This window comes from Rutidosis leptorrhynchoides, chromosome 6 (assembly GCF_046630445.1).
Source record: "Rutidosis leptorrhynchoides isolate AG116_Rl617_1_P2 chromosome 6, CSIRO_AGI_Rlap_v1, whole genome shotgun sequence".
Classification (NCBI taxonomy): Eukaryota; Viridiplantae; Streptophyta; class Magnoliopsida; order Asterales; family Asteraceae; genus Rutidosis; species Rutidosis leptorrhynchoides.
Window position 1 is genome coordinate 75,686,821 of NC_092338.1, and position 72,089 is coordinate 75,758,909.

At 33.2% G+C, this 72,089-nt stretch overlaps 1 protein-coding gene and 1 long non-coding RNA gene across 3 annotated transcripts in view; one reads left to right on the forward strand and one right to left on the reverse strand.

Annotated features, from left to right (window-relative positions):
• The first annotated feature begins 14,299 nt into the window (after positions 1 to 14,299).
• Positions 14,300 to 14,743, forward strand: LOC139853774 (uncharacterized mitochondrial protein AtMg00810-like). The gene has a single exon (XM_071843134.1). It carries the CDS (start codon positions 14,300 to 14,302, stop codon positions 14,741 to 14,743), a length of 444 nt encoding a protein of 147 aa, XP_071699235.1.
• Positions 14,744 to 71,646: 56,903 nt separating this feature from the next.
• LOC139855373 (uncharacterized) overlaps positions 71,647 to 72,089 on the reverse strand; it is a 3,065-nt gene continuing 2,622 nt past the window's right edge. For both annotated transcript variants that reach the window (XR_011761412.1, XR_011761411.1), the window contains exon 5: positions 71,647 to 72,089. This is a non-coding gene — a long non-coding RNA (uncharacterized lncRNA).

A 72,089-nucleotide genomic window follows, 5' to 3' on the forward strand; every position in this document is an offset into this window, starting at 1 on the left:
CTGAGAATAAACATGCTTAAAACGTCAACAAAAATGTTGGTGAGTTATAGGTTTAACCTATATATATCAAATCATAATAATAGACCACAAGATTTCATATTTCAATACACATCCCATACATAGAGATAAAAATCATTCATATGGTGAACACCTGGTAACCGACATTAACAAGATGCATATATAAGAATATCCCCATCATTCCGGGACACGCTTCGGATATGATATAAATTTCGAAGTACTAAAGCATCCGGTACTTTGGATGGGGTTTGTTAGGCCCAATAGATCTATCTTTAGGATTCGCGTCAATTAGGGTGTCTGTTCCCTAATTCTTAGATTACCAGACTTAATAAAAAGGGGCATATTCGATTTCGATAATTCAACCATAGAATGTAGTTTCACGTACTTGTGTCTATTTTGTAAATCATTTATAAAACCTGCATGTATTCTCATCCCAAAAATATTAGATTTTAAAAGTGGGACTATAACTCACTTTCATAGATTTTTACTTCGTCGGGAAGTAAGACTTGGCCACTGGTTGATTCACGAACCTATAACAATATATACATATATATTAAAGTATGTTCAAAATATATTTACAACACTTTTAATATATTTTGATGTTTTAAGTTTATTAAGTCAGCTGTCCTCGTTAGTAACCTACAACTAGTTGTCCACAGTTAGATGTACAGAAATAAATCGATAAATATTATCTTGAATCAATCCACGACCCAGTGTATACGTATCTCAGTATTGATCACAACTCAAACTATATATATTTGGGAATCAACCTCAACCCTGTATAGCTAACTCCAACATTTACATATAGAGTGTCTATGGTTGTTCCGAAATATATATAGATGTGTCGACATGATAGGTCAAAACATTGTATACGTGTCTATGGTATCTCAAGATTACATAATATACAATACAAGTTGATTAAGTTATGGTTGGAATAGATTTGTTACCAATTTTCACGTAGCTAAAATGAGAAAAATTATCCAATCTTGTTTTACCCATAACTTCTTCATTTTAAATCCGTTTTGAGTGAATCAAATTGCTATGGTTTCATATTGAACTATATTTTATGAATCTAAACAGAAAAAGTATAGGTTTATAGTCGGAAAAATAAGTTACAAGTCGTTTTTGTAAAGGTAGTCATTTCAGTCGAAAGAACGACGTCTAGATGACCATTTTAGAAAACATACTTCCACTTTGAGTTTAACCATAATTTTTTGATATAGTTTCATGTTCATAATAAAAATCATTTTCTCAGAATAACAACTTTTAAATCAAAGTTTATCATAGTTTTTAATTAACTAACCCAAAACAGCCCGAGGTGTTACTACGACGGCGTAAATCCGGTTTTACTGTGTTTTTCGTGTCTCCAGGTTTTAAATCATTAAGTTAGCATATCATATAGATATAGAACATGTGTTTAGTTGATTTTAAAATTCAAGTTAGAAGGATTAACTTTTGTTTGCGAACAAGTTTAGAATTAACTAAACTATGTTCTAGTGATTACAAGTTTAAACCTTCGAATAAGATAGCTTTATATGTATGAATCGAATGATGTTATGAACATCATTACTACCTTAAGTTCCTTGGATAAACCTACTGGAAAAGAGAAAAATGGATCTAGCTTCAACGGATCCTTGGATGGCTCGAAGTTCTTGAAGCAGAATCATGACACGAAAACAAGTTCAAGTAAGATCATCACTTGAAATAAGATTGTTATAGTTATAGAAATTGAACCAAAGTTTGAATATGATTTTTACCTTGTATTAGAATAATAACCTACTGGAAGAAACAAAGATTTCTTGAGGTTGGATGATCACCTTACAAGATTGGAAGTGAGCTAGCAAACTTGAAAGTATTCTTGATTTTATGTAACTAGAACTTGTAGAATATATGAAGAACACTTAGAACTTGAAGATAGAACTTGAGAGAGATCAATTAGATGAAGAAAATTGAAGAATGAAAGTGTTTGTAGGTGTTTTTGGTCATTGGTGTATGGATTAGATATAAAGGATATGTAATTTTGTTTTCATGTAAATAAGTCATGAATGATTACTCATATTTTTGTAATTTTATGAGATATTTCATGCTAGTTGCCAAATGATGGTTCCCACATGTGTTAGGTGACTCACATGGGCTGCTAAGAGCTGATCATTGGAGTGTATATACCAATAGTACATACATCTAAAAGCTGTGTATTGTACGAGTACGAATACGGGTGCATACGAGTAGAATTATTGATGAAACTGAACGAGGATGTAATTGTAAGTATTTTTGTTAAGTAGAAGTATTTTGATAAGTGTATTGAAATCTTTCAAAAGTGTATAAATACATATTAAAACACTACATGTATATACATTTTAACTGAGTCGTTAAGTCATCGTTAGTCGTTACATGTAAGTGTTGTTTTGAAACCTTTAGGTTAACGATCTTGTTATATGTTGTTAACCCAATGTTTATAATATCAAATGAGATTTTAAATTATTATATTATCATGATATTATCATGTATGAATATCTCTTAATATGATATATATACATTAAATGTCTTTACAACGATAATCGTTACATATATGTCTCGTTTAAAAATCATTAAGTTAGTAGTCTTGTTTTTACATATGTAGTTCATTGTTAATATACTTAATGATATGTTTACTTATCATAGTATCATGTTAACTATATATATATCCATATATATGTCATCATATAGTTTTTACAAGTTTTAACGTTCGTGAATCACCGGTCAACTTGGGTGGTCAATTGTCTATATGAAACATATTTCAATTAATCAAGTCTTAACAAGTTTGATTGCTTAACATGTTGGAAATATTTAATCATGTAAATATCAATCTCAATTAATATATATAAACATGGAAAAGTTCGGGTCACTACAGTACCTACCCGTTAAATAAATTTCGTCCCGAAATTTTAAGCTGTTGAAGGTATTGACGAATCTTCTGGAAATAGATGCGGGTATTTCTTCTTCATCTGATCTTCACACTCCCAGGTGAACTCGGGTCCTCTACGAGCATTCCATCGAACCTTAACAATTGGAATCTTGTTTTGCTTAAGTCTTTTAACCTCACGATCCATTATTTCGGCGGGTTCTTCGATGAATTGAAGTTTTTCGTTGATTTGGATTTCATCTAACGGAATAGTGAGATCTTCTTTAGCAAAACATTTCTTCAAATTCGAGACGTGGAAAGTGTTATGTACAGCCGCGAGTTGTTGAGGTAACTCAAGTCGGTAAGCTACTGGTCTGACACGATCAATAATCTTGAATGGTCCAATATACCTTGGATTTAATTTCCCTCGTTTACCAAATCGAACAACGCCTTTCCAAGGTGCAACTTTAAGCATGACCATCTCTCCAATTTCAAATTCTATATCTTTTCTTTTAATGTCAGCGTAGCTCTTTTGTCGACTTTGGGCGGTTTTCAACCGTTGTTGAATTTGGATGATCTTCTCGGTAGTTTCTTGTATAATCTCCGGACCCGTAATCTGTCTATCCCCCACTTCACTCCAACAAATTGGAGACCTGCACTTTCTACCATAAAGTGCTTCAAACGGCGCCATCTCAATGCTTGAATGGTAGCTGTTGTTGTAGGAAAATTCTGCTAACGGTAGATGTCGATCCCAACTGTTTTCGAAATCAATAACACATGCTCGTAGCATGTCTTTAAGCGTTTGTATCGTCCTTTCACTCTGCCCATCAGTTTGTGGATGATAGGCAGTACTCATGTCTAGACGAGTTCCTAATGCTTGCTGTAATGTCTGCCAGAATCTTGAAATAAATCTGCCATCCCTATCAGAGATAATAGAGATTGGTATTCCATGTCTGGAGACGACTTCCTTCAAATACAATCGTGCTAACTTCTCCATCTTGTCATCTTCTCTTATTGGCAGGAAGTGTGCTGATTTGGTGAGACGATCAACTATTACCCAAATAGTATCAAAACCACTTGTAGTCCTTGACAATTTAGTGATGAAATCCATGGTAATGTTTTCCCATTTCCATTCTGGGATTTCGGGTTGTTGAAGTAGACCTGATGGTTTCTGATGCTCAGCTTTGACCTTAGAACACGTCAAACATTCTCCTACGTATTTATCAACATCGGCTTTCATACCCGGCCACCAAAAATATTTCTTGAGATCCTTGTACATCTTCCCCATTCCAGGATGTATTGAGTATCTGGTTTTATGAGCTTCTCTAAGTACCATTTCTCTCATATCTCCAAATTTTGGTACCCAAATCCTTTCAGCCCTATACCGGGTTCCGTCTTCCCGAATATTAAGATGCTTCTCCGATCCTTTGGGTATTTCATCCTTTAAATTTCCCTCTTTTAAAACTCCTTGTTGCGCCTCCTTTATTTGAGTAGTAAGGTTATTATGAATCATTATATTCATAGATTTTACTCGAATGGGTTCTCTGTCCTTCCTGCTCAAGGCATCGGCTACCACATTTGCCTTCCCCGGGTGGTAACGAATCTCAAAGTCGTAATCATTCAATAATTCAATCCACCTACGCTGCCTCATATTCAGTTGTTTCTGATTAAATATGTGTTGAAGACTTTTGTGGTCGGTATATATAATACTTTTGACCCCATATAAGTAGTGCCTCCAAGTCTTTAATGCAAAAACAACCGCGCCTAATTCCAAATCATGCGTCGTATAATTTTGTTCGTGAATCTTCAATTGTCTAGACGCATAAGAAATCACCTTCGTTCGTTGCATTAATACACAACCGAGACCTTGCTTTGATGCGTCACAATAAATCACAAAATCATCATTCCCTTCAGGCAATGACAATATAGGTGCCGTAGTTAGCTTTTTCTTCAATAACTGAAACGCTTTCTCTTGTTCATCATTCCATTCAAATTTCTTCCCTTTATGCGTTAATGCAGTCAAGGGTTTTGCTATTCTGGAAAAGTTTTGGATGAACCTTCTGTAGTAACCAGCTAGTCCTAAAAACTGGCGTATGTGTTTCGGAGTTTTCGGGGTTTCTCACTTTTCAACAGTTTCTATCTTTGCCGGATCCACCTTAATACCTTCTTTGTTCACTATGTGACCGAGGAATTGAACTTCTTCCAACCAAAATGCACAATTTGAAAACTTAGCGTACAATTCTTCCTTCCTCAATACTTCTAACACCTTTCTCAAATGTTCACCGTGTTCTTGGTCATTCTTTGAGTAAATAAGTATGTCATCAATGAAAACAATGACAAACTTGTCAAGGTATGGTCCACACACTCGGTTCATAAGGTCCATGAACACAGCTGGTGCATTAGTTAAACCAAACGGCATGACCATAAACTCGTAATGACCGTAACGTGTTCTGAAAGCAGTCTTTGGAATATCATCTTCTTTCACCCGCATTTGATGATACCCGGAACGTAAGTCAATCTTTGAATAAATAGACGAGCCTTGTAGTTGATCAAATAAGTCGTCGATTCTCGGTAGTGGGTAGCGGTTGTTGATGGTAAGTTTGTTCAACTCTCGGTAGTCGATACACAACCTGAATGTACCATCTTTCTTCTTGACAAACAAAACAGGAGCTCCCCACGGTGATGTGCTTGGTCGAATGAAACCACGCTCTAAAAGTTCTTGTAATTGGCTTTGCAGTTCTTTCATCTCGCTGGGTGCGAGTCTGTAAGGAGCACGAGCTATTGGTGCAGCTCCTGGTACAAGATCTATTTGAAATTCAACGGATCGATGTGGGGGTAATCCCGGTAATTCTTTCGGAAATACATCGGGAAATTCTTTTGCAATGGGAACATCATTGATGCTCTTTTCTTCAGTTTGTACTTTCTCGACGTGTGCTAGAACAGCATAGAAACCTTTTCTTATTAGTTTTTGTGCCTTCAAATTACTAATAAGATGTAGCTTCGTGTTGCCCTTTTCTCCGTACACCATTAAGGGTTTTCCTTTTTCTCGTATAATGCGAATTGCATTTTTGTAACAAACGATCTCTGCTTTCACTTCTTTCAACCAGTCCATACCGATTATCACATCAAAACTCCCTAACTCTACTGGTATCAAATCAATCTTAAATGTTTCGCTAACCAGTTTAATTTCTCGATTCCGACATATATTATCTGCTGAAATTAATTTACCATTTGCTAATTCGAGTAAAAATTTACTATCCAAAGGCGTCAATGGACAACTTAATTTAGCACAAAAATCTCTACTCATATAGCTTCTATCCGCACCCGAATCAAATAAAACGTAAGCAGATTTATTGTCAATAAGAAACGTACCCGTAACAAGCTCCGGGTCTTCCTGTGCCGCTGCCGCATTAATATTGAAAACTCTTCCGCGGCCTTATCCATTCGTGTTCTCCTGGTTCGGGCAATTTCTAATAATGTGGCCCGGTTTTCCACATTTATAACAAACTACATTGGCATAACTTGCTCCGACACTACTTGCTCCGCCATTACTCGTTCCGACACCATTTATTCCTTTCGTTCTATTAACCCCTGGTCCGTAGACCTCACACTTCGCCGCGCTATGACCATTTCTTTTACACTTGTTGCAAAATTTGGTGCAGAACCCCGAGTGATACTTTTCACACCTTTGGCATAGCTGCTTCTGATTGTTGTTGTTGTTGCGGTTATTATTGTTGTTGGGATGATTGTTGTAGTTGCTGTTGTTGTTGTTGTTGTTGTTGTTGTTGGGCCGTTTGTTGTAATTGCGATTGATGTTGCGATTGTTGGGATAATTGTTGCGATTATTGTTGTAATTGCTGTTGTTGTTGTATTGGTGATTCTTATCACCGTTTTCCTCCCACTTTCGTTTGACTTGCTTCACATTGGCCTCTTCAGCAGTCTGTTCTTTAATTCTTTCTTCAATCTGGTTCACTAGTTTGTGAGCCATTCTACATGCCTGTTGTATGGAGGCGGGCTCGTGTGAACTTATATCTTCTTGGATTCTTTCCGGTAATCCTTTCACAAACGCGTCGATCTTCTCTTCCTCATCTTCGAATGCTCCCGGACACAATAGGCACAATTCTGTGAATCGTCTTTCGTACGTGGTAATATCAAATCCTTGGGTTCGTAATCCTCTAAGTTCTGTCTTGAGCTTATTGACCTCGGTTCTGGGACGGTACTTCTCGTTCATCAAGTGCTTGAATGCTGACCACGGTAGTGCGTACGCATCGTCTTGTCCCACTTGCTCTAGATAGGTATTCCACCATGTTAACGCAGAACCTGTGAAGGTATGCGTAGCGTACTTCACTTTGTCCTCTTCAGTACACTTACTTATGGCAAACACCGGTTCGACCTTCTCGGTCCACCGTTTCAATCCGATCGGTCCTTCGGTTCCATCAAATTTCAAAGGTTTGCAGGCAGTGAATTCTTTGTAGGTGCATCCTAAACGATTTCCTGTACTGCTAGATCCAAGGTTATTGTTGGTATGTAGCGCAGCCTGTACTGCGGCTATGTTTGAAGCTAGAAAAGTACGGAATTCCTCTTCATTCATATTCACGGTGTGTCGAGTAGTCGGTGCCATTTCCTTCAAAATAGTCAAATGGAACAAGTTAATCATACAGAATATTAAGAGTAGTTAATAGTATTTCGTAGCATAATATGAACTCATTTATAAAAGCTTTTTCTTCATATTAACGTTTTATAAGTTTAAATTCGGGTAGTACCTACCCGTTAAGTTCATACTTAGTAGCTAATATACAATTCAACTACTACAATTCTATATGAAAAACTGATGATAATAATATTTCGCGTTCAAACTTTTTATACAATATTTTACAAACTTACAATACCGCTTATTTTACATAAAGCATGAAATATAGCACACAATAACTTTGATACAAGATAGTTGTGAAGATAATTCTAGCTAGTACACAAGTCGTTCAGCAAAGGCAATAAAGACACGTAATTCATACGTCCAGAAACAAGTCATGCATTCTGGTTTTACTAGGACTACTTCCCATCCTTGGTCTTGTGGAACATAACCGTTATGGCTGTTGATAAGACAGCGTGTTGTAACGTCGTTAAAGGGACGAGGGTTACGTAATGTCCAACAGTCCCGTAACAATCTAAAAACCTCATTTCTTACCCCAATTACCGACTCCGTCACTTGTGGGAACGTTTTGTTTAATAGTTGTAGCCCGATGTTCTTGTTCTCACTTTAGTGAGAAGCGAACATTACTAATCCGTAAGCATAACATGCTTCTTTATGTTGCATGTTAGCCGCTTTTTCTAAATCACGAAGTCCAATATTCGAATATATTGAGTCAAAATAATTTCTTAACCCATTGCGTAAAATAGCATTTGGGTTCCCCGCAATATATGCGTCAAAGTAAACACATCGTAACTTATGGATTTCCCAATGTGATATCCCCCATCTTTCGAACGAAAGCCTTTTATAAACCAAGGCATTCTTGGAACGTTCTTCGAATGTCTTACAAACTGATCTCGCCTTAAATAGTTGTGCCGAAGAATTCTGACCGACTCTAGACAAGATTTCATCAATCATGTCTCCGGGTAGGTCTCTTAAAATATTGGGTTGTCTATCCATTTTGTGTTTTTATACTGTAAAATAGACAAGAGTTAGATTCATAAAAAAAAATACTTATTAATACAAGCAATTTTTACATATATCATAAAGCATAAGCACACTATATTACATATATTACACCACACGAATACAACTATCTTATTCCGACTCGCTTGTTTCTTCTTCTTCGGTTTTGGTTCGTTTTGCCAAGTTTCTAGGGATATATGATGTTCCCCTAATACGAGCCGTCGTTTTTCCACATTGGTTTAGAAAAACCTGGTGGTTTAGAGGTTCCCGGGTCATTGTTACAACTTAAGGACTTCGGGGGTTGACGATACATATAAAGTTCATCGGGGTTGGAATTAGATTTCTCTATTTTTATGCCCTTTCCCTTATTATTTTCTTTTGCCTTTTTAAATTCAGTTGGGGTAATTTCTATAACATCATCGGAATTCTCGTGGGAATCCGATTCATCGGAGAATTGGTAATCCTCCCAATATTTTGCTTCCTTGGCGGAAACACCATTGACCATAATTAACCTTGGTCGGTCGGTTGAGGATTTTCTTTTACTTAACCGTTTTATTATTTCCCCCACCGGTTCTATTTCTTCATCCGGTTCCGATTCTTCTTCCGGTTCCGATTCTTCTTCCGGTTCCGACTCTTCTTCCGGTTCCTCTTCGGGAACTTGTGAATCAGTCCACGAATCATTCCAATTTACATTTGACTCTTCATTATTATTAGGTGAGTCAATGGGACTTGTTCTAGAGGTAGACATCTATCACATAATATCAAACGCGTTAAGAGATTAATATATCACATAATATTCACATGTTAAAAATATATAGTTTCCAACAAGATTTGTTAAGCAATCATTTTTCAAGTAAACACGGTCGAAGTCCAGACTCACTAATGCATCCTAACAAACTCGATAAGACACACTAATGCAAAATTCTGGTTCTCTAAGACCAACGCTCGGATACCAACTGAAATGTCCCGTTCTTATTGATTAAAAACGTTCCATATTAATTGATTTCGTTGCGAGGTTTTGACCTCTATATGAGACGTTTTTTAAAGACTGCATTCATTTTAAAACAAACTATAACCTTTATTTCATCAATAAAGGTTTAAAAGCTTTACGTAGATTATCAAATAATGATAATCTAAAATATCCTGTTTACACACGACCATTACATAATGGTTTACAATACAAATATGTTACAACAAAATAAGTTTCTTGAATGCAGTTTTTACACAATATCATACAAGCATGGACTCCAAATCTCGTCCTTATTTAAGTATGCGACAGCGGAAGCTCTTAATAATCACCTGAGAATAAACATGCTTAAAACGTCAACAAAAATGTTGGTGAGTTATAGGTTTAACCTATATATATCAAATCATAATAATAGACCACAAGATTTCATATTTCAATACACATCCCATACATAGAGATAAAAATCATTCATATGGTGAACACCTGGTAACCGACATTAACAAGATGCATATATAAGAATATCCCCATCATTCCGGGACACCCTTCGGATATGATATAATTTTCGAAGTACTAAAGCATCCGGTACTTTGGATGGGGTTTGTTAGGCCCAATAGATCTATCTTTAGGATTCGCGTCAATTAGGGTGTCTGTTCCCTAATTCTTAGATTACCAGACTTAATAAAAAGGGGCATATTCGATTTCGATAATTCAACCATAGAATGTAGTTTCACGTACTTGTGTCTATTTTGTAAATCATTTATAAAACCTGCATGTATTCTCATCCCAAAAATATTAGATTTTAAAAGTGGGACTATAACTCACTTTCACAGATTTTTACTTCGTCGGGAAGTAAGACTTGGCCACTGGTTGATTCACGAACCTATAACAATATATACATATATATTAAAGTATGTTCAAAATATATTTACAACACTTTTAATATATTTTGATGTTTTAAGTTTATTAAGTCAGCTGTCCTCGTTAGTAACCTACAACTAGTTGTCCACAGTTAGATGTACAGAAATAAATCGATAAATATTATCTTGAATCAATCCACGACCCAGTGTATACGTATCTTAGTATTGATCACAACTCAAACTATATATATTTGGGAATCAACCTCAACCCTGTATAGCTAACTCCAACATTTACATATAGAGTGTCTATGGTTGTTCCGAAATATATATAGATGTGTCGACATGATAGGTCAAAACATTGTATACGTGTCTATGGTATCTCAAGATTACATAATATACAATACAAGTTGATTAAGTTATGGTTGGAATAGATTTGTTACCAATTTTCACGTAGCTAAAATGAGAAAAATTATCCAATCTTGTTTTACCCATAACTTCTTCATTTTAAATCCGTTTTGAGTGAATCAAATTGCTATGGTTTCATATTGAACTCTATTTTATGAATCTAAACAGAAAAAGTATAGGTTTATAGTCGGAAAAATAAGTTACAAGTCGTTTTTGTAAAGGTAGTCATTTCAGTCGAAAGAACGACGTCTAGATGACCATTTTAGAAAACATACTTCCACTTTGAGTTTAACCATAATTTTTTGATATAGTTTCATGTTCATAATAAAAATCATTTTCTCAGAATAACAACTTTTAAATCAAAGTTTATCATAGTTTTTAATTAACTAACCCAAAACAGCCCGAGGTGTTACTACGACGGCGTAAATCCGGTTTTACTGTGTTTTTTGTGTCTCCAGGTTTTAAATCATTAAGTTAGCATATCATATAGATATAGAACATGTGTTTAGTTGATTTAAAAAGTCAAGTTAGAAGGATTAACTTTTGTTTGCGAACAAGTTTAGAATTAACTAAACTATGTTCTAGTGATTACAAGTTTAAACCTTCGAATAAGATAGCTTTATATGTATGAATCGAATGATGTTATGAACATCATTACTACCTTAAGTTCCTTGGATAAACCTACTAGAAAATAGAAAAATGGATCTAGCTTCAACGGATCCTTGGATGGCTCGAAGTTCTTGAAGCAGAATCATGACACGAAAACAAGTTCAAGTAAGATCATCACTTGAAATAAGATTGTTATAGTTATAGAAATTGAACCAAAGTTTGAATATGATTTTTACCTTGTATTAGAATAATAACCTACTGGAAGAAACAAAGATTTCTTGAGGTTGGATGATCACCTTACAAGATTGGAAGTGAGCTAGCAAACTTGAAAGTATTCTTGATTTTATGTAACTAGAACTTGTAGAATATATGAAGAACACTTAGAACTTGAAGATAGAACTTGAGAGAGATCAATTAGATGAAGAAAATTGAAGAATGAAAGTGTTTGTAGGTGTTTTTGGTCGTTGGTGTATGGATTAGATATAAAGGATATGTAATTTTGTTTTCATGTAAATAAGTCATGAATGATTACTCATATTTTTGTAATTTTATGAGATATTTCATGCTAATTGCCAAATGATGGTTCCCAAATGTGTTAGGTGACTCACATGGGCTGCTAAGAGCTGATCATTGGAGTGTATATACCAATAGTACATACATCTAAAAGCTGTGTATTGTACGAGTACGAATACGGGTGCATACGAGTAGAATTATTGATGAAACTGAACGAGGATGTAATTGTAAGCATTTTTGTTAAGTAGAAGTATTTTGATAAGTGTATTGAAGTCTTTCAAAAGTGTATAAATACATATTAAAACACTACATGTATATACATTTTAACTGAGTCGTTAAGTCATCGTTAGTCGTTACATGTAAGTGTTGTTTTGAAACCTTTAGGTTAACGATCTTGTTATATGTTGTTAACCCAATGTTTATAATATCAAATGAGATTTTAAATTATTATATTATCATGATATTATCATGTATGAATATCTCTTAATATGATATATATACATTAAATGTCTTTACAACGATAATCGTTACATATATGTCTCGTTTAAAAATCATTAAGTTAGTAGTCTTGTTTTTACATATGTAGTTCATTGTTAATATACTTAATGATATGTTTACTTATCATAGTATCATGTTAACTATATATATATCCATATATATGTCATCATATAGTTTTTACAAGTTTTAACGTTCGTGAATCATCGGTCAACTTGGGTGGTCAATTGTCTATATGAAACATATTTCAATTAATCAAGTCTTAACAAGTTTGATTGCTTAACATGTTGGAAATATTTAATCATGTAAATATCAATCTCAATTAATATATATAAACATGAAAAAGTTCGGGTCACTACACCTATACCTCTCAACAAAATGGGAAATCAGAACGTATGTTACGTACCATTAATAATCTTATTCGCACCCTTCTTTTTCAGGCTCACCTTCCGCCTACCTACTGGGTCGAAGCCCTTCACATGGCCGCCCATCTTCTTAACATTCTTCCTTCATCCGCCATTAATCACGAAACACCCCACTACCGCTTGTACCAACAAAAACCCGATTACACAACTCTCCGCGTGTTTGGTTGCCTTTGCTACCCTCACTTACCTGACACTCACAAATTGGCACCACGCTCCACCCCCTGCATTTTTCTCGGGTACCCCTCCAATCACCGGGGGTATCGTTGCCATGATCTTACTTCTAACAGGATCATTCTTTCACGTCATGTCACCTTTGATGAGACTTCTTTTCCCTTTGGCTCTATGACACCCACTCAACCCCCATCATATGACTTTCTTGAACCCCCTCCAAGTCTTTTCTCTCGATCCTTTCACCTTCCTGACCTTCACTCTCCTACTGTTAACCCTTCCTCGGAGACACAGCCTCCTTCGCCTGAGGCTACCGCTGACATTTCTCCTCCTACTCCACCACCGGAGACTCAACCTCCTCCTATTGAGGCTACCGCCCCTAATACCACTCACACATCTACCACGGAGACACAGCCTCCTCCGACTGAGGCTACCGCTTCCTCCTCTGTTCACCCTATGATTACCTGCGCTCGCCTCGGTACTACCAAACCCGTTGTTCGCCTTAACCTTCACACCTCCGCCATCTCTCCTATCCCTAAAACCTACCCCGAAGCCCTTCGGGACTCTAACTGGAAACAAGCTATGACAGATGAATATAATGCATTAATTAACAACAGTACTTGGACACTTGTGCCTCGCCCATCGGACACGAACATAGTTCGCTCCATGTGGCTCTTTAAGCATAAGTTTAACGCAGATGGTGAGTTGAGCAGATACAAGGCTCGACTCGTTGCTAACGGTCGCAGTCAGCAGGTTGGTATTGATTGTGATGAGACCTTTAGTCCGGTTGTCAAACCGGCATCGATTCGCACCGTCCTCAGTTTGGCAGTCTCTCGACACTGGCCCATTCATCAGCTAGATGTCAAGAACGCCTTTCTTCATGGACAGCTATCAGAGACTGTGTACATGCATCAGCCTCCAGGTTTTCGGGACCCGAGATTCCCGGACCATGTCTGCTTATTGCAGAAGTCCCTATATGGCCTCAAACAGGCACCTCGAGCTTGGTTTCAGCGTTTTGCAGGTTATGCTCAGCGGATTGGCTTTCATCAAAGCCGGTGTGACACATCATTATTTATCCTCCGCCAGGGATCTGACACTGCATATCTCCTTTTGTATGTTGATGATATTATACTGACCGCCTCATCATCAGTTTTACTACAGCGGATTATTGCCTCCTTGCATAAGGAGTTCGCCATGACAGATTTGGGACCTCTTAACTACTTTCTTGGGATTCGTGCTACTCGTACTGCTTCTGGCTTATTTCTCTCTTAGAAACAGTACGCGTCCGAGATTATTGACCGGGCCGGTATGCCCTCATGTCACCCCTGCAGGACCCCAGTTGAACCAGGTGCTAAGCTTACTTGCCATGGTCCTCCTGTCAAGGATCCTACTCTCTATCGGAGCCTTGCAGGAGCACTACAGTATCTCACTTTCACTCGACCAGATATATCTTATGCTGTTCAGCAGGTGTGTCTCTTCATGCATGATCCTCGTGAACAACACTTACACGCGCTCAGACGGATCATCAGATATGTTCAGGGCACTACTGACCTTGGACTTCAGTTATATGCGTCCTCACCCACATCCTTGATTGCTTACTCTGATGCTGATTGGGCAGGTTGCCCCACCACTCGCCGATCCACTTCGGGATACTGCGTTTTTCTCGGCAACAACCTCCTCTCCTGGTCTTCCAAGCGCCAACTCACGCCCTCTCGCTCCAGTGGTATACTTGTAAAGGGGGATCGGATATAATTGTTTTTCAGTTTAAAGTTATATTGATTATATTGATTAATGATTAATTCTAAGAATAGCTTTACAATTGTTCATCGCAAAGTTAAGACCGTTAAAACTAGTATGAGTAAACAACACTTGATGACGAATTTAACTAGTATAGTCACTCATCTTATAGACGTGATGATTTAAGTGATTCAAGTTTCATTAACATAACTACTCAAATAAAAAAATTATAAACATTTAATACGAGTGTTTTTTTTTTTTTTTTCTTTCTTTTGAAAGGCAAGAATTTTATTAATAAGGAAAAGATACAACAAACCAAAGACCCGAGTCAATGGAAACACGAACTACTGAATGTACAGAACTCGACTAAATTACATACACACGGACATAACACGAACAATATTAAAGTTCTGACTCGAAAACAGATTAAGACAACAGTGAGTTGCAAAGGTTGCAGCTCCCTTGATTACGTACTGTACTAGAAATGCATAATTAGTTTCTTTTCTTTAATTTATATGATATGTTTTGATTTATGGTTTGATTTCAAACGTACCATTGAATTTATATGTACAACACATATCTAAAATTCGGCATAATTAGTTTCTTTTCTTTAATTTATGATATGTTTTGATTTCAAACGTAACATTCAAAGTTATATGTACAACACATATCTAAGATTCGAGTGGATGGTATTGTTGAAATACTTATTCACATTCTCAGTATTCAACTTCAAATCAAACTCATAATTATACCAAAAGTTTCTGTTACCAAATCTTATTATTTAGAGACATAAAGTAAAGATAAGAGAAAGTAAAAAAAAAATTTGTTTTCTTGATATATTTTTTTTTTTTTGAAGAAAAAGAGAACGAAGCGAATATATTCTTTTATCAGCAGAAAAAATTTATTAATAAAAGCTAGTTAGATGTTAGACAAAAAAACATCAAAACAATTAGAAAGAACGAGTTGGGATTCCCTCGCATTGCGTCGGGAAACTTTAGCTAAATTCCATTGAAAAAAGAGGGAAAATAATAGAAGTAAATGACATAAATCGAAACGGATAAAATAAAAGTTTACAAAATAAAAGAAAAAGACAAAATAATACTCGTAACACTTATAATAATAATAACAATAATAATAGTTATTTGTGATTTGTTATAAATGAATATTTATGTGGTTTTTTTTTTTTTTTTTCTGTAATGAGTGAAAAAGTAACCATTCACTAATGGAATTTTGTCGTGAGAAATGACCCAAATACCCCATTAATAGAGTGAGGCGCACATCAACGACACACACACACACACACACACACACATATATATATATATATATATAATAATAATAATAATAATAATAATAATAATAATAATAATAAGTTGTTACTAAAAATTAAAAAGTTAAGTGGTTCGATTTTTGTAAGTGAAATTTTTTATGGTTAATTGTAGTTAAGGTAAAGTATTGTGGTTAATTTATAACAAAATAAAAATTTTGTCAAAAATTGTAAAAGATGGAAGTTATAATGTCAATTTGTAAAATGTGTCAATTATAAAACATGAAAATTTTAGTGCTGTTATAATTCAGTAGGCTTATAACTACCTTTAGTGGTTCTTGACTGTAGAAGGTATATAGAGATAGAGATACTGTAAAACTGAGAAAACAAAGGTTGAACAAAAGGTATGAGTAATTGGTTTTTTATTTATAGAAAAATGTACAATGAGAGTTTGGTGGCATTTGGAATCTAGAGAGAGAGAGTGTTTTTGTGAACCAAAAAAAATACATACCATAAACTCTAACTCAACACACCTATTTATACTCAAAAAAATATACTATGCAATATCTATAATAATAATAAAATTATCATCCAATTATTACTTTTATAACACTCCCCCTTGGATGATAATTTTATTAGTGAATAACTAGTACTGCCTCGTTAAAAACCTTGCTAAAGAAAACCCTTTGGGATAAAACTTTAGCTAAGGGAAAAAGAGTGCAGCATAGAGTTGACTCCCCCTCAAGTAGGCAACGCCTGAGTTGTTACATCTTCTGAACATGCCTCATGCCAATATTATGAACGTGTGTTCTGAAAATAGCAGTTGGAAGTGCTTTGGTGAAAAGGTCAGCAGAGTTTTTACTGGACTGAACATATCTCATTTCAATCTGGTTGTCCTTAATGAGATTTTGAGTGTATGAGAAAAATCTAGGGGGTATGTGTTTTGTTCGGTCACTTTTGATATACCCTTCTTTCATCTGTGTTATGCAAGCTACATTATCTTCATAGATAGTTGTTGAACTTTTATTGCGTTCTAGTCCACAAGAATCAGTAATGAGTTGTGTCATTGATCTCAACCAAAAACATTCCTGACTGGCTTCATGTAATGCAATTACTTCGGCATGATTTGATGATGTTGCAACAAGTGTTTGTTTTTGAGAACGCCATGATATTGCGGTACCTCCATTTAGGAATACATATCCATTTTGAGATTTAGCTTTATGTGGATCAGATAAATAACCTGCATCTGCATAACCAACCAAATCTTGTTTTGATTCGTTAGAATAAAATAATTATAAATCAGTAGTTCCCCGAAGGTATCAAATTATTTGTTTGATCCCATTCCAATGTCTTTTGGTAGGGGCTGAGCTGAACATTATCAACAAATTAACTGCAAAAGAAATGTCAGGTCTTGTATAATTTGTAAAATACATAAGAGTCCCAATTGCACTAAAATATGGAACTTCTGAACCAAGAAGATCTTCATGATCTCTTAGAGGATGAAATGGATCAGTGTCAATATTGAGTGATCTAACAACAATGAGTTTGTCTTTAAAAAAAATGTTTTAAAATCTTTTCGGTATAAGTTGTTTGATGTACAAGTAAACCATTAGGCATATGCTCAATTTGCAATCCAAGGTAATACTTGGTTTTTTCAAGATCTTTCATTTCAAAATAATTCTTTAGAAGTTGAATGATTTCATAGATCTCTTTATTTGTTCATATGATGTTAAGAACATTGACATAAACAACTACGATCTCATATCCGAACATTGTTTTTATAAAACATACGTGCAAAATAAGTTTATATTTATACCCTTTTTTTTATCAAGTAGTCATTTAATCGGTTATACCACATACGTCCCGTTTGTATAAACCCACTTAGAAATCTTTGTGATTTAATGGAATATATTCCCTTGGGTTTTACATTAGATGCTTATGATACCTTAACCCTTTAGGTATATTCATATATATCACTATTAAGTGATCCATACAGATAAGTAGTAACAACATTCATGAGATGCATTTAAATAACTACCAGGTTGATTAAGTATCTAATAAGTAATTGTATCCATTACAGGAGGATAATTTTTCCTCCTAATTCATTTCTGGTCTTTGTGAGAAATATTGAGTTACAAGTCTAGTTTTGCCTTGTAACTTCATTTGCACATTTCTTTTCGGATAAAAATTCATTTGTATCCCATACGTTTCACATCTTTAAAAGTGATAACGATTGATCCGAAAACTTTTCTTTTATCGAGCGATTCTAATTCAGCTCTTATTGCTCCTTTCCATTGAGCTCAATCATGTCTATTTTGTATATTCAATGACAGATTTTAGTTCCAGATCATCATCTTTATTCATGATGTCATTGTAACATTATATGAAAATATCTCATAGAGATTTTAGTTTCATTTCGGTTCCATAATATTGCATAATTTATCGCAATTTTAGTATTTACATTTACCAATATCCTCTGCAGAAGGAATATTGATTTGTGGTTCTTCTTGAACACTTTCTCTTACCTCATTATCAGCTGATTTTCTTTTTCGAGGATTTTTATCTTCGGAACCAATTGATCTTCCACGTTTGATGCGTGGCAAAGACTCAACAGTGACATTATTGCCAGCTTTTGGAATTTCAGTTCGAGCTGGAGCATTTATCGCTGGTATATATGATTTAGTCACTTTTTTATATCTGTAAATGCATAAAGTAATTAATTTGCAAGTTCTTGCATATGCATTATTTTTGAACTTTCGTTTCACATTCTTTTGTGCGAGTTCAATATACCTTAATTGATGTTCACATCATGAAGCATCATTTTATTTTTTATTTTTATTTCTCCCCCTAATCTAGGGAACAATGTTTTATTAAAATGACAATCAGCAAAACGTGCTGTAAAAACATCACCCATCATGGGTTCAATATATCTTATGATTGAAGATGTTTTATATCCAAAATATATTATCATCTTTCTTTGAAGAACCATTTTATTGTGTTGTGGTGATACAATTGGAACATACACTGCACAACCAATGTTTTAAGGTAGAAAATATTTGGCTCTAGGCCAAAATCAAGTATTAAGTGAAAATATTTACGACTTCCACATGGTATAATGCGAATTAATGTCGCAGCATGTAAATTTACATGTCCACATATAAATATTGAGAGATTTGTACTCATTATCAATTGTCTAGTTATTAGCTGTAAGCGTTTATCTATTGATTCAGCTAAACCAATTTTGTGTATGCACATGAGCAACTGGATGTTCAACAACAATCCCTGTAGATATATAATGATCATTAAATGCTTGAGATGTTAACTCACCAGCATTATCAAGTCTCATCCTTTTAATGGTGTAATCAGAATAATGTGTTCTCAATTTAATAATTTGTGCAAGAAACTTTGCAAATGCCATATTACGGCTTGATAACATACAAATATGAGACCATCCGCTAGATGCGTCTATTAGAACCATGAAATATCAAAATGGTTCATATGATGGATGAATTGGTTCATATATCTTACCTTGAATTCTTTCAAGAAACATTTGTGATTTTTTTTCACAATATACTTTTCATTAATCACCATATGTGCTTTCCATTAATCACCATATGTGTTTTTTTTTTTTTTTATAAATCACCATATGTGTTTTTTTTTTTTATCATATATCCTTTTCACCGTATACGCTTTTAATCATATGCGCTGTGTTTTTCACCATATGCGCTTTTAATCATATGCGATTTTCATCATATGCGTTGTGCTTTTCATCATATTCGCTTTTTATCATATGCGCTTATCATATGCGATGCGCTTTTTATCATATGCGCTTTTTTATGTGAATAGTAAATTAATTAATTTCGTTTTACTATTCATATGAATTAATTTAGATTTACTATTTTGTTAATTGAGTAATATATATATACATCATATACTTGTGACTCCGAAGGCTCAAATGAATTTGACCATATAGTTATACGTTGTACCTTGCACATTAATTTTCAGTAGAAGCTTTAGATGCATATTATTTTCAGTAGAAGCTTTAGATGCACTTTTTTTTTAATCACCAAATACCACAAACACTTTGTTTGCGTTTGTTCATAGTCATCAATGAAAACCATTTTCTTTAATTTTATTTTATACAACAAAATTAACGCATCATTATTCTTTTCAAAAACAATAATCTATTGTTATTGTTCACTTGTGCCATGTTTAACAACAAAAGTCAACAACCTCTGTCTTGTTTGTTGTGGCAACCAAAAACAACCTTTGCTTTTGTTACCGAGAATCCAAGACCAAAAAACAATTAATTTTTAATTAATCTTTTATCAAAACCATAAATGATTTTATTGATCTACGTTGATATGGCCATAAAAAATTGACGGCTGGCCTACTTTTGTAAGTGTATTTCGGCTATCATCCCGAAAACGCACAACGACCTTTTTTTTTTTATGAACTATTTGTTTTATATCTAGCTTAGGCAATTATTGTGAACATTTGGTCCCTATAAGAGCATTTATTTTTAGACTTTTAGTTGATTTGTACTTGTCACAATTAGGGATAGCACCCACGGGTCGTGGATGCGGATCCATTGGATCCATCACCCGTACCCGCGGATTTTTTTTAAGAGACATCCAATTGAACCCTTGTTCGTTGAAACAATTTGACTATATTTTTACTCCCCATTATTAAACGGGCCATTTTAATGCACACTCTTAAAAAAATAATTTGTTTTTTAAGTTTTATTATTCAACCTCCTTTTTTCAACGGTCACGTTTTTAACAAAACATTTGACAAGTTTGGAAAAAGGTTTTTTATTGATTATCATCAAAAGTTTTCTATTGTCACTCTACTGGATGGAATTATGGCATACAACCAAAATTGCAACCCAACACTACATAAGAACAAAAAGGTTGTTTTTAATTAACATATGTATATGTGTTAAACTCGGAATAATAATAACTTATTTTAGAAAATTAACATAAGACATGTTGAAACATTTTTGTCACATTTAGCTCATCAAGTCTAATACTTATCATTGATAGATTTTATCACGTCTAGGAGATGTTTACTTTTTTCTTGTATTAAGTCCTACTTTCATTTACCTTTGTTTGGAAAAAAGTTTTTTTTTTTACTTTGCTTTCCCCCTTTCTGTAAAACTCATTTAAACACTTTCTTTGTTTTTTTTTTTTAAAAAAAATTCCCTTTTTTTACGTTACCCGTAAATTATAAATATATAAAAAAAACTTTTTGTTTAAATTTTTTTCTAGTTTTTAAAAGGCCACTTGACCAATTTTTTAATTCTTTCACAACACCTGATATCGTGATCGTGACCTTTCACCAAAGCAAGAGATATTCTTGATAAACTAAACACGGACTCGTGTTTGAAATTGTCGGCCACAAAAAAATTCATTTGATAAAAGTATATATTTTTTTTTTAGTTATAGAAGGAGACCACTTCATTTTCAATACTTCATTTTTGACAAAAAAAACTATTCCATTTTACCATCCCTTTTTTTCTTACTTTAACTTTTAAGATATACTTTTAATAAAAATACAAACTACTTTTTTTTATTTTAACTTTTAAGATTTACTTTTAATAAAAATACAAACTACTTTTTGTATTTTAACTTTTAAGATTTACTTTTAATAAAAGTACAAACTACTTTTTCTTATTTTAACTTTTAAGATTTACTTTTAATAAAAATACAAACTATTTTTTTATTTTAACTTTTAAAATTATAAATTTAAGAATAAACATTAGTATGCATGAAATAAATAATGATTAATTGCATAAGTAATCATAAATGTTAGATAACATATAAAGACCCCGTCGTATTCGTATTGATCGGAATTAATCTCGACCCATGGTACCGTGTTGTCAAATGACGTGTTGCGTACATAAAGTACCGTGTTGTCAAATGACGTGTTGCGTACAATCATGAGGTCTTATTAACATAAATATAAATGTTAGTGAAGTTAATAAGAGTTAGATTACAGAAAATATAATTCAGGTGATATAACCGACCATATATAACTTAAATAACATAAATATAAATGTTAGTGAAGTTAGTAAAAGTTAGATTACAGAAATATAATTCAGGTGGTATAACCGACCATATATAACTTAAATAACATAAATATAAATGTTAGTGAAGTTAGTAAAAGTTAGATTACAGAAATATAATTCAGGTGGTATAACCGACCATATATAACTTAAATAACATAAATATAAATGTTAGTAGTCCAAAATTTGATATATTCGAGTCTGAAAATTATTAATAATTTCATACCTTGATTAGTGATTCGTGATCGTTTGAGATATCTTTTAATTACACTAAGCTTTTCATGCTGATAACGTGTTATAATTCAGTAGGCTTATAACTACCTTTAGTGGTTCTTGACTGTAGAAGGTATATAGAGATAGAGATACTGTAAAACTGAGAAAACAAAGGTTGAACAAAAGGTATGAGTAATTGGTTTTTTATTTATAGAAAAATGTACAATGAGAGTTTGGTGGCATTTGGAATCTAGAGAGAGAGTGTTTTTGTTAACCAAAAAAAATACATATCATAAACTCTAACTCAACACACCTATTTATACTCAAAAAAATATACTATGCAATATCTATAATAATAATAAAATTATCATCCAATTATTACTTTTATAACAAGTGCAAATTTGTATAACATGGAAAATATACTATTTATAATTTTTTGAGGTTTAGAGATTGATTTATAAAAAAGAATGTTTTAGTGTAAACTAGTTTTCGAACCCTCGCTTCGCGCCGGGGGTTCGATTTTCAATGTATTTTATTGCGTTTAGTTTGTAAAATTATTTCATGGCTAACGATGATGTCGTTGAAGCGCAACTCGAGTCGAACTAAAAGGTATAACCCGTGAAAGATTTAAATGTTATTTTAAATTAACAATATATGTGCATCTCCGCGTTTCGCTATGGAATTGTCGACTTTTAAAAACTTAACGCAAAATCAACGTGTATGAAAAGTACCCCAAATATTTAGCGTTTTTAAAAAAGAATCCGTTTTGAGTATAGTTAGTGATGTTGTGTTCGTAAAATTATTTCGAGTTTAACGATGATGCCGGAAAAATTTAACTCGTTGCGAGCGAGAAGATATGACCTGTTGAATATTTGTGTGGAGTTTATTTAAGATTTTTTATGAAAATGTTGATTTGACACTTTACCCCCTGTTTGGGGGGCCGGTTTTAAAGTTTGAACAAAGTGTGGGGGTTTTTTTGACAAAGTGGAAGTTAGTAAAAAAAAAAGGGACGAAATGATGAAAATACCTCTGGTTCTATTCATCATTTTTGTCTAATAGTTAATATTGTAATTTGTATAACATGGAAAGTGAAGTATTTATAAATTTGTAAGAGATGGGACAATGGTGTTAATTTTTAGAAGATGGAAACTTTGGTATAGTTTTGTAAAACATGAAAAGTATACTATTGTAACAAGTATCTTTTTTAGATAATAGGTATAATATAATATATTTCCTTCTCATCTTCTATTTTTAACTAGTTTAAGACCCTCGAATTCGCGTGATCTTGAAACAATGTTTTGTAGTGAAAGAATACATTTGAAGAACTACAAAATTTGATTACATAGTACACAAGATTACAAAAGAATATATAATCACAATCTGTATACACATTTCTTATAGCGTTTCGGCTTATCCTTTTCAATTGTCTCAAGTATGAATTCAAAGACTCGCTTGGAAGAAGATTCACATCAGTTAGCACAAATCAGGTTAAATCTATTCGCTCACATAACTTAATTTTATCAAATATTACAATTCGATGCGTATGTAAATGATCACTTACATTTTGGTCCATCTTGGTTGTCTAGACTATGAAACTATAAGTTTAGGGTTATCATGACAGTTCGACTGTGGGCATAGGTCCATATTAATAATTCTAATGGGGTTAAATTGTTTAATACCCATTAAACGATTATACAAAAGTAACTGTCATCACAAATTGAATAACTAATCGCTACGTTGTACATTAATTTAAGTGTGTTAATAACTAATTTAAGAAATAACTAATAGCTATCTATAATCGATAACCAATTTAACTGTCATCACAAATTTAATAATGTAACAAACTAGAAAAAATCCGACCGCGCGTTGCTGCGGTTGTATTCGACGCGCGGTCCAATTTGGATATACGATGTCCGTTTCGCGTATAGTTAGTCGTGTTGTATATGAATATATATGTATGTAATATAACCCGAAATATTTATTTTTTTTAACGATGTCCGTTTCGCGTATAGTTAGTCGCGTTGTGTTCGTAAAATTATTTCGAGTTGAACGGTGGTCTCGGAAAAATTTAACTCGCACCGAGCGTGAATATAGGGCCCGTTATTTAGTGTTTTTTTAACGATGTCCGTTTTGCATATAGTTAGTCCCGTTGGGTTCGTGAGATTTTTTCGAGTTGAACGGTGGCCTCGGAAAAATTTAACTCGCACCGAGCGAGAAGATAGGACCCGTTATAAATTCGGGTGGAGTAAGGTTTTTTTATTTTAATTAAATTATAAATTTACGTTTTTTATCCCTGAAAAAGTGTAAAGTTGAGGGGTTGTTGTGTAATTTGTGCGAAAGTTGGAGGACCATTTATAGTGTGAATGCAAACTTAAAACGACAACTCGGTAAAACTGAAACGACCAAATTTGAGAGGAGGTTTAGTATGTAAAAATGTAAAAAATATATTATATTATATTATATTATTATATTATATTATATTATATTATATTATATTATAATATTATAATTAGTCTACAGATGCAAACCCCAAACAAACCCTCAAACAACCTTGTAAGAAAGTACAACATAATAATCAGCTCATTGGAGAAATATTACAAAAATGGCCAATACAACATACATAAAACATCGACTTAATTACATATTGTGAATACCAAAATATATAAGACTGTGAATACCAAAATATACAAGACATGACTACTAACCTAACCAATACTTTGATTCACATCCGTATTAATAAAAAAAATCGTTTTGAGATTCTTTTTCAAAAAATTTCAATTATTTCTTTTTTAGCAGTAGTTCGGGATCACCTTAGGGGACTAAACCACCCACACATTAATCTCCTGCAGTTGCATAACCCGCCCCCAACTGCTACCCAGGAGAAACCCGACGGCAACCTTGTGTGCAATGTTGCACCCCACAATAGTCGAACTCATGACCTTTCACTAAGAGACGCAAGTCACTACCACAAAGCTACAACACAAGCTTAAAGTTTCAATTATTTCTCCTTGATAAAACTTCATTTTACTCATAATAATAGTGCTAGACAAATTTTCATATATACAGAAATGATAGATGTATTACTTGTATACATGGTTCTCAACATACCGTTTATGATGATCAAATGACACTAGCTAATGGCAACTGGACGAGAGAATGCGATTGCATTATAAGGTCGTTATAAGGTTGCAATTGAAGAGATCAGTAAATTTGAATTGACGTAATATGAAACCTTTAGTCTAAAAGCATTGCGAAGACCAAAGAGCAACAAAAGTCAATACAAGTCCAAGCCATAGACAACAATCAAACTATGGGTGCGTTTGATAAAACTGAATGATTTAGTGTTGAGTGGTTCAAAACCTGAATGGTCCAGAGCCTCTGAATAAGGTTTGCTCTGAATGAAAATAAGTTGTTTGATAATCATTTAGAATGAACGATATTAACTGACTAAAACTACCTTATTAACGTGTGACATGAATAAAAAAATTCAATATACTTGTTAGTTAGGTGATCAGGATATGATTTGAGGAGATTATTATAGATAATTTAGACTCTTAATGGTTAAGAGAATGTTTCATCTCTGAATGGTTCAAAGCTAAATTCTGAACCATTCAGCACCATATGTCATTCAGAGGTCAGAAACAAACGCACTAAATGCTGAATGGTTCAGCATTCAGTGCTGAACCATTTCATTAAGAGGCAAACAAACGCACCCTAATACACCTAAGCTATAATTATAAAATAACTCATATAATACTGCCATTCAAAAATAAAGATAGTGACTATAACAAATGCATCCCACATCAATGTGACGTAAAAACTTTGACTTCTTTGTAACCTTAAAGTTAGCTAATATTTTATTTTTGTCATAGTTGAAACTTGAAGATATTCGATTAGTTCGATGTTTTAGTTTTCGAGAGTTAACAGTCACACGATAGTTTATTTAAGAAAATAATAATTATGGTGAGTTATAATAAAAAAATGTTTTATGACAATGTACTTATCATCTAGAGGAGGTGATCCTCATCTACATCTAATTCAATATTGTACTTTTAATTATATTTAGAATAATAATATAATTTTATAAATTAATTTATTTATGGGTATAATTGTAGATTTATGAATAAAAGTGTAGATACATAGGGAGAGAGAATGGGGTGGGAGAGAGAAAACTTTAGGAGAGAGAGTGGATTTCAGGCACGACATGGTTCTTCAAGGGCAGGCACGACAAGACTCCGGGAGAGATACAACGGCAACTACGGGAACCAATTCGCGAGATCAAACAGAAACCAATTAACATCCTTCATGTTTTTCAACTTTCCTGAAGATTGGAGAGTTGTGGACCTTTGGAAGCTCTTCAAGCCATACGGCGCTGTTAGGGACGTTTACGTTGCAAAGAAACGGCTTCGTAACGGGTGCCGTTTCGCATTTGTAAGATTTGGAGATGTCAAAGATGATTCGTTTCTTTTAAAATCATTGGAAGGAATCAAAATTGCCGGTGTTTCTATCAGGATATTCAAGGCAACTGTTAGGTCACCCAAAATGGAGGAACGTGAAATCAAGGTCAAACCTCCTAGATCAGTTCACGATGGTTGTGAGTTTAGGAATGGTTTCAGATCAGGTAATATCCAGGATGGTAGGAGTTTTACTGATGTGGTGGGAAACAGAAATACAAACAAAGATTTAAGAGATGTTCTTAACAACAAAAGGAGGGACAACGCTAACCATACGAAGAGGAAGGAAGAAGACGCATCAGAAAAGATTGTGACGATTAACGAAAACAACACTAAAGATAACATTGCTCTACTCCAGAGGTCCATCATTGGTGGGGCAAAAAGTAAGGATATTCTTAACAACCTTAAAGTATTTTTTGGGCTGAGGGGTTGGGAGATATTCAGATCAATTTGTTGGGGGGGCTTGATTTGTTGTTAGTTTTCAAGAGTATTGAAGCTGCGAAAAAGGTATTGTGCGTGGACCACTCCATTAATAAATGGATACATAAAATGCGTATCTGGGATTTTGATTACTGGTCGGATAGCCGTATGTCTTGGCTTAAAATTAGTGGTGTACCTCTACCTTGCTGGACTGAAGAAACATTCACCTCTATAGCTGAATGGTGGGGAACCGTTTATGTGTTGGAAAACTGTTCGATGTCAGTGAATCAACAATTAACGCATGGAAGGGTCTTTGTGAAGTTAGACAGGCCTGCTTTTGTTAATGATGCATTAAAACTTATATACAAATCTAAAATCTACTTCATAAATGTTGAAGAAGAACGAAAACAATGCCCTACAGCTAAAGAAACACATGGTGGTGATGATGCATACAGTAATATGGGTTCAGAGTATTCTACGGATAGTATTGAATCCGATGACATATCCAGTTGTGAAAATGGTGAGGTCCCATCAGAAGAGGATTATGGACTCTATAATGATGTATTTTGCGGCAATGATTTTAACGGTGAACCTAGTGAAGAGTTCGACTCCGGTGATGATGATGGTTCTGTAAAATTCGTCGATTTGCAAAAAAGAACGACGACTAATTTGGAAGATGAGGAGTCGGGATGCTTTGGAATCAGGAATTTATTTAATGATTATGTTGAGGTTGTGGCAGAGACCGAGGAACCTGTCTGTGGTGGTAATTCTGGTCCCAATGTCGATAATGATAACGTCTAACCTAGCTGTAACAATAGGGTTTCAATGGATAATAAGGGTAATAAATCGACAGGTAAAATTAATTCATATAAAGAGGCGTGGGAGATTAATGACATTGAGGTTAATGGGCCATCTACTCATCAGCCCACTAAAGCATGTTTAAAAGAATTCGATGGAACAATGGGTAATGGGGATATTGGGCCTACTGATCACCAGTCCAAGATCACTCCATCAAAGCAACCTGATGGATCAATTCATATTGAGATACACAATGTTGGGCCTAATAATATGGGACAAGCAAGCCCAAATGTGAAGAGTAATGTTGAGGTACCTGTTGAAGTACCTGTTGAAGTGCCCGTTGCCCCATCGGATCAGAAACAAGTTCCCCAAATTTGTAATTCCAAACAAAATCTTAAAGATGGTTCAAATTCTTCCTGTCACAAGACGAGATCTGAAGAAACATCAATCTGCGGTGAATGCTATTGGAAGTCTATGGGAAATTGTAGGGCTTCATCAAGGATTATGCGATTCAAGAAAATGGCAAGATGCATCTCGAACGGTGATGCAAATCGTGTGGATTTAAATCAAAATTGAAAATCAAGAGAGCTGCTGGAGGTAAAAGAGTTAATTGCAACACCGAGGCAGCTGCTACTACATCAATCAGTAATGATGAACTTAGGAAATACGGGGAGCAAATCAGATTGAGGTGGCCTACCTCTAATCCACAGTAAGCTTCTTATTTTTTCCTTTATCTTCGTTATTCCTATTGTTGTTATGAAGATTTTGTCATTAAACATTCGTGGTTTTGCTGTTGAGGAGAAATTCGATTGGGTAAAAAGTATCTGTTACAATGAAAGACCTAGTATAACTGTTTTTCAAGAAACAAAATGTCACACGTTGAATGATCGTTGGGTTCAGAATCTGTGGGGGAGTAATGAATGTGGTTTTGTTCAAAAGGAGTTGTTAGGTAATTCGGGTGGAATGTTAACTATTTAGGATACAGGGTGTTTTGATGCCTTTGAAGCGGCAGGTAATGAGTACTTTCTTGCCATTAGGGGTAAATGGAAAGCATCTGGACAAGAGTCTGTAATTGTTATTGTGTATGGACCGCACGACGATGTTAATAAGAATTTTTTTTGGGAATCTTTAGATGGGCTTATGAGAAAAGTTGATTCGGCTTGGTTAATATGTGGTGATTTTAATGAAGATCGGGATCGTTCAGATAGGCTTAACTGTCAATTCCATCAAAGTCGTGCGGACCGTTTTAATGATTTTATTCTTAGAAATAATTTGGTAGAGATCCCGCTCAGTGGGAAGAAATTTACGCGTATTAGTGACGATGGTGTGAAACTCAGCAAGTTAGATAGATTCTTGGTCACGAATAGTTTCATTCACCTATGGGAAGACCTATCTATCGTGGCTTTAGACAGAAGACTCTCGGATCATTGTCCTCTCATTCTCCGTGATAAGATTATTGACTATGGTCCGAAACCCTTTAAAGTGTTCGATGTTTGGTTTGACAAGGAAGGAGTGGAAAAGGTTATTCAGGATGCTTGGATTGTTCCAATTCGAGGTTCAAGGAAAGATTGCAATTTTCGAGATAGGCTCAAAAATGTTAAATTAGCTTTAAAATCATGGAGTGCTAGTTTGTTCGGTGGGATAGACGGGGAGATTGAAGATCTTAAAAAGAAGGTTAGGGATTGGGAAATTAAAGCCGAATCATCATGTCTTAGTGACCGGGATCGTGGAGAGTGGTTGGATTGTAGGATAAAATGGATTGAAAAAGAAAATATCAAGTTAAAAATGTTGAAACAAAAGGCGCGAATTCGGTGGATATTAGAGGGAGACGAGAACTCAAAATTCTTTCACTCCACCATTCGTAGGAAATATAATAAATCAAATTTTCGGGGACTTAACATCAATGGGGCTTGGAGTGAGGATCCGGGGGAGGTTAAAGAGGCTGTCTTTCAACACTTCCATAATATTTTTCGCTCGACCATTCCTAACAGACCGATGCTGCCAATTCTCAACAGTAGCGGAGAGTCACTATGCAGCAGGCTTTCGGAAGAGGAAGCAGGGGCCTTGGAATCAGTTTTTAGTGAAGCTGAGATATGGGATGCGGTCAAGGATTGTGGGAGTACAAAAGCACCGGGCCCGGATGGATTCAATTTAAGGTTTTATAAAAAGTTTTGGCATATAATTCGCATGGATCTCACGGAGGCTATTAATGTTTTTTGGGAAAAGGGGGAATTCTCACCCGGGTGCAACGCCTCATTTATTACCCTTATTCCAAAAAAAACAGACCCCTTGTGCCTAAACGATTACCGACCTATTAGTTTGCTTGGAAGCTATTACAAAGTTATTGCGAAACTACTTTCCAATCGCCTTAGAAAAGTTGTTCCAAAACTTGTAGGTTTCGAGCAAAGTGCTTTTATAAAGGGTAGGAACATAGTGGATGGGGCTTTAATCACGAATGAAATGCTTGACTTTCTAAAACATAAACACATAAAAAGTCTAGTTTTCAAAGTTAATTTTGAGAAAGCGTTTGATTGTTTGAGTTGGGAATTTTTAATGGAAATAATGTCTTTAATGGGGTTCGGGGAAAGGTGGAGGAAATGGATATTATCTTGTTTAAAATTGGCCTCGATTTCTATTTTAGTAAACGGTTCCCCGACAAAAGAATTCAAACTTGAAAGGGGTGTTCGACAAGGTGACCCGCTTTCGCCTTTTTTATTCATACTTGCGGCGGAGGGCCTTAATTTGCTAACCAAGGCTTCGGTAAATAATAAGCTTTTTGAAGGGGTTGAAATTGGTCACAACAAAATCTCGATATCGCTACTTCAATATGCGGACGATACGATTTTTTTCGGGAAATAGTGCGGTAAAAACATTGAAAACCTTCTAAAATTTTTAAAGTGTTTTGAACTAACTTCGGGCTTAAAGGTTAATTACAACAAAAGCAATCTTTTTGGAGTGGGGGTTGAAACAACCGAAGTTGTAGATATGGCATGCTTATTTGGTTGTAGGGTTGGTTCCTTTCCGTGTACTTATCTTGGGCTTCCGATCGATGCTAATATGAACAAATTGGGTAATTGGGAACCGGTGAAAAAAAAATTTGAAAAGCGATTATCGGAAAGCACACTCGAAGTCATTTGGTAGACGTTTGACTCTCGTGAAATCGGTGTTAAATAGTTTACCCTTGTATTACTTTTCGCTCTTCCGTGCCCCGCCATGCGTGCTAAAAAACTCAAGAGTGTAAGACGTAATTTTTTTTGGGGCGGGACGGGTAGTGAGGCTAAAATTGTGTGGGTCAAATTGGACAATGTTATTCGTCCTTTCGAGGAGGGTGGGTTAAATTTGGGGTCCTTGAAAAGCAAAAATATGGCATTAATCGGCAAGTGGTGGTGGAGGTTTAAAACCGAAGCCACTTCCTTGTGGGTTAATGTCATCAAAAGTATATATGGGGATTTGGGTTTGTTTGATTCGTGGGGTCAATCCCACACCTTTTCTACTAACTCTACTTGGTGTAGGATTCTGAAAACAGGTGGAGCCATCAAGTCTATCGACGTAAACTTCAAGTCTTCTTTTGTCAAGTTAATCGGAGACGGTAAAAGTACTTCTTTTTGGAATGAAATCTGGTTGACGGATGTTCCTCTCAAGACTAAATTCAGCAGATTGTCGCGTTTGGAATCTGTCCAACATTCGACTGTCTGTGATCGAGTTAGATGGGATGGGGCGAAGTGCGTTGGTTCATGGTGCTGGTCTAGACCACCTTCGAGGCGTACACAAGTGGAACAAGACGAACTCAACTCTATGTTATCTTCCTTTGTGATCGATCCGGGTAAAGCAGACTCTTGGAAATGGTCTATTGGTGGTAACGGTGATTTCACTACCAAGGTACTCTCTGATGAGATTATGTCACATTTATTCCCTCCTGCTCTTACCTCCTTTGAGACTATGCGAAATTCTTTAGTTCCAAAAAAAGTTGAGGTGTTTGTGTGGAGGGCTAAACGGAGAAGACTACCTATTTTGTCGGAACTTGACAAGCGTGGTATTGTTCTCCACTCCGTTCGATGCCCAATTTGCGACGACGGTATTGAAACGGTGGAACACTCCCTTATTTTTTGTAAAGTGTGACGATCGTTCCAAATCCATATGGACGAACACGTCATTCATCGATTTCATTGTGAGGTATTTGACCTCTATATGATACGTTTTGTAAACATTGCATTCTTTTGAAAAGGCACACCATAAATGAATATTTAAATCAAAGGTTTTCGACATCTGATGATTTCTACATATAGACAATCACCGTAAATAATAGTTTACAATAGTACTTCCGTTGACAATGCAGTTAAAATAAGATAGATGGTAATGATTTGTGAATGCAACGTTTTCTCGAATAAAGCATGTATGACTCCATGCACATATCTTGTATAACATATAAGCAAACTGTAGTGACCCAAACTTTTCCATGTTTATATATATTAAATGAAATTGATATTTACATGATTAAGTGTTTCCAACATGTTAAGTAATCAAACTTATTAAGACTTGATTAATTGGATTAGGTTTCATATAGACAAATGACCACCCAAGTTGACCGGTGATTCACGAACGTTAAAACTTGTAAAAACTATACGATGACATATATATGGTTATATATATAGTTAACATGATTTTATTATAAGTATGTATCTCATTAGGTATTTTAACAATGAGTTATATACATAAAAATGAGACTATTAAATTAAGAAACTCGAAAACGATATATATAACGATTATCGTTATAACGTCTTACTAGGTACATATGAATCATATTAAGATATTGATACACTTGGTTAATTATGTTAAATGATAAGTAAATATATCATTAAGTGTATTAACTGAAATGTCCCGTTCTTATTGATTAAAAACGTTCCATATTAATTGATTTCGTTGCGAGGTTTTGACCTCTATATGAGACGTTTTTCAAAAACTGCATTCATTTTTAAAACAAACCATAACCTTTATTTCATAAATAAAGGTTTAAAAAGCTTTACGTAGATTATCAAATAATGATAATCTAAAATATCCTGTTTATACACGACCATTACATAATGGTTTACAATGCAAATATGTTACATCGAAATCAGTTTCTTGAATGCAGTTTTTACACAATATCATACAAACATGGACTCCAAATCTTGTCCTTATTTTAGTATGCAACAGCGGAAGCTCTTAATATTCACCTGAGAATAAACATGCTTTAAACATCAACAAAAATGTTGGTGAGTTATAGGTTTAACCTATATATATCAAATCGTAACAATAGACCACAAGATTTCATATTTCAATACACATCCCATACATAGAGATAAAAATCATTCATATGGTGAACACCTGGTAACCGACATTAACAAGATGCATATATAAGAATATCCCCATCATTCTGGAACACCCTTCGGATATGATATAAATTTCGAAGTACTAAAGCATCCGGTACTTTGGATGGGGTTTGTTAGGCCCAATAGATCTATCTTTAGGATTCGCGTCAATTAGGGTGTCTGTTCCCTAATTCTTAGATTACCAGACTTAATAAAAAGGGGCATATTCGATTTCGATCATTCAACCATAGAATGTAGTTTCACGTACTTGTGTCTATTTTGTAAATCATTTATAAAACCTGCATGTATTCTCATCCCAAAAATATTAGATTTTAAAAGTGGGACTATAACTCACTTTCACAGTTTTTTACTTCGTCGAGAAGTAAGACTTGGCCACTGTTGATTCACGAACCTATAACAATATATACATATATATTAAAGTATGTTCAAAATATATTTACAACACTTTTAATATGTTTTGATGTTTTAAGTTTATTAAGTCAGCTGTCCTCGTTAGTAACCTACAACTAGTTGTCCACAGTTAGATGTACAAAAATAAATTGATAAATATTATCTTGAATCAATCCACGACCCAGTGTATACGTATCTCAGTATTGATCACAACTCAAACTATATATATTTTGGAATCAACCTCAACCCTGTATAGCTAACTCCAACATTCACATATAGAGTGTCTATGGTTGTTCCGAAATATATATAGATGTGTCGACATGATAGGTCGAAACATTGTATACGTGTCTATGGTATCTCAAGATTACATAATATACAATACAAGTTGATTAAGTTATGGTTGGAATAGATTTGTTACCAATTTTCACGTAGCTAAAATGAGAAAAATTATCCAATCTTGTTTTACCCATAACTTCTTCATTTTAAATCCTTTTTGAGTGAATCAAATTGCTATGGTTTCATATTGAACTCTATTTTATGAATCTAAACAGAAAAATTATTGGTTTATAGTCAGAAAAATAAGTTACAAGTCGTTTTTGTAAAGGTAGTCATTTCAGTCGAAAGAACGACGTCTAGATGACCATTTTAGAAAACATACTTCCACTTTGAGTTTAACCATAATTTTTGGATATAGTTTCATGTTCATAATAAAAATTATTTTCTCAGAATAACAACTTTTAAATCAAAGTTTATCATAGTTTTTAATTAACTAACCCAAAACAGCCCGCGGTGTTACTACGACGGCGTAAATCCGGTTTTACGGTGTTTTTCGTGTTTCCAGGTTTTAAATCATTAAGTTAGCATATCATATAGATATAGAACATGTGTTTAGTTAATTTTAAAAGTCAAGTTAGAAGGATTAACTTTTGTTTGCGAACAAGTTTAGAATTAACTAAACTATGTTCTAGTGATTACGAGTTTAAACCTTCGAATAAGATAGTTTTATATATATGAATCGAATGATGTTATGAACATCATTACTACCTCAAGTTTAGTAGGTAAACCTACTGGAAGTGAAAAGAAATGATCTAGCTTCAAAGGATCTTGGATGGCTTGAAAGTTCTTGAAGTAGGATCATGACACAAAAACAAGTTCAAGTAAGATTTTTACTCGAATTAAGATAGTTTATAGTTATAGAAATTGAATCAAAATTTGAATATGAATATTACCTTGAATAAGAAAGATAACCTACTGTATATAACAAAGGTTTCTTGATCTTAGATGATTACTTGGAATGGATTAGAAAGCTTGGAAGTAAATTAGTAAACTTGAAGGGATTTTTGAAGTGTTCTTGAAGTGTTCTTCCTATGATGATTATAGCTTGATTCTTGAAGTGATTTTTGATGAAGATGATGATTAACTACTGGAAAAATACGTTCGTAATAGTGTGTGTGTGTGTGTTGAGAGAGAATTAGAAAGAGAATTGGAAGTGAAATGGAGTGAATGATGAGTGGTAATTGGTGAGTGGTGAGTGGGGTTAAAAGGAGTTCTAGTTAGTTGACTAGCTCATGGTAGAAGTTAAAATTGATTAGTCATACATGACATAATAAAGAGTGGAATCCCATGCTAGTTCCTATTGGTATATACCCATAGTAAGTACGTTTTGAAGCTGTGTATAATACGGGTAAGAATATGACTAGAATTCTTGATGAAAGAAAAGAATGGGAAAGTAACTGTAACCATTTTCGTTAAGTATGAGTGTTTTTATATATGTCTTGAAGTCTTCCAAAAGTATTTTAATACATCTAAATACACTACATGTATATACATTTTAACTGAGTCGTTAAGTCATCGTTAGTCGTTACATGTAAGTGTTGTTTTGAAACCTTTAAGTTAACGATCTCAATTAATGTTGTTAACCCATTGTTTATTATATCTAATGAGATGTTAAATTATTATATTATCATGATATTATGATATATTAATATATCTTAATATGATATATATACATTTAAATGTCGTTACAACGATAATCGTTACATATATGTCTCGTTTCGAAATCCTTAAGTTAGTAGTCTTGTTTATATGTATATAACTCATTGTTAATATACTTATGGAGATACTTACTTATCATAATCTCATGTTAACCATATGTATATCCATATATATATCGTCATGTCGTTTTTACAAGTTTTAACGTTCATGAATCGCCGGTCAACTTGGGTGGTCAATTGTCTATATGAAACATATTTCAATTAATCAAGTCTTAACAAGTTTGATTGCTTAACATGTTGGAAACATTTAATCATGTAAATATCAATCTCAATTAATATATATAAACATGGAAAAGTTCGGGTCACTACATTAACAATGAACTACATATGTAAAAATAAGACTACTAACTTAATGATTTCGAAACGAGACATATATGTAACGATTATCGTTGTAACGAAATTTAACTGTATATATATCATACTAAGATATATTATATATCATAATATCATGATAATATAACAATTTAACATCTCATTTGATATAATAAACAATAGTTTAACAACATTTAACAAGATCGTTAACCTAAAGGTTTCAAAACAACATTTACATGTAACGACTAACGATGACTTAACGACTCTGTTAAAATGTATATACATGTAGTGTTTTAATATGTATTCATACACTTTTGAAAGACTTCAAGACACTTATCAAAATACTTCTACTTAACAAAAATGCTTACAATTACATCCTCGTTCAGTTTCATCAACAAATCTACTCGTATGCACCCGTATTCGTACTCGTACAATACACAGCTTTTAGATGTATGTACTATTGGTATATACACTCCAATGATCAGCTCTTAGCAGCTCATTTGAGTCACCTAACACATGTAGGAACCATCATTTGGCAACTAGCATGAAATATCTCATAAATTACAAAAATATGAGTAATCATTCATGACTTATTTACATGAAAACAAAATTGCATATCCTTTATATCTAATCCATACACCAACGACCAAAAACACCTACAAACACTTTCATTCTTCAATTTTATTCATCTAATTGATCTCTCTCAAGTTCTATCTTCAAGTTCTAAGTGTTCTTCATAAATTCCAAAAGTTCTAGTTTCATAAAATCAAGAATACTTCCAAGATTGCAAGTTTACTTCCAAGTTTTCTAAATCCATTCCAAGTAATCATCCAAGATCAAGAAACCTTTGTTAATTACAGTAGTTTATATTTCTAATACAAGGTAATAATCATATTCAAACTTTAATTCAATTTCTATAACTATAACAATCTTATTTCGAGTGGAAATCTTACTTGAAATTGTTTTCGTGTCATGATTCTGCTTCAAGAACTTTCAAGTCATCCAAGGATCCTTTGAAGCTAGATCCATTTTTCTCATTTCCAGTAGGTTTATCCAAGGAACTTGAGGTAGTAATGATGTTCATAACATCATTTGATTCATACATAAAAAGCTGTCTTATTCAACGTTATAAACTTGTAATCACTAGAACATAGTTTAGTTAATTCTAAACTTGTTCGCAAATAAAGTTAATCCTTCTAACTAGACTTTTAAAATCAACTAAACACATGTTCTATATCTATATGATATGCTAACTTAATGATTTAAAACCCGGAAACACGATAAACACCATAAAACTGGATATACGCCGTCGTAGTAAAACCGGGGGCTGTTTTGGTTGGAATAATTAAAAGCTAAGAAGAACTTTGATTTAAAAGCTATACTTCTGGAAAAATTATTTTTCTTATGAACATGAAACTATATCCAAAAATCATGGTTAAACTCAAAGTGAAAGTATGTTTTTCAAAATGGTCATCAAGATGTCGTTCTTTCGACGGAAATGACTACCTCTTTCAAAAACGACTTGTAACTTGTATTTCCGACTATAAACTTATACTTTTTCTATTTAGATTCATAAATTTAAGTTCAATACGAAACCGTGGCCACTGGAATCACTCAAAACGGATTAGAAACGAAGAAATGGCGAGTAAAATAAGATTGATAAAAACTACTCATTTTACCTACGTGAAAGTTAGTAATAAATCTATTCCAACCATAACCTAATCGACTTATATTGTATATTATGTAATCTTGAGATACCATAGACACGTATACAGTGTTTCGACCTATCATGTCGACCCATCTATATATATATATATATTGCGGAACAACCATAGACACTCTATATGTGAATGTTGGAGTTAGCTATACGGGGTTGAGGTTGATTCTAAAATATATATATAGTTTGAGTTGTGATCAATACTGAGATACGTATACAATGGGTCGTGGATTGATTCAAGATAATATTTATCGATTTATTTCTGTACATCTAACTGTGGACAACTAGTTGTAGGTTACTAACGAGGACAGCTGACTTAATAAACTTAAAACATCAAAATGTATTAAAAGTTTTGTAAATATATTTTGAAAATACTTTGATATATATGTATATATTGTTATAGGTTTGTGAATCAACCAGTGGCCAAGTCTTACTTCCCGACGAAGTAAAAATCTGTGAAAGTGAGTTATAGTCCCACTTTTAAAATCTAATATTTTTGGGATGAGAATACATGCAGGTTTTATAAATGATTTACAAAATAGACACAAGTACGTGAAACTACATTCTATGGTTGAATTATCGAAATCGAATATGCCCCTTTTTATTAAGTCTGGTAATCTAAGAATTAGGGAACAGACACCCTAATTGACGCGAATCCTAAAGATAGATTTATTGGGCCTAACAAACCCCATCCAAAGTACCGGATGCTTTAGTACTTCGAATTTTATATCATGTGAATATTATGTGATATATTAATCTCTTAACGCGTTTGATATTATGTGATAGATGTCTACCTCTAGAACAAGTCCCATTGACTCACCTAATAATAATGAAGAGTCAAATGTAAATTGGAATGATTCGTGGACTGATTCACAAGTTCCCGAAGAGGAACCGGAGGAAGAGTCGGAACCGGAAGAAGAGTCGGAACCGGAAGAAGAATCGGAACCCGAAGAAGAAATAGAACCAGTGGGGGAAATAATAAAACGGTTAAGTAGAAGAAAATCCTCAACTAACCAACCAAAGTTAGTTATGGTCATTGGTGTTTCCGCCAAGGAAGCGAAGTATTGGGAGGATTACCAATTCTCCGATGAATCGGATCCCGACAAGGATTCCGATGATGTTATAGAAATTACCCCAACACAATTTAATAAGGCAAAAGAGAACAATAAGGGAAAGGGCATAAAAATAGAGAAATTTGATTACAAACCCGATGAACTTTATATGTATCGTCAACACCCGTAATTCTTAAGTTGTAACAATAACCCGGGAACCTCTAAACCACCAGGTTTTTCTAAACCAATGTGGAAAACGATGGCACGTATTAGGGGAACATCATATATCCCTAGAAACTTGGCAAAACGAACCAAAACCGAAGAAAAAGAAACGAGCGAGTCGGAATAAGATAGTTGTATTCGTGTGGTGTAATATATGTAATATAGTGTGCTTATGCTTTATGATATGTGTAAAAATTGCTTGTATTAATAAGTATTTTTTTTTATGAATCTAACTCTTGTCTATTTTACAGTATAAAAACATAAAATGGATAGACAACCCAATATTTTAAGAGACCTACCCGGAGACATGATTTATGAAATCTTGTCTAGAGTCGGCCAGAATTCCTCGGCACAACTATTTAAGGCGAGATCAGTTTGTAAGACATTCGAAAGGCTTTCGTTCGAAAGATGGGGGATATCACATTGGGAAATCTATAAGTTACGATGTGTTTACTTTGACGCATATATTGCGGGGAACCCAAATGCTATTTTACGCAACGGGTTAAGAAATTATTTTGACTCAATATATCCGAATATAGGACTTCGTGATTTAGAAAAAGCGGCTAACATGCAACATAAAGAAGCATGTTATGCTTACGGGTTAGTAATGTTCGCTTCTCACCAAAGTGAGAACAAGAACATCGGGCTACAACTATTAAACAAAACGTTCCCACAAGTGACGGAGTCGGTAATTGGGGTAAGAAATGAGGTTTTTAGATTGTTACGGGAGTGTTGGACATTACGTAACCCTCGTCCCTTTGACGATGTTACAACACGCTGTCTTATCAACGACCATAACGGTTATGTTCCACAAGACCAAGAATGGGAAGTAGTCCTAGTAAAACCAGAATGCATGACTTGTTTCTGGACGTATGAATTACGTGTCTTTATTGCCTTTGCTGAACGACTTGTGTACTAGCTAGAATTATCTTCACAACCATCTTGTATCAAATTTATTGTGTGCTATATTTCATGCTTTATGTAAAATAAGCGGTATTGTAAGTTTGTAAAATATTGTGTAAAAGTTTGAACGCGAAATATTACTATAATCAGTTTTTCATATAGAATTGTAGTAGTTGAATTGTATATTAGCTACTAAGTATGAACTTAACGGGTAGGTACTATCCGAATTTAAACTTATAAAACGCTAATATGAAGAAAAAGCTTTTATAAATGAGTTCATATTATGCTACGAGATACTATTGACTACTTTTAATATTCTGTATGATTAACTTGTTTCATTTGACTATTTTGAAGGAAATGGCACCAACTACTCGACACACCTTGAATATGAGCGAAGAGGAATTTCGTGCCTTTCTTGCCTCAAACATAGCCGCAGAACAGGCTGCGCTACATACCAACAATAACCTTGGATCTAGCAGTACAGGAAATCGTGTAGGATGCACCTACAAAGAATTCACTGCCTGCAAACCTTTGGAATTTGATGGAACCGAAGGACCGATCGGATTGAAACGGTGGACCGAGAAGGTCGAATCGGTGTTTGCTATAAGTAAGTGTACTGAAGAGGACAAAGTGAAGTACGCTATGCATACCTTCACAGGTTCTGCGTTAAATGGTGGAATACCTATCTAGAGCAAGTGGGACAAGATGATGCTTACGCACTACCGTGGTCAGCATTCAAGCACTTGATGAACGAGAAGTACCGTCCCAGAACCGAGGTCAATAAGCTCAAGACAGAACTTAGAGGGTTACGAACCCAAGGATTTGATATTACCACGCACGAAAGACGATTCACAGAATTGTGCCTATTGTGTCCGGGAGCGTTCGAAGATGAGGAAGAGAAGATCGACGCGTTTGTGAAAGGATTACCGGAAAGAATCCAAGAAGATATAAGTTCACACGAGCCCGCCTCCATACAACAGGCATGTAGAATGGCTCACAAACTAGTGAACCAGATTGAAGAAAGAATTAAAGAACAGACTGCTGAAGAGGCCAATGTGAAGCAAGTCAAAAGAAAGTGGGAGGAAAACGGTGATAAGAATCACCAATACAACAACAACAGCAATTACAACAATAATCGCAACAACTATCCCAACAATCGCAACATCAATCGCAACTACAACAAACGGCCCAACAATAACAACAACAACAATAATAGCAGCAACTACAACAATCATCCCAACAACAATAATAACCGCAACAACAACAACAATCAGAAGTAGCTATGCCAAAGGTGTGAAAAGTATCACTCGGGGTTTTGCACCAAATTTTGCAACAAGTATAAAAGAAATGGTCATAGCGCGGCGAAGTGTGAGGTCTACGGACCAGGGTTTAACAGAACGAAAGGAACAAATGGTGTCGGAATGAGTAATGGCGGAGCAAGTAGTGTCGGAGCAAGTTATGCCAATGTAGTTTGTTATAAATGTGGAAAACCAGGCCATATTATTAGAAATTGCCCGAACCAGGAGAACACGAATGGACAAGGCCGCGGAAGAGTTTTCAATATTAATGCGGCAGAGGCACAGGAAGACCCGGAGCTTGTTACGGGTACGTTTCTTATTGACAATAAATCTGCTTACGTTTTATTTGATTCGAGTGCGGATAGAAGCTATATGAGTAGAGATTTTTGTGCTAAATTAAGTTGTCCATTGATGCCTTTGGATAGTAAATTTTTACTCGAATTAGCAAATGGTAAATTAATTTCAGCAGATAATATATGTCGGAATCGAGAAATTAAACTGGTTAGCGAAACATTTAAGATTGACTTGATACCAGTAGAGTTAGGGAGTTTTGATGTGATAATCGGTATGGACTGGTTGAAAGAAGTGAAAGCAGAGATCGTTTGTTACAAAAATGCAATTCGCATTATACGAGAAAAAGGAAAACCCTTAATGGTGTACGGAGAAAAGGGCAACACGAAGCTACATCTTATTAGTAATTTGAAGGCACAAAAACTAATAAGAAAAGGTTGCTATGCTGTTCTAGCACACGTCGAGAAAGTACAAACTGAAGAAAAGAGCATCAATGATGTTCCTGTCGCAAAAGAATTTCCCGATGTATTTCCGAAAGAATTACCGGGATTACCCCCACATCGATCCGTTGAATTTCAAATAGATCTTGTACCAGGAGCTGCACCAATAGCTCGTGCTCCTTACAGACTCGCACCCAGCGAGATGAAAGAACTGCAAAGCCAATTACAAGAACTTTTAGAGCGTGGTTTCATTCGACCAAGCACATCACCGTGGAGAGCTCCTGTTTTGTCTGTCAAGAAGAAAGATGGTACATTCAGGTTGTGTATCGACTACCGAGAGTTGAACAAACTTACCATCAAGAACCGCTACCCACTACCGAGAATCGGCGACTTATTTGATCAACTACAAGGCTCGTCTATTTATTCAAAGATTGACTTACATTTCGGGTATCATCAAATGCGGGTAAAAGAAGATGATATTCCAAAGACTGCTTTTAGGACGCGTTATGGTCATTACAAGTATATGGTTATGCCGTTTGGATTGACTAACGCACCAGCTGTGTTCATGGACCTTATAAACCGAGTGTGTGGACCATACCTTGACAAGTTTGTCATTGTTTTCATTGATGACATACTTATTTACTCAAAGAATGACCAAGAACACGGTGAACAATTCAGAAAGGTGTTAGAAGTATTGAGGAAGGAATAATTGTACGCTAAGTTTTCAAAGTGTGCATTTTGGTTGGAAGAAGTTCAATTCCTCGGTCACATAGTGAACAAAGAAGGTATTAAGGTGGATCCGGCAAAGATAGAAACTGTTGAAAAGTGGGAAACCCCGAAAACTCCGAAACACATACGCCAGTTTTTAGGACTAGCTGGTTACTACAGAAGGTTCATCCAAGACTTTTCCAGAATAACAAAACCCTTGACTGCATTAACGCATAAAGGGAAGAAATTTGAATGGAAGGATGAACAAGAGAAAGCGTTCCAGTTATTGAAGAAAAAGCTAACTACGGCACCTATATTGTCATTGCCTGAAGGGAATGATGATTTTGTGATTTATTGTGACGCATCAAAGCAAGGTCTCGGTTGTGTATTAATGCAACGAACAAAGGTGATTGCTTATGCGTCTAGACAATTGAAGATTCACGAACAAAATTATACGACGCGTGATTTGGAATTAGGCGCGGTTGTTTTTGCATTAAAGACTTGGAGGCACTACTTATATGGGGTCAAAAGTATTATATATACCGACCACAAAAGTCTTCAATACATATTTAATCAGAAACAACTGAATATGAGGCAGCGTAGGTGGATTGAATTGTTGAATGATTACGACTTTGAGATTCGTTATCACCCGGGGAAGGCAAATATGGTAGCTGACGCCTTGAGCAGGAAGGACAGAGAACCCATTCGAGTAAAATCTATGAATATAATGATTCACAATAACCTTACTACTCAAATAAAGGAGGCGCAACAAGGAGTTTTAAAAGAGGGAAATTTAAAGGATGAAATACCCAAAGGGTCGGAGAAGCATCTTAATATTCAGGAAGACGGAACCCGGTATAGGGCTGAAAGGATTTGGGTACCAAAATTTGGAGATATGAGAGAAATGGTACTTATAGAAGCTCATAAAACCAGATACTCAATACATCCTGGAACGGGGAAGATGTACAAGGATCTCAAGAAACATTTTTGGTGGCCGGGTATGAAAGCCGATGTTGCTAAATACGTAGGAGAATGTTTGACGTGTTCTAAGGTCAAAGCTGAGCATCAGAAACCATCAGGTCTACTTCAACAACCCGAAATCCCGGAATGGAAATGGGAAAACATTACCATGGATTTCATCACTAAATTGCAAAGGACTGCAAGTGGTTTTGATACTATTTTGGTAATAGTTGATCGTCTCACCAAATCAGCACACTTCCTGCCAATAAGAGAAGATGACAAGATGGAGAAGTTAGCAAGACTGTATTTGAAGGAAGTCGTCTCCAGACATGGAATACCAATCTCTATTATCTCTGATAGGGATGGCAGATTTATTTCAAGATTCTGGCAGACATTACAGCAAGCATTAGGAACTCGTCTAGACATGAGTATTGCCTATAATCCACAAACTGATGGGCAGAGCAAAAGGACGATACAAACACTTGAAGACATGCTACGAGCATGTGTTATTGATTTCAGAAACAGTTGGGATCGACATCTACCGTTAGCAGAATTTTCCTACAACAACAGTTATCATTCTAGTATTGAGATGGCGCCGTTTGAGGCACTTTATGGTAGAAAGTGCAGGTCTCCAATTTGTTGGAATGAAGTGGGGGATAGACAGATTACGGGTCCGGAGATAATACAAGAAACTACCGAGAAATTCATCCAAATTCAACAAAGATTGAAAACCGTCCAGAGTCGACAAAAGAACTACGCGGACAGTAAAAGAAAAGATATAGAGTTTGAAATTGGAGAAATGGTCATGCTTAAGGTTTTACCTTGAAAAGGCGTTGTTCGATTTGGTAAACGGGGGAAACTAAATCCAAGGTACATTGGACCATTCAAGATTATAGATCGTGTCGGACCAGTAGCTTACCAACTGGAGCTACCTCAACAACTCGCGGCTGTACATAACACTTTCCACGTCTCAAATTTGAAGAATTTTTCTGCTAAAGAAGATCTCACTATTCCGTTGGACGAAATCCAAATCAATGAAAAACTTCAATTCATTGAAGAACCCGTCGAAATAATGGATCGTGAGGTTAAGAGACTTAAACAAAACAAGATACCGATTGTTAAGGTTCGATGGAATGCTCGTAGAGGACCCGAGTTCACCTGGGAGCGTGAAGATCAGATGAAGAAGAAATACCCGCATCTATTTCTAGAAGATTCATCAACACTTTCAACAGCTTAAAATTTCGGTACTAAATTTATTTAACGGGTAGGTACTGTAGTGACCCAAACTTTTCCATGTTTATATATATTAAATGAAATTGATATTTACATGATTAAGTGTTTCCAACATGTTAAGTAATCAAACTTATTAAGACTTGATTAATTGGATTAGGTTTCATATAGACAAATGACCACCCAAGTTGACCGGTGATTCACGAACGTTAAAACTTGTAAAAACTATACGATGACATATATATGGTTATATATATAGTTAACATGATTTTATTATAAGTATGTATCTCATTAGGTATTTTAACAATGAGTTATATACATAAAAATGAGACTATTAAATTAAGAAACTCGAAAACGATATATATAACGATTATCGTTATAACGTCTTACTAGGTACATATGAATCATATTAAGATATTGATACACTTGGTTAATTATGTTAAATGATAAGTAAATATATCATTAAGTGTATTAACTGAAATGTCCCGTTCTTATTGATTAAAAACGTTCCATATTAATTGATTTCGTTGCGAGGTTTTGACCTCTATATGAGACGTTTTTCAAAAACTGCATTCATTTTTAAAACAAACCATAACCTTTATTTCATAAATAAAGGTTTAAAAAGCTTTACGTAGATTATCAAATAATGATAATCTAAAATATCCTGTTTACACACGACCATTACATAATGGTTTACAATGCAAATATGTTACATCGAAATCAGTTTCTTGAATGCAGTTTTTACAAAATATCATACAAACATGGACTCCAAATCTTGTCCTTATTTTAGTATGCAACAGCGGAAGCTCTTAATATTCACCTGAGAATAAACATGCTTTAAACGTCAACAAAAATGTTGGTGAGTTATAGGTTTAACCTATATATATCAAATCGTAACAATAGACCACAAGATTTCATATTTCAATACACATCCCATACATAGAGATAAAAATCATTCATATGGTGAACACCTGGTAACCGACATTAACAAGATGCATATATAAGAATATCCCCATCATTCCGGAACACCCTTCGGATATGATATAAATTTCGAAGTACTAAAGCATCCGGTACTTTGGATGGGGTTTGTTAGGCCCAATAGATCTATCTTTAGGATTCGCGTCAATTAGGGTGTCTGTTCCCTAATTCTTAGATTACCAGACTTAATAAAAAGGGGCATATTCGATTTCGATCATTCAACCATAGAATGTAGTTTCACGTACTTGTGTCTATTTTGTAAATCATTTATAAAACCTGCATGTATTCTCATCCCAAAAATATTAGATTTTAAAAGTGGGACTATAACTCACTTTCACAGTTTTTTACTTCGTCGAGAAGTAAGACTTGGCCACTGTTGATTCACGAACCTATAACAATATATACATATATATTAAAGTATGTTCAAAATATATTTACAACACTTTTAATATGTTTTGATGTTTTAAGTTTATTAAGTCAGCTGTCCTCGTTAGTAACCTACAACTAGTTGTCCACAGTTAGATGTACAGAAATAAATTGATAAATATTATCTTGAATCAATCCACGACCCAGTGTATACGTATCTCAGTATTGATCACAACTCAAACTATATATATTTTGGAATCAACCTCAACCCTGTATAGCTAACTCCAACATTCACATATAGAGTGTCTATGGTTGTTCCGAAATATATATAGATGTGTCGACATGATAGGTCGAAACATTGTATACGTGTCTATGGTATCTCAAGATTACATAATATACAATACAAGTTGATTAAGTTATGGTTGGAATAGATTTGTTACCAATTTTCACGTAGCTAAAATGAGAAAAATTATCCAATCTTGTTTTACCCATAACTTCTTCATTTTAAATCCTTTTTGAGTGAATAAAATTGCTATGGTTTCATATTGAACTATATTTTATGAATCTAAACAGAAAAAGTATTGGTTTATAGTTGGAAAAATAAGTTACAAGTCGTTTTTGTAAAGGTAGTCATTTCAGTCGAAAGAACGACGTCTAGATGACCATTTTAGAAAACATACTTCCACTTTGAGTTTAACCATAATTTTTGGATATAGTTTCATGTTCATAATAAAAATTATTTTCTCAGAATAACAACTTTTAAATCAAAGTTTATCATAGTTTTTAATTAACTAACCCAAAACAGCCCGCGGTGTTACTACGACGGCGTAAATCCGGTTTTACGGTGTTTTTCGTGTTTCCAGGTTTTAAATCATTAAGTTAGCATATCATATAGATATAGAACATGTGTTTAGTTAATTTTAAAAGTCAAGTTAGAAGGATTAACTTTTGTTTGCGAACAAGTTTAGAATTAACTAAACTATGTTCTAGTGATTACGAGTTTAAACCTTCGAATAAGATAGTTTTATATATATGAATCGAATGATGTTATGAACATCATTACTACCTCAAGTTTAGTAGGTAAACCTACTAGAAGTGACAAGAAATGATCTAGCTTCAAAGGATCTTGTATGGCTTGAAAGTTCTTGAAGTAGGATCATGACACAAAAACAAGTTCAAGTAAGATTTTTACTCGAATTAAGATAGTTTATAGTTATAGAAATTGAATCAAAGTTTGAATATGAATATTACCTTGAATAAGAAAGATAACCTACTGTATATAACAAAGGTTTCTTGATCTTAGATGATTACTTGGAATGGATTAGAAAGCTTGGAAGTAAATTAGTAAACTTGAAGGGATTTTTGAAGTGTTCTTGAAGTGTTCTTCCTATGATGATTATAGCTTGATTCTTGAAGTGATTTTTGATGAAGATGATGATTAACTACTGGAAAAATACGTTCGTAATAGTGTGTGTGTGTATGTTGAGAGAGAATTAGAAAGAGAATTGGAAGTGAAATGGAGTGAATGATGAGTGGTAATTGGTGAGTGGTGAGTGGGGTTAAAAGGAGTTCTAGTTAGTTGACTAGCTCATGGTAGAAGTTAAAATTGATTAGTCATACATGACATAATAAAGAGTGGAATCCCATGCTAGTTCCTATTGGTATATACCCATAGTAAGTACGTTTTGAAGCTGTGTATAATACGGGTAAGAATATGACTAGAATTCTTGATGAAAGAAAAGAATGGGAAAGTAACTGTAACCATTTTTGTTAAGTATGAGTGTTTTTATATATGTCTTGAAGTCTTCCAAAAGTATTTTAATACATCTAAATACACTACATGTATATACATTTTAACTGAGTCGTTAAGTCATCGTTAGTCGTTACATGTAAGTGTTGTTTTGAAACCTTTAAGTTAACGATCTCAATTAATGTTGTTAACCCATTGTTTATTATATCTAATGAGATGTTAAATTATTATATTATCATGATATTATGATATATTAATATATCTTAATATGATATATATACATTTAAATGTCGTTACAACGATAATCGTTACATATATGTCTCGTTTTGAAATCCTTAAGTTAGTAGTCTTGTTTATATGTATATAACTCATTGTTAATATACTTATAGAGATACTTACTTATCATAATCTCATGTTAACCATATGTATATCCATATATATATCGTCATGTCGTTTTTACAAGTTTTAATGTTCATGAATCGCCGGTCAACTTGGGTGGTCAATTGTCTATATGAAACATATTTCAATTAATCAAGTCTTAACAAGTTTGATTGCTTAACATGTTGGAAACATTTAATCATGTAAATATCAATCTCAATTAATATATATAAACATGGAAAAGTTCGGGTCACTACATTAACAATGAACTACATATGTAAAAATAAGACTACTAACTTAATGATTTCGAAACGAGACATATATGTAACGATTATCGTTGTAACAACATTTAACTGTATATATATCATACTAAGATATATTATATATCATAATATCATGATAATATAACAATTTAACATCTCATTTGATATAATAAACAATAGGTTAACAACATTTAACAAGATCATTAACCTAAAGGTTTCAAAACAACATTTACATGTAACGACTAACGATGACTTAACGACTCAGTTAAAATGTATATACATGTAGTGTTTTAATATGTATTCATACACTTTTGAAAGACTTCAAGACACTTATCAAAATACTTCTACTTAACAAAAATGCTTACAATTACATCCTCGTTCAGTTTCATCAACAAATCTACTCGTATGCACCCGTATTCGTACTCGTACAATACACAGCTTTTAGATGTATGTACTATTGGTATATACACTCCAATGATCAGCTCTTAGCAGCCCATGTGTGTCACCTAACACATGTAGGAACCATCATTTGGCAACTAGCATGAAATATCTCATAAAATTACAAAAATATGAGTAATCATTCATGACTTATTTACATGAAAACAAAATTACATATCCTTTATATCTAATCCATACACCAACGACCAAAAACACCTACAAACACTTTCATTCTTCAATTTTCTTCATCTAATTGATCTCTCTCAAGTTCTATCTTTAAGTTCTAAGTGTTCTTCATAAATTCCAAAAGTTCTAGTTTCATAAAATCAAGAATACTTCCAAGATTGCAAGTTTACTTCCAAGTTTTCTAAATCCATTCCAAGTAATCATCAAAGATCAAGAAACCTTTGTTACTTACAGTAGGTTATCTTTCTAATACAAGGTAATAATCATATTCAAACTTTAATTCAATTTCTATAACTATAACAATCTTATTTCGAGTGGAAATCTTACTTGAAATTGTTTTCGTGTCATGATTCTGCTTCAAGAACTTTCAAGTCATCCAAGGATCCTTTGAAGCTAGATCCATTTTTCTCATTTCCAGTAGGTTTATCCAAGGAACTTGAGGTAGTAATGATGTTCATAACATCATTTGTAATCACTAGAACATAGTTTAGTTAATTCTAAACTTGTTCGCAAATAAAGTTAATCCTTCTAACTAGACTTTTAAAATCAACTAAACACATGTTCTATATCTATATGATATGCTAACTTAATGATTTAAAACCCGGAAACACGATAAACACCATAAAACTGGATATACGCCGTCGTAGTAAAACCGGGGGCTGTTTTGGTTGGGATAATTAAAAGCTAAGAAGAACTTTGATTTAAAAGCTATACTTCTGGAAAAATGATTTTTCTTATGAACATGAAACTATATCCAAAAATCATGGTTAAACTCAAAGTGAAAGTATGTTTTTCAAAATGGTCATCAAGATGTCGTTCTTTCGACGGAAATGACTACCTCTTTCAAAAACGACTTGTAACTTGTATTTCCGACTATAAACTTATACTTTTTCTATTTAGATTCATAAAGTTAAGTTCAATACGAAACCGTGGCCACTGGAATCACTCAAAACGGATTAGAAACGAAGAAATGGCGAGTAAAACAAGATTGATAAAAACTACTCATTTTACCTACGTGAAAGTTAGTAATAAATCTATTCCAACCATAACCTAATCGACTTATATTGTATATTATGTAATCTTGAGATACCATAGACACGTATACAATGTTTCGACCTATCATGTCGACCCATCTATATATATATTGCGGAACAACCATAGACACTCTATATGTGAATGTTGGAGTTAGCTATACGGGGTTAAGGTTGATTCCAAAATATATATATAGTTTGAGTTGTGATCAATACTAAGATACGTATACAATGGGTCGTGGATTGATTCAAGATAATATTTATCGATTTATTTCTGTACATCTAACTGTGGACAACTAGTTGTAGGTTACTAACGAGGACAGCAGACTTAATAAACTTAAAACATCAAAATGTATTAAAAGTTTTGTAAATATATTTTGAAAATACTTTGATATATATGTATATATTGTTATAGGTTTGTGAATCAAACAGTGGCCAAGTCTTACTTCCCGACGAAGTAAAAATCTGTGAAAGTGAGTTATAGTCCCACTTTTAAAATCTAATATTTTTGGGATGAGAATACATGCGGGTTTTATAAATGATTTACAAAATAGACACAAGTACGTGAAACTACATTCTATGGTTGAATTATCGAAATCGAATATGCCCCTTTTTATTAAGTCTGATAATCTAAGAATTAGGGAACAGACACCCTAATTGACGCGAATCCTAAAGATATATCTATTGGGCCTAACAAACCCCATCCAAAGTACCGGATGCTTTAGTACTTCGAATTTTATATCATATCCGAAGGGTGTCCCGGAATGATGGGGATATTCTTATATATGCATCTTGTTAATGTCGGTTACCAGGTGTTCACCATATGAATGATTTTTATCTCTATGTATGGGATGTATATTGAAATATGAAATCTTGTGGTCTATTGTTACGATTTGATATATATAGGTTAAACCTATAACTCACCAACATTTTTGTTGACGTTTAAAGCATGTTTATTCTCAGGTGAATACTAAGAGCTTCCGCTGTTGCATACTAAAATAAGAACAAGATTTGGAGTTCATGTTTGTATGATACTGTGTAAAAACTGCATTCAAGAAACTGATTTCGATGTAACATATTTGTATTAAAAACCATTATGTAATGGTCATGTGTAAACAGGATATTTTAGATTATCATTATTTGATAATCTACGTAAAGCTTTTTAAACCTTTATTTACGAAATAAAGGTTATGGTTTGTTTTAAAAATGAATGCAGTCTTTGAAAAACGTCTCATATAGAGGTCAAAACCTCGCAACGAAATCAATTAATATGGAACGTTTTTAATCAATAAGAACGGGACATTTCACAAACAGCGGAAGACTTCTAGGAAACCTGAGAATAAACATGCTAACAAGTGTCAACACAAAGGTTGGTGAGTTCATAGTTTTAATGTTGCGCATAATCTGTATATAAAGGTGGATCACAAGATTTCAGTTGTTTCATCCAGAAACGTTTATCAAAATATTCTACAAGATTGAGCACCCTGGTAACTAAACTTTAATGTATATATAATAAGTACCCCTGTTTTAACATACATGCAACCAACATGTACAATACACGCAATCCAACGTGTACTAAACACAAATAGCATACGTCTGTTTTATAGTTCAGGCTAGGGTTTCTATACCTAGAACAGACGGGGATGTCAAGCCCTATGGATCCATATATAACTACTCACGCCCACCAGTTCTTATAACCGGCAGTTACTAGTTACCAAAGCTAAGGGATTTTCGGTTCAAACTCGGTGTAGAATTTAGTATGTCTTATATTTATTGCGTTTAAAATAAAGTGCATGTATTCTCAGCCCAAAAATATAGATTGCAAAAGCAATTAAAAAGGAAGCAAATGAAACTCACCTTAGCAGTACATAAAGTTGTTCACCGAAATGTGACCGAAACTCGGAATACCTAAATAACCGTAGATCTCAATCTAGAGAACATATGTTGGTCAAGAAATGTTTAACAAGCTAGGTCTGGTCATAGTGTATCACAATCCTAATGCTCGAGATCGACATACAAAAGTTATCCAAAGTTGTTTCAAAATGTCAATTTTGACAATAGTTCAACAAAACGAGACGTACCTTATATAAGGATTCATTTACTTGGTTGGTAATATTCAAAAATCCAATTTATCAATCTTACAAAAAAGTTACTTAAATATTAATTGCAGATTCAAACGCAATTTCAATTAATGTCAATCATAATTTAGTTGACCATATCTTTTGATTCGTTCATCGAAATTACGCGATTTCTAAATGAAAAGTTATTGATTTTTCGCCAGCTTTCCAAAAACATGCATATCATGTACCTTTTATCAGTAATATATGTATTTAATTCGTGATTCATCATAAACTATTAACGACAAAATTTAGCATACAAGCATGCATAAATATATATACTCGAGCACTAAACATGGATACACAAATAATATATAAAAGATAAGATATGAATGCTCACGTATCAATATTGTGATTCAATATTGCAGGAAAGTACGTAGATGCAACAGAGATGATAAACACTAGGTTTGACTTGCGAACAGTACCCATGAATATTACCCATAACCTCTATAGCTATAACCCGTAGTTTCCTTAGCTCTATCCCGCTTGAAAACCCATTTTGAAATCATTTGGACATCACTCCGTCGTAATATTTTATGTATATTATTATTTTTGTATCGTAAAAATAATAATTCTAATACTAATAATAATAATAATAATAATAATAATAATAATAATAATAATAATAATAATAATAATAATAATAATAATAATAATTAATAATAATAATAATTAATAAAATAAATACGGAGTAAAATGAATTGAATCAGAAGTAGAAATGGTCGAGCTTTTATAGTGTTGGCCTGAAATTGCTTGCCATGCGATCGCATGGTTTACTAGGCTTCTGGCCATGCGATCGCTTGGCCACCTGTCTCCAGCTCACATCTTTTTGTTTCTTTGTTCGTCGACATAATTTTATAATATATATAATATAAATAATTTAAATTAATTAATTATATATTATATTATATTCTCGTGTATAGGTGACTTGTAATTTTTATTCCGATGTCTTGTACGTTTACGTTCGACTTATGTCCCGCTTCCCGTTTCTCGAACGCATTTTCGTACGCTTAGAAAACTAGTACTTTTCGTTACGCGACGTGTACCTTTATCAAAAATTAAACTTAATCATTGATAAACTATGCCACTCGAAGTGTAGCTTTAATCAATTAATTGTTTTGGTTATTTGCTTCTATAAATCATCATCTCGTAGTATATACATATACATATATACATTTTCATTTTTTACTGTAGCAAATAGTGATTTTCGAAAACGCTGTAGCTTTTCGGGTACTGTAGCAATTCAAAAATACTGTAGCAAATTAGTGTTTTACTGGTTCATCTTAAACATTTTAGTTAACTTATCTAAATATCAATCGAATCAATAATCGAATGTTACTATCGTTTACTAAATAACTTGAAATCATATATATATATATATATATATATATATATATATATATATATATATATATATATATATATATATATATATATATATATATATATATATATATATATATATATATATATATATATATATATATATATATATATATGCACATTAAGTTATATATATATATATATTGTTCGTGAATCTTCGAGAACAGTCAAAGAATAATTGATTACATGAATATAGTTCCAAAACTTTCGTGACTCAACATTACAGACTTTGCTTATCGTGTCGAAAACATTAAATCATTTAAAGATAAAGTTTAAATTTGGTCAAAAATTTCTGGTTGTCACAGTACCTACCCGTTAAAGAAATTTCGTCCCGAAATTTGGTTGGGATGGTCATCGATGACAATAAGTATGTTCTCATGACTCATACGAGTTGAAAATTAGAGTTTTATCATCATTGAGTAATATGGATAAAATAATTTGTTTATGTGAAGTGTACGAGTGAAGTTATCACAAAAGAGTGAAATGAGAAAAAAATATGTTTCGTCATATCTTTTGACGTAGATGGGTTGATTTTCGGAGTTCAAGAGATTTGGAGAAAATCTTCGTAATAAGATTTGATTCTTCGGTAATTAAGGAAATTATGATTCTATTTGATTTAATGCGATGATCTGTCTCGATTTTCCTGTCTGATATTATACTATAAATCTACCCCCTTCGTTTCCTTATTTTCCACAGCTCATACCATTTATTCTTTCTCCCCCAATTCTTATTTTAAAGCATTCGTCAATATGCTCCATCCAGTTCTGATTCTTGATATACTTCTAACCTTCATATCCGTCATTCTTCTTTTCCATCTGCCGCCAGAAGCATCTATTCACTTCTACTATACTCTTGGTTTTATATTGTTTTTAGTCCTCCCTTGTCTTTATATTGCTATATTCATCGATATATACGGTTTATAATTTCTGGGTGGTTGTTGGGTTTTATATCTTCCTTTATATTTCGATGTCTCTGCTTCTGTCTTTCCATAATCATTGACATCCACAATTAATACTCTCTCCAATTTACTGTAATTTATATATATATACTCCCATTGATATTTTGAAGCTTCATGCTTTTGTTTTATCTTCCCGACTTTAAATCAAGCGAATAATGGTCCAGAATTCGTAGGTATGAATTTTGGAATGAACATAATTAATGTTAAAAAAAACGGTAATAGCACAATCTGACTTGTCAAATTACCAGAATACCTCGAAAAAGACCGAATCATTAAGAAAATATTTTCTTGATAGTTTAGAGGTTAAATAGAATGAAAGAGTTATGTAACATGGTTTATAATGAGGGTATGATCTGTGAACCTTTATCACGTTCCATTAGAAACTCAGCATGACTTACTATAATATAATCATGTTGATCAAGTGTCATTATATTATACTAACTCATGCTTCAGTTCCCAACACTACTTCAAAATATTCATAATTTAAACTCGAAGGTTTACAGAATATAGAAACTAAACAGTTTCCTTTATGATGTAATACAGATAACGTGAGGAGATAAATGATTTCAGATAAGGATAGTTATGAAAATATCTTCAGAAATATCGAGGATATTTATAATGAAATATACGATGATATCTTAAAATTTCTAATATCGGAGGATGATGAAGAAGATTTGTTCGTAAAAGTTTAGAGTCAGGAGCAAGGTATTCGTTAATATCTTCAGCAGATACTGAATCATTTGGATTCATTGAAGGCAGGTTTAGTCTTTGTGATTTGTCCATAGCCTCCTTCATGTTTTACTCAATCCGTTTTCCAGTTCCAAACCTTCTCTTTTTCTGAGGTTTGCCAACACACAATTCTTTATCATCAAACTTTTGGCTGTTAAAGTCGTTTACAGTTTTTGCTGCTTCATCAGCTTTTTCAACATTCAGGGTATTGATTTGTAGGCTGGTTGCTTTTCAGAATTTCGGAATGAATGCTCATAATTCTAAGAGATGAATGTTATATGTATACATATGATGTTCTAGTACAGTTTTGAATTCAAAGTATGGCATTTGAAAGATGTAAGAATCTAAGAGTGATGTTTTCTGTTAAATCTGGGCTTGGATTCTGATTTTTTTTTTCAAAATCAGAATATGTAATCAAATTTGGATGCGAATGGTTGTTTTGATTTCTATGAAAGAATGTATATTGTTGTGAAAGTAGTGAATATAGTTGATGATTGCTGAATCAGATTCGAAGAATGTAACATATTATTTGTGAATTTATATTTCTTTTGGGTATTACCTATCCGTTAAAAGTTTTACAAATAATATTTTGTACAAGAGAATTTTATCACAATTTTTATGAAAATATTAGTATGTATATTTTCTTCAAATGTAATACAGATTTAACGAGTTAATATCATATTAAGCTCATTTAATTTTCAGCTGGAACTAGAAATGAATAATCTCTAAAACTTTAGAAATTTCATAATCTTCGTGGATTATCTCTTCAACGTAAATGAAATTATGAATCAATACTTCGTTATTCATTTTTATTGATATTTCCTCGGTGAATGATGTTAGTGCTCGTGGAATTCTTATGAACTTCATAAGATATAAATGATGTTTTCTAGAAAGTTTCGAGTACATCGAAGATAAAAGTGTAAAATCAAACATGTAGTTGATTAATACACTAAGTTCATTATGAAATGGAATTCATTGAGTTGAAACATATATTGTAGTTAACGATGGTTAAGTCGTTAACGAAGGATGTACATCATAGCATATTAGTAATATGAATTAACCGAGTAGTACCTACTAGTTAAGATTCACACGTAATAGCTTAGTACGAAAAGATTTATTTTGATCTCAGAATTCATATATATATAAAATATACATATAATTTCTTTAGAGGGAATGAGTTAATACTTCATAACTCGTTGATACGATATACGCGTTGTTGATTTGTGATGATGTTGGTGATTATGAAATTGGCGAAACTTGTAGTGCTACAGGTTTTGCCAGTGTTGGTGATACTGACAGTACTGTTGTTGCAGCTGGTAAAACAAGTCTAGCTTGTAAATCGTGCACCATTACGGTCAAGGTTTCTACTCTTCCTTCTATCATTTCAGTCCACTCATCTGATTTACAGTTACGTCTGGAACAGATTATCTCTAAGACTTTAGAGATTACATAATCGCCGCAGAATATTTCTCCAATGAAGTTAAGAATCAATACTTCATCGGTTATTGTTGTTGGTACTCCTTGGTATCTATGGTGCGTATGAGGTTGATGTTCAAGGTACATATTTTGATGTTGAGGCTTGCGGTACGGATGTTGTTGGTGGTGGTAATGGTACTGTTGGTGTTGTTGTCGGTGGTACTGTTGATACCGGTGATTCTGCTGGTGCTTGTAACATTTGCACCATATTCAGCAAAGCCACTACCCGAGCGCGAAGCTCGCTGACTTCTTCCACTACACTGGGATTATTGGCGGTTCAGACGAGCGGATGAATAAGATCCAGAATTTGAGAGAGTATATAATCATGACGAGATATTCTGGAGATGAGAGAGAAAATGGTATTACGAACAGGTTCGCCGGTAAGTGCTTCAGGTTCTTCGTCAAGAGGGCAATGTGGTGGATGGAAGGGATCGCCTTCTTCTTGTCTCCAATGATTAAGTAAGCTACGAACCCATCCCCAATTCATCCAGAATAGGTGATGGCTGATTGGTTGATCCATTCTGGTTACACTGTCTTCGGAATTCGGGTGAATATCCATATCAGAATAGCTGTCGAAATATAAGGAATTTGAACTAGATACGGGATCCATCTTGTATAATTAGGGAGATGATTTTTGATATGAATTAGATTATAGAATTTAGTTTGGTATTCTTCAATACATAATTTACATATGTATATATAATACCAAATTCTATAAATCACGGAGAAATTTTTGGAAGATGTCAGAAAAAGTTTACAGTAACAGATACGCTAAGATATGAATTTTTGTCTATACAGTATTTATGCAACAAATGCAGGAAAACGTGTCTAGACTTAAGAATGATAAGCATGTAATTTCTGACAAGAAATGATAAGCAAAACTTTTAACATGCAGACACGGTCGAAGTCCAGACTTACTAATGCATCCTAACAACTATCAGTTAGCCACACTCATGCAAGACCTGGTTCGCTAGGACCAATGCTCTGATACCAACTGTGACGATCACTCCAAATCCATATGGATGAACACGTCATTCATCGATTTCATTGCGAGGTATTTGACCTCTATATGATACGTTTTGTAAACATTGCATTCTTTTTAAAAGGCACACCATAAATGAATATTTAAATCAAAGGTTTTCGACATCTGATGATTTCTACATATAGACAATCACCGTAAATAATAGTTTACAATAGTACTTCCGTTGACAGTGCAGTCAAAATAAGATAGATGGTGATGATTTGTGAATGCAACGTTTTCTCGAATAAAGCATGTATGACTCCATGCACATATCTTGTATAACATATAAGCAAACAGCGGAAGACTTCTAGGGAACCTGAGAATAAACATGCTAACAAGTGTCAACACAAAGGTTGGTGAGTTCATAGTTTTAATGTTGCGCATAATCTGTATATAAAGGTGGATCACAAGATTTCAGTTGTTTCATCCAGAAACGTTTATCAAAATATTCTACAAGATTGAGCACCCTGGTAACTAAACTTTAACGTATATATATTAAGTACCCCTGTTTTAACATACATGCAACCAACATGTACAATACACGCAATCCAACGTGTACTAAACTCAAATAGCATACGTCTGTTTTATAGTTCAGGCTAGGGTTTCTATACCTAGAACAGACGGGGATGTCAAGCCCTATGGATCCATATACAACTATTCACGCCCACCAGTTCTTATAACTGGCAGTTACTAGTTACCAAAGCTAAGGGATTTTTGGTTCAAACTCGGTGTAGAATTTAGTATGTACTTGTATCCTTTGCGTTTAAAATAAAGTGCATGTATTCTCAGCCCAAAAATATAGATTGCAAAAGCAATTAAAAAGGGAGCAAATGAAACTCACCTTAGCAGCACATAAAGTTGTTCACCGAAATGTGATCGAAACTCGGAATACCCAAATAACCGTAGATCTCAACCTAGAGAACATATGTTGGTCAATAAATGTTTAACAAGCTAGGTCTGGTCATAGTGTATCACAATCCTAATGTAGCAAATTAGTGTTTTACTGATTCATCTTAAACGTTTTAGTTAACTTATCTAAATATCAATCGAATCAATAATCGAATGTTACTATCGTTTACTAAATAACTTGAAATCATAAATATATATATATATATATATATATATATATATATATATATATATATATATATATATATATATATATATATATATATATATATATATGCACATTAAGTTATATATATATTGTTCGTGAATCTTCGAGAACAGTCAAAGAATAATTGATTACATGAATATAGTTCCAAAACTTTCCTGACTCAACATTACAGACTTTGCTTATCGTGTCGAAAACATTAAATCATTTAAAGATAAAGTTTAAATTTGGTCAAAAATTTCTGGGTTGTCACATCTGATGAGTTCGTAGTCGAATTAACCAATGGAAACAAGAAGAAGGCGATCATTTCTATCAACCAAATTGCCCTCTTGACGAAGAACCTGAAGCACTTACCGACGAACCTGTCTGAAACACCATTTTCACCCTCATTTTCAGAATAGCTCGAAACAATTACGTAATATCTACAATTCTAAACCTTATTCATCCGCTCGTTCCGACCGACAATCATCCTGGAGTAATGGAAGAAGTCAATGAGATTCGCGCTCGAGTAATAAATTTGGAGAATATGGTGCAAAACTTACCAGCTTCAACAACACCACCGGCACCAACAGTACCACCAACATCGACACCAGTACCATCAACAATCTATGCCTCAACATCTCATTCTGTACCTAGGGTATAATCATCATTCTACATGATGTTCTACATCAATTATCTTCGTTCGACATGGCGATTATGTAATCTTTAGTGTTTTAGAGATTATGTATTCTAGTTCTAACGGTAAATCAAATGAGATTAATATTATATTAACTCATTAAATCTATGATTACATCTGAAGAGAATATATATGTAAGTATATTTTCATAAAGATTGTAATTAAAAATTCTTTCGTACAAACTGTTAATGGTGAAAATATTTTAACGGGTAGGTAATACCCGAGGAATATTTAGATTTCACTTTAATAAGTTACACTGTACATTCTTCGAATCTGATTCAACAGTCATTTACTATCCTACTTACATCCACAGATATACGTATCCGTTCACTACCGAATAACCATTTTCATTCAATTTCATATTTGGATTTTGACTTATCAGAATCCAACAAGTGGCATAATGAAGAAAACATTTGACAAAATAAAATTTGTTAGAAACAAACAAATTAGCTATGAGAAATTCTGTTAAGGATCCACGCTAACAAAATCCTAGCTAACTGTTCCTAGCTAACTGTTAATTCCTTATTACATTTTATTTATCGCAATTTAATTATCGTAATTTATATTCTCGCAATTTTATTTATCGTCATTTAATTTCTGTTATTTATTTTACGCACTTTAAATATCGGGACATGTATACAAGGTTTTGACATATCATATCGACGCATCTATATATATTATTTGGAATAACCATAGACACTCTATATGCAGTAATGTTTGAGTTAGCTATACAAGGTTAAGCTTGATTCTACAATAATATATATAGTTTGAGTTGTGATCGAGTCTGAGACATGTACACGGGTCATGATACGTATTAATTAATTCGAATATTATATATTAAACTATATATGAATTATTAGATTGTTAACTGTGGACTATCGACTGTGGACTAATAACATTGGACAATTAAAATGAATTAAAATATTTATTATAACATATGAAACTAAACAATTCTTCAAGTTTGCCACTTGAGTTCATCTTAAACCTCATTTGTATCTCGACGATTACAATCTGCGTTCAAACCTTTCATGATTCTTGAAAACACCTCAATCGAGAGGATGAATCAACCGCACTTCATCTATGGAAGAAAAGATTGATGCATATAGTCATGCACCTGAAAACACTCGAAACCTGAGTAAACTTTTAACATGTGTCTGTACTAGCTCCTTTGGGGTTGTTATTTCCGAAAATAACTTTGCAATCCCTTTCCAAAGTAGCCAATTTTGTCACAGCTTCAACAAATCAACTTCGACTTTTCATTCGGATTAGTCTTATTAAAACCTTGTTATATAAGTTTGCCTTTCGTCATCGTTACCGGGAAACCGTTTATATCCCACCACATTAGCAGTAAACTTACCAACAACTTCATTGATCTTTGACCTTCTGAAAAATCATTATATTTACCAAAACCCCATAATTTACTCATCTGTATCTTGTTACGAGATTTGCCATACGAATCATCGAGAATTAACAATCAGTATTTTGAAATCTCGCAGCATGTCTACGCCAACAGTTATATGTGTACATATAACGTCTATCTCCTGGACTTACATACTTCGAATGTGAAGTTTCCGAAAAACACCCTAAACTGCGAACTAGTTCTCAAAATTTTGAAAAATGCGGATGAAGCAGCAAAAACTGTAAGCAACCTTAACAGTAAAAAGTTTGATGATAAAGAATAGTGTATTGGCAAAGCTCAGAAAAAGAGAAGGTTTGAAACTGGAAAACGGATTGAACAAAGTATGAAGGAAGGCTGTGGACAAATCACAAAGACGAAACCTACCTTCAAAGAATCCAAATGATTCAGTGTCTGCTGAAATCCTTAGCAAATACCTTGCTCCTTACTCTAAAATCCTTGTGGACAATATTTTTCATCATCCCCTTATCTTAAATATTCTAAGATATTATCATATCTTTCACTATAAATATCCTCAATATTTCTGAAGATATCTTCATAACTAATCTTATCTGAAATCATTTATCCCTTTGCGCTATCAGTGTTACATCATATAAGAAACTATTAGTTCTATATTCTGTAAACTTTCGAGTTTAAACTATGAATGTTTTTGAAGTAGTGTTGGGAACTGATGCATGAGTTAGTATAATATAATGACACTTGATCAACGTGATTATATTACAGTAAGTCATGCTAAGTTTTTATTGGAACGTGATGAGTCACAGATCATAACGTCATCATGTGCCATGTTACACGACTCTTACATTCTATCTAATCTATAAACATATCAAGAACATATTTTCTTGATAGTTCTATATTTTCTCTTGAATTTTGGTAATTTAACCAATCAAGATCGTGCCATTACAATTTCCTTTTTAGAACATTAACCATGTTCATTCTGAATTTCATATCTACAAATACTAGACCATTATTCGCTTAACTTAAATTCGGGAAGAGAAAAACAAAAGTATGAAACTCCGAAATATAAGGAGGAATATAAAGCTCGATAACAACACATAAATTACAAACCGTGTATATCAATGTTTATCGCAACATAAAGACACGGGAGAATTAAAAACATTATAACCCCAAGGGCGAAGTAGAAGAAAATAGATTCCTCCGGTGGTAATTGGAAAAGGAGAATGATTGTTGCGATAGTAAGGATAAGAACAAGAATTAGAACTGGATTAAGCATTTTCACAATCTTTTGAATTTGGGAATTGAGTATAGAAGTGGTGAAAACTAATGGAACGGAAAAGGTAAAATTTATAATGGAAATATCAGACATAGTAATCGGGACCGATCATCCATTTAATTAAAGAGATCCTAATTTCCTTAAATCTCGAAGAATCAAATCTTATAGATTTCCAAGATTTTCTTTTGAATCCCTTGAATTCCGGAATTCAACCATGACTACGTCAAAAGTTATGACAAAACTTATTTTCCTCATTTCACTAGTTTGTGATAGCTTCACTCGTGCTCTTCACATAAACGATTTGTTTTATCCATATCACTCACTGATGATAAAACTCTAAATTCCAGCTCATATGAGTCATGAAAACATACTTAATGTCAACCATGACCATCCCGATCAAATTTCGGGGACGAAATTTCTTTAACGGGTAGGTACTGTGACGACCCGGAAATTTCCGACCAAAATTAAACTTAATCTTTATACGATATCGACACAATAAGCAAAGTCTGTAATGTTGAAGTCTCAAAAATTTTGAACTGTTGTCATACATTCATTTGACCTTTGACCAATTCCGACGATTCACGAACAACTGATTGTAAATAGATACGTAATTATATATATATATCTGTATATATATTATAATCTGAAATATATTAATAAAATGTTATGCGGTTTATTTGTTGAAATTATAAATGAAAATAGTTTACGATTTAAAAATAAAAACTTGTTAAGTAATAAATATATACATAAAATTTTAAATTGTATTAAAACCTTTGAACACAGTATTTAGAAATACTAAGTTTTATTTTCTCAACAAACTTAATAACGAATAAATATATATATTAACAATGGTGGATTGATATATGTAATATATATACATGGTTTCTATACATAATTATTATGTATATATTGTAATATATATAAAATGTATAAATATTAAATATTCAATATATATAATATATAGTCATTACATAATGTATGATATTAAAAACAAGTTACGATATAGTGGCTATAGTAATATTATTATTACTTTCATTATTAATATTAACATTAATATCGAATTTGATACATGTAATATGTTATTATTAGAATTATTATCCTTATCATTATTGTTATTAATAATACTAACATATTATCATTATTATTAATATTATCTTTAAAAATAGTATTATGATCGTTAAAATCAACATTTATTATTAATCTTAAAAAAAATAACTTTATTAAAATTATGATTTAAATAAATGATTGGTTAATATTATAGTTTTCAAAAATTATCATTTTATTATTTAATATCATTAATATTGATACCATTCTTATATTAGTATTATTTTGATTATTAATATTATTGTTATTCCAATTATTATTATTATTATTATTATTATTATTATTATTATTATTATTATTATTATTATTATTATTATTAATTATTAATATTACAAAAATCATTTGTACAAAAACTGGAATCAAATTCAGATTAATATCTTAATCAAACTGTAACTGATTGGTACTTTTTATATCAGATTATTGAAATTAATCCACAATTGGTACGAATTTGTTAAACAATCCCTTTCTCCTTTTAAATTTTTCTTATTCTTCAGTACCTGCTTGATCTTCTGTCGACACCATTTGAGTACAAAACAAACGAGTATTACATATTATTCACACAATCAGTTAACTACTAAATTCCATCATCAATTATAACTAATCCCAATTGATGAATATAAATAGAAAACCCAAACGAACCAAACGACACTCTGTTCTTGAACAATTTTATCAAAAGCTCGAATTAGAAAGAATGGTCAAAATCTATTAATGTGGTAATGTTAGGAATCATCCATATAAACTGTCTGTAAGTTTCCAACCATAAACTCTTTCTATCGAATTATAATTTTGAAGTCAAAGCTTTATCTCAAAAAAAGTCAAAGTTTATCTTCATTGTAAAATTCGAATTTGTTTTAGTATTTCTGGTATAATTGATGATCCATAAAGATTATAGGAATGATTTATGACACAATTCATGTTGTAATCGTATTCTATAATAGTCCTAATTTTTAATTCAATGTTTGAGTTCATAACATGCTTGACTGTGATAAGCATTAACTTGAATTAGTCTACATTTTTAAAATCTAGAATTGTAGAAGTGTTAGACATCCTCTATACGATCCTCCTGTAAAATCCCAGCTTTCAAATCTTTCAAATGAATTCAAATTTCAAAGTCAAACTTTAAAAATCGAAAAGACAAGCATTTGATTCATCAGGAAATTCAAATTAGTCCTAATGTTTTAAGTTCAATTAGTGATTTAGAAAGTTTCCAGGAATGATTTGACATATAATTCATGTTGAAAATAAAATCTAAAAGGAATTGAATTTTAAAGTCAAGATTCGGGTTAGATCGAGTGTTCTTGCTACTGCTGTGTAATTTCTGTTTGATTAATCAAAAACATATCACTACAGATTGTTTCCACTTCAAATACAAGTCTTAAATCAATTGTTTTACTGACTGATTTATTGAGTTATAATCCTTGTTCGATTGGAGTATGATAAAGAAGGTGAATACAGACGATGGGTTAAGTAAAATTAGTTACTAAATTATATCAGATAAATCCTGATAGAGGGATGGTTGAGGGTGTTGATGAGTTATCGATAGGTCGCGGGTTCAAGCCCGGCTTGGGGCAGTTTCTTTTTAAAATGGCTTTTAAAGGTAGTTTCATTTTTTTTTAAATTATTATTATTATTATTATTATTATTATTATTATTATTATTATTATTATTATTGTTATTGTTATTATTATTATTGTTGTTATTATTAATTATTATTATTATTACTAATTATTGGTATTAAAAATTATTACTAGTATCATAATTATTATCAGTATTACTACTATAAATTATCATTATTGTTATTATTATCATAATTATAAGTATCATAATTATTATTATTATTATTATTATTATTATTATTATTATTATTATTATTATTATTATTATTGATATAAGCATTATTAATATATTTATTATTGTTAATTTTATCACTTGAGTATTATTATCATTAATATGAATATTATGATTATTATCATTATTACTATTAGTAACTAGTTAAAGACCCGCGGTTTCGCGAGATTTTTGAAGAGTCTATTCATTTAAGCTATAAAATTCAATATATAAATTAAAAAACTATTATTATGTCTAGATGAACATTAAACCAAATATTTTTTAGGGGCTTGAAATTTTTATAGTTTCAAAATGTACTAACGAACTATTATTAAGTCTATGATGAACATTAAACCAAATGTTTTATAGGGGATTCAAATTTTTAAAGTTTCAAAATGTACTAACGAATAAATAATAATAACTCAATAATCGTTCAACCAAATCTTCATCACTTTGATGTCCCAAGTAAATTAACCTTCAGCTGTTGTCATTGTCATTATGTTCATCATTAGCGACATGATTATTCTGATACTGGTTATGGACATCAATGTTGGTTTGGTCAGTGTGATCACCCGGACTTCCCAAGCTTCTAAAACTTGAGCCACTTTCATCATCACTATCTTCAATATTCACTATTTCAACATCTTTACCCCCATATATTCTCATTACCAATTGCAGCATTCGAGGAGCTTCCTTTTTCACGGTTATCACTTTGACCATTTGCAGATTTATTTCTTTGAATCACATATTTCAGGTCAGGAGTAACCCACTTAGAACCGTCCTCTCCATACATGATCATTTCATAATTGGTTTCATCAATTTTATAGAAAATTAAACTGTCACCGGATTCAACCATAAGATCGTCTAAAAGCTATTTTCACCGAATGCCATGCAACATTTTATGAGTCGTTCCTAACTTTACATCGACCTTTTGTTTATATCCTCTGATGGAGTTTATGACCACAAAAGAATTAGGTTTACATGTATATTAGTCGAATGGTCAAAATGTCTAGGCAAGAACTGAAATTAAAACAGGTATACTAATATTATCATTAACATAATATTGAACGAAACATTGAAATTAGATATGATGTGTGTAGACAAAGGAAAATACCTGTTGATGCATATTAGTATCCGTAATGTGTTTGATGCAAGATGGAAAACACATGTGTAGTGCCATTGTAAGCTTAAGGTGGGTTGATGTATTATTGGAATGTGTTACTTCATCTTCAAACTTGGCCAAACACATTTCTTCATCATAAATCGTTAAATACCAATAAGCTTGTTGTATTGCAGTGAAGCAAATGAAATTACCATGTCTTACATTTAATGATGCATACTAATAAGCTTGTTGTATTGCGGTGAAGCAAATGAAATTACCATGTCTTACATTTAATGATGCATTATTGAAGGCAAGCCACTGCTTATGAATCCTATCTCACCTTCTTTGACACCGTTACAGTTGATACAAACATTCCTCTTTTTCACTGTTTTCTTAAATTGTTCACGGACAAAATGTTTGGGAAGTTGCTGTAGATTAATCATTCAACAATATAACCTTGATCAATATATGAGTTTTGAAGTTGAAGTACTATAAACAAATGTATTAAGTGATCATTGTATTAAGTTTAGAGAAATACCAATTGTTTTTTTTTTCGTGTGAACGATGCCGCGAACAAAGGAATGGGGCCTTCCGTACTTAGTCATGTCGATCTAGTCCATTGTATTCTATCATTAAATTAAATTACAATAGATATGTTAGTGGTTATTTTTCATAGAAATAAATTATAAATTAAGACGATAAGTAATAACGTTTGCTACTAAAACTTTTTTGTGTGAAAATGTTTAAATGATTTAAAAAACATTCTATTCGGTTTGTTTGTTAGAAAATAGACCATATGGTTGACTTTTTCAAAAAGAACAAAAAAATACTGAAACCCTAAAGTCTGAGAATTTTTTTTGTAATGTACCCGATAGAATGTTCGAAGAGACCTCAAACATACATCCATCCATTAAGATACAGAACTAAATACATGCAGTGCAGTAATGGTAAGCAAAATTAAAAACCCTCAAAAATTCGATCAAAGTATAAATTTAAATGATTTATGAACCTGATATTACATTCAAATTAAAATTTTGAATCTATTAAAGTACCAATCTATATTAATTTTGAATCGAAAAGTAATACCCTGATAATTGAGACGAAATAAGAAGAAACTAACCAGTATATTTCAATTGACGATGAATGGACACATGATAGTATTGCAAGTGTGATCAATTGCTTGAAAATGATGGATGGTTAACGATCTCCAAGTGATGATTTATAGGTTCTATGTTTTGGATGAGACGATCATCGATAGGGTAATGGTAAGTGACGATTGAATTTTTTTGTGTTTGTTTTATTTTTTGAGTTTCGATAGTCATCGTTTTGTTAATTTAGCGATAGTTTAGGTAGATAAAACTTTGGTTATATAATTATTATTAGTATAAAAATTAGGAAATTGCATTCCTTTTGCCTTAATTTTAACCCAAAATGAAAATTCTTATCAAGAGGTAATTGAGTTTTAATTCTATATAAATGTTTGTAATGACTTTTTAATGTGTTTGCTTCTACTTAAATTCTTATCTTTGTAAAAAAAGATACAATCTTTATGGCTTTCTTTCTTTCCTTTGTGTAATTTAATTTGAGATCAAGTTGAATTTTTATGCTTATGATTTTATGATTCATCTATTCACCACACAATAAGCGTATCAAAAATCACATTAAATGTAAACAAAACATCCACGATTATTGTAAAGTAGAACATATACAAATTCGAATGTTTTAATTGGCTAAAGGGATTTAAACTTCCAAAGTTCATTTAAAATGCTTGAAACCTCATAAATTGTCTTAGCAAGAAGGTTAATATATCCTAAAAAGCATAGATAATAAATGCAACTAAAATAAAATTAACTTTCAGCTTCATCAACATATCTCGGTCCATAAACACTAAACCTTAAACGTAAGGGGGTTGATCCGTACACCACTTGTTTTTTGCCATACACCACCAAAATATTTTTTTGGACTATTCTGCCCTTTCTATTAATTACAGTATATAAGTAATGCTTTTTGGACTATTTTGACCAACTGCTTTCATCTTTTACTCTATTTTAACAATTTAAATATACTTTTTTTTTTTTTTTTTTTTTTTAAATATACTTTTAACTATTTAAAAATAAATATCGTGACTAACTGCAAATAAATATTATAGAATTCCCGCACCCTCTTCAATAACTCATCAGACGATCCAAATTTTGAGCTAGATATGAAAAGCTTTTCCTTTTCAACAAACAAATTTGATGAATCAACTGAATTCTGTGACATAGAATAAATCACCATTACACAACTTGGCATTAGTACAGAAACATATAATAAACAAAATCATCTTGTAAATATATATAATGTTTAATTAAGAACAATAGTAAAACAAGAATAAAAACACTAGGAATTGAATGATGCAAAAAGCCATCAACGTCGATAACTACAAGTACTTATTATTGAACATAATTCGTATCATCATATAAACCAGGCACTAGTATCGATAAAAAAAACTTAACGCCTCAAATATTTCAAATAAACTAACGAATGGTTGTATTCAATCTAGGGCATTAGCAAATAAAAAATTAGACCACTAAAATTAGCAAATAATCGATTAGTATATATTCAATTAAGGGTTCAGATAATACCTGTGTCTCCATTATTATAATAGATTGAAGAAGATGCGAAAGAAGAGAAGATGACAATAGCAGGTAGCTAAAAGGACGGTGAACAGGTATTTTAATGTGAAGGGTTTCGATTTTGGGGAAATAAAGGAGCGCGAGAATTAAAAAGGGCAAAATAGTCCAAAAAAATATTTTGGTGGTGTATGGCAAAAAGTGAGTGGTGTACAAATCAGCTCCCTAAACGTAAACCCTAAATCTAAACCATAAACATACTGAACCCTAAACTCTAAACAATAAACCCTTTACCGTAAACCTAAACTCTATACCCTAAACCATTAAACCATAAATTCTGAAGACTAAACCCTAAACCATAACCTGTAAAACATAAATCCTAAATAATAAACCCTAAACCCTATACACTAAACTCTAAACCCTAAACCCTATATTTAAACTATAAACCCTAAACCAACCTTAAACCTTAAACCACCAACCCTTTACCATACACACTAAACCCTAAACACTAAACTCTAAATCTTATACCCAAAACCTTAAACCTTAAATTTTAAAATCTAAACCCTAAACCCTAAACTCTGAACCCTAAACCCTAAACCATATATCCTAAACCATATACACTAAACCATAAACCCTAAACCTTAAATCCTATACACTAAACCCTAAACACCAAACCCTATATCTATACTCTAAACCATATATTGTAAAAACTAAACCCTAAGCCCTAAACCCTATACCCTAAACTCTAAACCATAAATTCTAAAATATAAACCTTAAACCTTAAAGTCTAAACCATAAACTCTAAACACTAAACACTAAACCCCAAATCCTATATCTATACTCTAAACCATAAATTGTAAAAACTAAACCCTATGCCCTAAACCCTAAACTCTAAACCCTAAACCTTATATCTAAACTCTAAACCCTAAATCCACCCTAAACCACCAACCCTTAACCCTACACACTAACCCTAACCCTTAAACCCTAAACCTTAAATTCTAAAATATAAATCCTATACCCTAAACTCTAAACCCTAAACCGTAAACCATATACCCTAAACCATATACACTAAACCATAAACCCTAAAGCCTAAACTCTATAGGATATACACTAAACCCTAAACCTTATACCTATACTCTAAACAATAAATTGTAAAAACTAAACTTGGTTGTTTCTTTACTCCATTGATATATAACATATGTCTGTCTCCATTTTGTATGTCGTATTACCTACCCTTCACCTGGCCCGCGAGGGGCTGTAAAGGCTCACAATGCCCCTTTTTAATACAATAGTTAGGACTTGCCTGTTGATCAAATCAAAATCGTTAAGTGTAATTTAGATCTTGGGTTTGAGTGCTAAATTAGTGAAAAAGAGTGGATCGAATGTTTTATTTCCAATAATTGTGCAAACCCCGATTTAAAATCTGGATTCCAAGGGCATAAAACAAACGATGAGATTAAGCTTACTCGATTGGGATCGAATAAGTTAATTTCTTAGAGCAGTGGTTAACTCCGACATCGACCGGAATCTTTATCGGAGCTGAATTATCAGCTGGAGAAACGTTATCGTATTTGATTTGGGCAGAGTAACATTAATGCATCCAGTGTTATGTAAAATGATGACCTTGCTTTCGTATTTATAGATGTTGTGAGGGAATGGTGACGTGACACATGTCCCTTTCATGGTTATAACAAATTTTGCTAATCCCGAGGATCGACGTGGCACCTGTCCCTTTCATGGGAATAACAAACAGATCCTAACAAACTTTTCTAGATTCGTGTGCTGAGGTGGCATGCAACTTGTTTGTCTTTGCTCCGGGATCATGTGGTTGTTCCGGGACGGTGCACTTGTTCCGGGAGAGTGTGCTTGTCTAGGGACTGGACACTTAAACTGGAAAGCCATGGTAATTCCGAGAGTGTGGTAGATCCGTCTAGAGTGTGACGGACTAATGTCTTGCCCTCGCTCTGACAAAAGGGGTTTCCTATGATGTTTATTCCAAGTGTTTCTTCACGGTAGTATTATGACCGGGAAAGATTGCAGTCGGTTCACAAGTAACTTTGTAAAGGTTGTCGGGTGCCCGATGTTTATGGTCCAGCAGGCCATGTTTATGTGACGATATGGTTCTTGGCTTCTCGATGCCTTTGTACCCGGCTGAGTGATGCCGGTAGCCTGCACACTCGTCCGGGTAGGATGAGTTTTATGTAGTGTCCTGGCTAGCCTTTGCCCAGTATGCTTGTTCAGCCTACGTAAGTAATCTTCCGATTAGGTTACTAAAGTGGAACCTGGGAGATGTTCCTTGCCTGAGATGGTTCACGGCGGGTACACTCTAGTCGGAGTGCTACTAATAGTGTGTCTTTCTGAGACGGATCACTATGCGTATCATTACCTGCATCTCTCCATTCAATAGGCTAAGCAGCTACCACCTTGCCGATCTTGGTTTTGTCTCAGCAGAGTGCATAAAAATGTGCAGATGTTAATGTTTAGTCAACGTAGTTTATTCAATTTGTATACTTTTTTGAATATGTAGCGATTCAAATAATGATAATAATATCTTATTTAAAAAAAGAATTCATTACACTCAACTATGAATAAGCTTGAATTTACATAATTCAAATCAATGTTTTAACATGAAAAGGCTGTAACACATGAATTTACATAAGTTCATTGATGTATTTAAGTAATCTTAAAAAAGTGTCAACTTTATTGTTTATAAACAATAAAGAAACTATACTAATTAAAAAACCCCAAAAATACATCTCTTCTTGACCCAAGGCAGATGATCAACAATCCTCTCTATTTTAGTCCTTTCCTATTAGACACGTCCATTTTTACCCATTATAGTTAGTCCCATAATCAAAGTCATGGTATCCAAAAGAATACATCGCCTTTCAGATATCTACATCTCACAAACACCGTTGAACATCAAACTTACTGAATTCTCTCAACTAAACAAAATAACGGCATATTATTCAAATCATTTAATAGGATCTCTCTTAACGGATCAATTGTGGTCTTTTGCATATGCATTCATGTCAC

Coding starts and splice junctions, on each gene's coding strand:
- LOC139853774 (XM_071843134.1), top strand. CDS start 14,300: ATGCCCTCATGTCACCCCTGCAGGACCCCAGTTGAACCAGGTGCTAAG.